Source organism: Thunnus albacares, chromosome 2, assembly GCF_914725855.1.
Source record: "Thunnus albacares chromosome 2, fThuAlb1.1, whole genome shotgun sequence".
Classification (NCBI taxonomy): Eukaryota; Metazoa; Chordata; class Actinopteri; order Scombriformes; family Scombridae; genus Thunnus; species Thunnus albacares.
Genome location: NC_058107.1, coordinates 6311492 through 6383580, shown reverse-complemented (window position 1 = coordinate 6383580; position 72089 = coordinate 6311492). Strand labels below are relative to the sequence as shown.

Sequence of the window (72089 nt, the reverse complement as noted above, 5' to 3'; positions counted from 1 at the left end):
GGGAGAGAGAGAGAATGGGAGGGGGGGGATGGGTAAAGTAAACATCTACTGCCTGTGACAGAGGGTGGAGCAAACTCCATTTCCAAGGATGCTTTGCGATTTTCACACCTCAGCAGGGAGCAGTCCACATTGGTCCCTCATTGGCGGAGACGCTCCTGTACAGCGGAGCGTCTCGAGGACACAGCCATGACATCACCACCCCTTTATAGGCGAGCACGCCCAAACTACACGTCTTTCCCATGTCACTGAGCTAGGGGTAACTCCTGTTCCCCTGTGAGTTAGCTTAACTACCCCACGAACATGTTTTCCCCTCATCGAAGACTCCCCTCGTCGGACGAGACGAGACTTTGCCCGTGTTCACCCGAACACATTCCTGGATCCGAGAGAGACCGCTGCTGCAACCAGCGTCCTCAAATTCCCCCGAGAAAGAAGAAATGAAGTTACTTCGGGATAACGTGGACCGGCTCTGCCCTGCGCGTCTTCGCCGAGTTGTCTCTGCTGTTCTCTCCGCCATTCCACTCAGAGCCAGCTGCCGTGTTTTCGCCGACGTGCGAGAACGGCACTGTCTGCCTCCGAGCCAAGAACAAAGATGGACATTAAGACGGACTACACACACAACCTGCGCACTTTCTGAAGCGACCAAGTAAGAGGCATAAGTCTGGGCATAGGCAGTGTTAGTTGTGTGTTCTTTTCAACATCAGTTGCTGTTGTTTAGCATTTAGCCTTTTTAGCTTTATTGCTATTGTTCTTGTTGTGTGAGTTGACGGACCGCCGAGTCCATTTTTCTCTGCTTTACTCTGAGGAGTATTTTAAGTTTGCTTCCTGTTAGTTGTGTTCACCGCGCTAGACTATTTTGTGTTTTTCCCGGTCGGGACACCTGCTACTTTTGTGCCACCGTGAGTGAGAAAGTAAATTGATTTGTCGATCAGAAACCAGACAACGTGCGTTACAGACTGCCGTCCGTACGTGCGCTCTCTGTGGAAAAAGAGCCGCTTCTCTCCCTCTCACGATCGCTTTCCCTCCTTCCTCTCTTGCTACTAACACACACACACACACACACACACACACATACATACATACACATACATACATACACGCATTCCCCTGCAAGTGTCCAACTCTGTGCAAAGCTGTTTGTGTTTTGTTTGGTAGAATTAGATTTTAGAATAGCTGTTTATTGAATGAAGTATTTGTTAACTTTGTTAATTTTGCTAAGTTTAATAAACAATGTTATATCTTTAAAGAGAAGTTCTTTTGTCATTATTGTGTGTAACATATTGTGAGAAGTGGCTGATTGAAGGAGTCAGAGCTCGAATTCAACCCTTCTTTGTTCACCCTTGAATGTTGATATCTCGCAGATATTAACATTCTAGGTGAACTCCCATTTATGAGATTACCTTGTTCGGTTATTGGTCCTGGTTTCCGGGTGGTGCTCCGTGCTTGTTAGTTCATATTAATAATTCTGTTAATTGTTATAGTTAATTATTATTGATAATTGATAATTATAGCAAATAATTAATTGTGTTCTTCGCAGATCCTACAGTTGCTACCTGAATTATTGATTAAGGTTAACAATATTTTGATTTCATAATTCATAATTGTCTGTGAACAGAGGGGTGGGCTCACAGAGAGACACTGATTAGTATTGTGTGTCAAAAGACTCTCACACTAATCATCTCCAAACGTTTTCTTGGTTCCCACAAGCTCAACTGACTGCGCCGCGGCCCGACGTGCGCAAGGGCGCGAAGGCCCGTCCAACGCTGCTTGCAGCTTTAATTATTATTATTCTTTCTTTCTTGTTACGCCACTTTAACTCTAAATTTGACCCCCTAAACATGCTCAAAAACTCACCAAATTTGGCACGCACATCAGGAATGGTGAAAAATTTGATAAAATGTAAAAATTAAACCCCAAAGTGCCAAAATGTGCTCTCTAGCGCCACCTATGTATCTAAAACGGCTGCCACGGCCCGTAGGAATGTCGTAGAGAGATCGAACCAAAACCCAATTATTCGTCTCATCAAGACCTACAAATCATACGCTGACACCCCTGACCTAAATCCAACAGGAAATCTGCAATGTCCATTTCAAAGTATGATGTCTTGCCAATTTTGGACCTTGAATAAACGCTATCTCCTCCTAGGGCGTTAATGGTATCAGCTTCAAACTTGAACACATGACTTATCACACTGTGTTGAGCAAAAGTTATTAAAAACTTTGTAATAACTCGAACGGTTTAGATTTAGTAAGCCCTGAAAGTTGGAGTGCGACATTACACCTTACAATGTAAACCAATGGGGAGGCAAATTCTGGGCATGGCCTTTGTGCCAAACTGGGGCATCTGGCGTCTAAACTATAAGTCCCACCACTTTCAAACCTGTATCAATGGATTCGCGACGAAAATTCCTACAAAAAAATGATATTTTTATGTAGGATTTGGCCAAAGTTATGGGATTTATGAGCATATTTCACAAGTAGAGTACACTAAAATCTTCTCTGCAGCTGTGAGGGAGAGAGAGAGAATGGGAGGGGGGGGATGGGTAAAGTAAACATCTACTGCCTGTGACAGAAGCCCTTGGACTGCAGCAGTGACAGCAGTGTTCAATCCTTACTTTTTTTCAAGGAGTACATGTGCTCCTAAATGACAGAAATTAGGAGCATACATATAACTTTAGGAGCACACTGAAAAATGTTCAAGTAAGAGTTTCTTAAAGAAAACAATTCATTACATACATATTTACAATTTATCACATACATATTTAAACTGTGTGTGTGTGTGTGTGTGTGTGTATGTAATTCACAATTTGCTGTTTTTAGGGGTGCTTGATTATGGCAAAAATTATAATCACAATCATTTTTGTTCAATATTGAGATCATGATTATTTAACATGATTACTTTTTGACTGTCATCTTCTCCAATTGCTGTTGTTCATACATGCACATACTTTTTCTAACTTGGCTGAGGAGACTATTACATATGTAATCATATATTGTAGTAATGATTAAGAAAAACTATAGCCTATATGAGGGAAAAACTCAGGAAGGCTGGAGTTCCGGAGCTCCGTATTAAAACTGTAACAGTTTCTTAAAGAAAACAATTCATTATAACATTTACAATTGATCACATACATATTTAAACTGTGTGTGTGTGTGTGTGTGTGTGTAAATCACAATTTGCTGTTTTTAGGGGTGCTTGATTATGGCAAAAATTATAATCACGATCATTTTTGTTCAATATTGAGATCATGATTATTTAACATGATTACTTTTTGACTGTCATCTTCTCCAATTGCTGTTGTTCATACATGCACATATTTTTTCTAACTTGGCTGAAGGGACTATTACACATGTGATCATATATTGTACTAATGATCAAGAAAGACTATAGCTGATATGAGGGAAAAACTCAGGAAGAGGGTGGCAGTAATGCACCTAATATGCTGGTTGCCAACTGTGTTATAAACCGAAAAGTGGAGGGTAAAATATTTTTCCTCACAGAGTGGTACATCCTGTCAGCCGAGGGATTTCCTATCTGTGCAGCTGAACACGGTAGTTCTCTACGGACTGTTTTACCGTGATGCTCACGGTGTTTTTTCCGCAGGTTTCACTTCACTCAGCTGGCCGACAGACCCGCTGATTCTCTCCGCTTTAACCTAAAGAACAAATCGGGACTCGGTGCTCCATTTGGATCTAAACAGAGAGCCAGGGTTAGCTGAGAGGCTAGCAGAGGCTAACTGGTTGTGCTTCTTTCGGTCATGCTGCAGTTAACGCTCCGCTGCTGCCTGTTTGCTGCCTGTTAGTTGTGTTCACCACGCTTGACTATTTTGTGTTTGTCCCGCTCGGGACTACTGTGTTTGTGCTGCCGTGAGTGAGAAAGTAAACTGATTTGTCGATCTTAAACCAGACATGTGTTACAGACTGCCGTTCATACGTGCGCTCTCTGTGGAAAAAGAACCGCTTCTCTCTCTCTCACGATCGCTTTCCCTCCTCCCTCTCTTGTGACTAACACCATACTCACGTGCGCACACATACACGCACCGACATCGTTTTGCACATCTGATGGTCAGATAACGTCGGACAAAAGTGTCCAACCTGCAAGTGTCCAACCCTGTGCAAAGCTGTTTGTGTTTTGTTTGGCAGAATTAGATTTTAGAATAACTAGGCCTATTTATTGAATGAAGCATTTGTTAACTTTGTTAATTTTGCTAAGTTTAATAAACACTGTTATATCTTTAAAGAGAAGTTCTTTAGTCATTATTGTGTGTAACATATTGTGAAAAGTGGCTGATTGAAGGAGTCAGAGCTCGAATTCAACCCTTCTTTGTTCACCCTTGAATGTTGATATCTCGCAGATATTAGCATTCTAGGTGAAATCCCATTTATGAGATTACCTTGTTTGGTTATTGGTCCTGGTTTCCGGGTGGTGCTCCGTGCTTGTTAGTTCATACTAATAATTCTGTTAATTGTTATAGTTAATTATTATTGATAATTGATAATTATAGCAAATAATTAATTGTGTTCTTCGCAGATCCTACAGTTGGTACCTGAATTATTGATTAAGGTTAACAATATTTTGATTTCATAATTCATAATTGTCTGTGAACAGAGGGGTGGGCTCACAGAGAGACACTGGTTAGTATTGTGTGTCAAAAGACTCTCACACTAATCATCTCCAAACGTTTTCTTGGTTCCCACAAGCTCAACTGACTGCGCCGCGGCCCGACGTGCGCAAGGGCGCGAAGGCCCGTCCAACGCTGCTTGCAGCTTTAATTATTATTAGGGCCCGAGCGCTGACCAGCGCGAAGCCCTCTTGTTTCCAAAGGAATTATTATTATTATTATTATTATTATTATTATTATTATTCTTATTATTATTATTATTATTGCGACTCTTTGACCTCAAATAACTTCTACAAACGTGTACCAAAACTCACCGAAATTGGCGTGCGCGTCAGTTCTGGTGAAAATCGCAGATTTTATGCGTCTCGCAAAAAATGTGGGGAAAAATGGCTCAACAGCGCCACCTAGAAAATTAAGAAAAGCGAGCCCCACGATACAGATGGTCGTAGAACAATGAAATTTGGTGTGCTTATATATCATGACCAGATGCACCAAAAACTCTCTTGGAGCCATACCCTAAATCCAACAGGAAGTCGGCCATTTTGGTTCAAAGTTGCCATTTTCAGGCCAATTTTGCCGTTTTTAGCCCGCGTACTTTAACGAACTCCTCCTAGGGATTTGACCTGAGCAACTTGAAATTCGGTCAGTATCATCTACAGACCTGGGAGATGAAAAGTTATCAAAACGGTGAGTTTTCGACATTGTTGAGGGGGTGTGGTCGGGCGGCGAATTTCGATCCTTCGCCGTGAAAATTCAAACAGCCATAACTCCGGCATGCACGATCCTAAGAGACCCAAACCTTTTGTGCTTGGAAAGAGTCCCGTCCTGAACACATCCATGTGTCAATATTGGATGTAAGTCATAGCGCCACCTACTGGCAACAGGAAGTTACATGTTTTACACTTTGACGCTCTGTGGGTGGCACGGTGATGGGATCCACCTCAAATTTACTCAGAATAGCCTAAAGACCTTGGAGATGGTATATTATGAAGTTGGTGACTTTTCGTGGAAAGGTGTTGCCATGACGACGCGGCGAATTTCGATGTCTCGCCATGAAATTTCAAAGCCTTATAACTTGACTCCACATGGTCTGATCTTTTCCAAATTTCATATGCTTGTTAAGAGTCCCGGTCTGAACACATTGTCAGGCCCATATTTAGTGAGAGTCATAGCGCCACCTACTGGCAACAGGAAGTATCATGCGTCGTTCTTTGTTGTATTACTCCTAGGAAATTTGGCCGATGCATCTGAAATTGACTCAGCTAAGATGTAAGACCTTGGTGATGCTACATTGGGTAGGTCGTGACCCATGACCAAACGCCGTTGCCATGGCGACACATCCTTCGCCATGAAATACGATGCTGTATTTTAGGGATAAGGGATGGGTCTACAGTCACGAAACTTGGCACACATGTCTGGAGCGACACCAGCTAAAATCCTGGATAGGTCATTTGCATAGACGTGACAATATGGCTCAACAGCGCCCCCTTGAAAATTTCAAAATTGTAGCCCCGCCTTCCAGATGAACCTAGGAAAATGAAATTCGGGAGGCTAATGTATCATGTGAAGACGCACAAAAAAGCCTCTTGGAGCCATATCGTAAGTCCTACAGGAAGTCGGCCATCTTGATAAAAGTGGTCATTTTCGCGTTTTTTTGACCATTTGGCATACCTTGTATTTTAACGAACTCCTCCTACAGAATTCATGGTAACGACTTCAAAATCAGTGTGTGTCATCTACACTAGTGTGTGATCAAAAGTTATCAAAACATTTACTTAGCATTGAAGTGTGTGGCCGTGGCGTGGCGTTGAGTTTTGATGTTTCGCCATGACAGGCGAAATTGCTATAAGTTTAGTGTAAATGCTGGAGTCTACACCAAACTTTACATGTTTGATAAGACTCCCAGCCTGAACACGTCTAAATAGCAATATTCAGTCAGTGATGAAAACTGGCTCCATAGCGCCCCCTACCACATTTCAATGCAGCAGCCCCTGCAGCAGGCAGAGTAGGTGATTGAGGATGTGACGTTAATTTCCCCTTGCACTGTCTGAAAACAGCTCAGGGGTCCGTTTCACAAAGCAGGTTCAACAAACTCTGAGTCTAATCCTGAACTCTGAGTTGATCTACTCTGAGATAGAAAACTCTGAGTTTCCGGTTCCAGAACAGCTGATTTGAGTCAGTTTAATCAACTCGGAGTAGTTTCACCTGGAGTTAAGCGCGTGCACCACAACTATAAAAAGCCAGCATCAATGGAGCCCCGATTCAACGAGTCGCCATGGCAACGGGGAAGAGGATGGCTGCGTTTTTCGCCTCCCTAGAACTAGACATCTTAATTCGCTCATACGACGAGTTTGAGCATGTTTTCAGAAAGAAGTGCAACACCGCTGCAGCTGCAAAAGAGAGGGAGACGGCTGCTGCTCGGTCATTGCGTAAGTTTAAATGTAGTCCTTTGTAATCACAATAATATTACAGAGGAAAACTGCTTGAATGGTGGCCTATTAATTTATTTCATTTAGGTCCAAGCGCACTTGGCAGCAGTTTAGGATGAAATTTAAAAACATTGTTCAAACAGGTGAGACCTCGGCATAATCTCATGGGGGTACCTCATATTGATCATGTTTTACATTGTAAAGTAAATATTAAGTGGCTGTTTGACTGTGCAGTTGTTTTATCCCCAACATAATGCTGGTTTCACACACATAAATGTCTTCTCATCTACATCATGTTCTGTTAAATAATTAATCCTATTTAAACTAACACAGACTTCTACTCAGCCAACAGAAAGAAGGCAGATGCCCGTAAAACGGGTGGTGGTCCAGCACCGCCACCTCTAACGGAGGCAGAGGAGCTGGCCCTAAGCCAGAATTTAGGAAGGCCAGTGGCTGGCTCCGACATTGTACAAAAAACTTTTGCAAACCATTTGCAAAGAAACGCAGCGCAACACACAATATCTGCTGGGATGTGAGAGCATGACTACGATTGGTAATGTTGCAAATGTAAAGACGGCTTAGGTTGTGTATGTAGATGATGGACTGTGACGTGAAATGGTACCGCTCAAAAAGATAATGGCTGGAAATGCTAGAACATCTATGCGTGGTCTGATAACCATCTCTCGACGAATATTTAATTCTCTGCGCAGTAATGCTGCACCTTCATCCACGGGATCGTTATCAAAAGGACATGCCATGTTAGTGAAAAAAAGTCGCCACTTACTGTGCCTAATGGACTTCTAATATACTGACTCTGATTTTTTTTTTAATTTATTTATTTTTTTTAATGATTTCTTTAAATGACTGACGGCAGAACTAGGCTACGCCAAAACTCGCCTGCTGCCTGAATGAATGAGGAAATCAAATGGAGTGTGTGGCTCTGAAAGAGGGCGGAGACTGAGAGAAAGTCGAGGTTCATTGAGAAAAACCTGGTCCCGACCAGGTTAGATTCATAGAGTCTGTTGCTACGGTAACTGACCGAGAGCTTAAGTTACCCCTCTCTGTGAAACAGGCTAGAGTTATCCCTCTTTCTCTGGTTTGAGTTACCTCCCTTTTTGAAACGGAAAACTCAGAGTTTCCCTCATTTCAGGGTTAACAGACTCTGAGTTTTCACTAAACCTGCTTTGTAAAACGGACCCCAGGTCTGGGGACATCTATATGCCCGTGACAGAAGCCCTTCACCAGCGCCGAGCCCCGACATACGCAAGGACGCGAGGGCCCGATCATCGCTGCTTGCAGCTTTAATTATTATTATTATTATTATTATTGCGACTCTTTGACCTCAAATAACTTCTACAAACGTGTACCAAAACTCACCGAAATTGGCTTGCGCGTCAGTTCTGGTGAAAATTGCAGATTTTATGCGTCTAGCAAAAAATGCGGGGAAAAATGGCTCGACAGCGCCACCTAGAAAATTAAGAAAAGCGAGCCCCACGATACAGATGGTCGTAGAACAATGAAATTTGGTGTGCTTATATATCATGACCAGACGCACCAAAAACTCTCTTGGAGCCATACCCTAAATCCAACAGGAAGTCGGCCATTTTGGTTCAAAGTTGCGATTTTCAGGCCAATTTTGCCGTTTTTAGCCCGCGTACTTTAACGAACTCCTCCTAGGGATTTGACCTGAGCAACTTGAAATTCGGTCAGTATCATCTACAGACCTGGGAGATGAAAAGTTATCAAAACGGTGAGTTTTCGACATTGTTGAGGGGGTGTGGTCGGGCAGCGAATTTCGATCCTTCGCCGTGAAAATTCAAACAGCCATAACTCCGGCATGCAGGATCCTAAGAGACCCAAACCTTTTGTGCTTGGAAAGAGTCCTGTCCTGAACACATCCATGTGTCAATATTGGATGTAAGTCATAGCGCCACCTACTGGCAACAGGAAGTTACATGTTTTACACTTTGACGCTCTGTGGGTGGCACGGTGATGGGATCCACCTCAAATTTACTCAGAATAGCCTTAAGACCTTGGAGATGGTATATTATGAAGTTGGTGACTTTTCGTGGAAAGGTGTTGCCATGACGACGCGGCGAATTTCGATGTCTCGCCATGAAATTTCAAAGCTTTATAACTTGACTCCACATGGTCTGATCTTTTCCAAATTTCATATGCTTGTTAAGAGTCACGGTCTGAACACATTTTCAGGCCCATATTTAGTGAGAGTCATACCGCCACCTACTGGCAACAGGAAGTATCATGCGTCGTTCTTTGTTGTATTACTCCTAGGAAATTTGGCCGATGCATCTGAAATTGACTCAGCTAAGATGTAAGACCTTGGTGATGCTACATTGGGTAGGTCATGACCCATGACCAAACGCCGTTGCCATGGCGACACATCCTTCGCCATGAAATACGATGGTGTATTTTAGGGATAAGGGATGGGTCTACAGTCACGAAACTTGGCACACATGTCTGGAGCGACACCAGCTAAAATCCTGGATAGGTCATTTGCATAGACGTGACAATATGGCTCAACAGCGCCCCCTTGAAAATTTCAAAATTGTAGCCCCGCCTTCCAGATGAACCTAGGAAAATGAAATTCGGGAGGCTAATGTATCATGTGAAGACGCACAAAAAAGCCTCTTGGAGCCATATCGTAAGTCCTACAGGAAGTCGGCCATCTTGATAAAAGTGGTCATTTTTCGCGTTTTTTTGACCATTTGGCATACCTTGTATTTTAACGAACTCCTCCTACAGAATTCATGGTAACGACTTCAAAATCAGTGTGTGTCATCTACACTAGTGTGTGATCAAAAGTTATCAAAACATTTACTTAGCATTGAAGCGTGTGGCCGTGGCGTGGCGTTGAGTTTTGATGTTTCGCCATGACAGGCGAAATTGCTATAAGTTTAGTGTAAATGCTGGAGTCTACACCAAACTTTACATGTTTGATAAGACTCCCAGCCTGAACACGTCTAAATAGCAATATTCAGTCAGTGATGAAAACTGGCTCCATAGCGCCCCCTACCACATTTCAATGCAGCAGCCCCTGCAGCAGGCAGAGTAGGTGATTGAGGATGTGACGTTAATTTCCCCTTGCACTGTCTGAAAACAGCTCAGGGGTCCGTTTCACAAAGCAGGTTCAACAAACTCTGAGTCTAATCCTGAACTCTGAGTTGATCTACTCTGAGATAGAAAACTCTGAGTTTCCGGTTCCAGAACAGCTGATTTGAGTCAGTTTAATCAACTCGGAGTAGTTTCACCTGGAGTTAAGCGCGTGCACCACAACTATAAAAAGCCAGCATCAATGGAGCCCCGATTCAACGAGTCACCATGGCAACGGGGAAGAGGATGGCTGCGTTTTTCGCCTCCCTAGAACTAGACATCTTAATTCGCTCATACGACGAGTTTGAGCATGTTTTCAGAAAGAAGTGCAACACCGCTGCAGCTGCAAAAGAGAGGGAGACGGCTGCTGCTCGGTCATTGCGTAAGTTTAAATGTAGTCCTTTGTAATCACAATAATATTACAGAGGAAAACTGCTTGAATGGTGGCCTATTAATTTATTTCATTTAGGTCCAAGCGCACTTGGCAGCAGTTTAGGATGAAATTTAAAAACATTGTTCAAACAGGTGAGACCTCGGCATAATCTCATGGGGGTACCTCATATTGATCATGTTTTACATTGTAAAGTAAATATTAAGTGGCTGTTTGACTGTGCAGTTGTTTTATCCCCAACATAATGCTGGTTTCACACACATAAATGTCTTCTCATCTACATCATGTTCTGTTAAATAATTAATCCTATTTAAACTAACACAGACTTCTACTCAGCCAACAGAAAGAAGGCAGATGCCCGTAAAACGGGTGGTGGTCCAGCACCGCCACCTCTAACGGAGGCAGAGGAGCTGGCCCTAAGCCAGAATTTAGGAAGGCCAGTGGCTGGCTCCGACATTGTACAAAAAACTTTTGCAAACCATTTGCAAAGAAACGCAGCGCAACACACAATATCTGCTGGGATGTGAGAGCATGACTACGATTGGTAATGTTGCAAATGTAAAGACGGCTTAGGTTGTGTATGTAGATGATGGACTGTGACGTGAAATGGTACCGCTCAAAAAGATAATGGCTGGAAATGCTAGAACATCTATGCGTGGTCTGATAACCATCTCTCGACGAATATTTAATTCTCTGCGCAGTAATGCTGCACCTTCATCCACGGGATCGTTATCAAAAGGACATGCCATGTTAGTGAAAAAAAGTCGCCACTTACTGTGCCTAATGGACTTCTAATATACTGACTCTGATTTTTTTTTTAATTAATTTATTTTTTTTAATGATTTCTTTAAATGACAGACGGCAGAACTAGGCTACGCCAAAACTCGCCTGCTGCCTGAATGAATGAGGAAATCAAATGGAGTGTGTGGCTCTGAAAGAGGGCGGAGACTGAGAGAAAGTCGAGGTTCATTGAGAAAAACCTGGTCCCAACCAGGTTAGATTCATAGAGTCTGTTGCTACGGTAACTGACCGAGAGCTTAAGTTACCCCTCTCTGTGAAACAGGCTAGAGTTATCCCTCTTTCTCTGGTTTGAGTTACCTCCCTTTTTGAAACGGAAAACTCAGAGTTTCCCTCATTTCAGGGTTAACAGACTCTGAGTTTTCACTAAACCTGCTTTGTAAAACGGACCCCAGGTCTGGGGACATCTATATGCCCGTGACAGAAGCCCTTCACCAGCGCCGAGCCCCGACATACGCAAGGACGCGAGGGCCCGATCATCGCTGCTTGCAGCTTTAATTATTATTAGGGCCCGAGCGCTGACCAGCGCGAAGCCCTCTTGTTTCCAAAGGAATTATTATTATTATTATTATTATTCTTATTATTATTATTATTATTGCGACTCTTTGACCTCAAATAACTTCTACAAACGTGTACCAAAACTCACCGAAATTGGCGTGCGCGTCAGTTCTGGTGAAAATCGCAGATTTTATGCGTCTCGCAAAAAATGCGGGGAAAAATGGCTCAACAGCGCCACCTAGAAAATTAAGAAAAGCGAGCCCCACGATACAGATGGTCGTAGAACAATGAAATTTGGTGTGCTTATATATCATGACCAGACGCACCAAAAACTCTCTTGGAGCCATACCCTAAATCCAACAGGAAGTCGGCCATTTTGGTTCAAAGTCGCGATTTTCAGGCCAATTTCGCCGTTTTTAGCCCGCGTACTTTAACGAACTCCTCCTAGGGATTTGACCTGAGCAACTTGAAATTCGGTCAGTATCATCTACAGACCTGGGAGATGAAAAGTTATCAAAACGGTGAGTTTTCGACATTGTTTAGGGGGTGTGGTCGGGCGGCGAATTTCGATCCTTCGCCGTGAAAATTCAAACAGCCATAACTCCGGCATACATGATCCTAAGAGACCCAAACCTTTTGTGCTTGGAAAGAGTCCCGTCCTGAACACATCCATGTGTCAATATTGGATGTAAGTCATAGTGCCACCTACTGGCAACAGGAAGTTACATGTTTTACACTTTGACGCTCTGTGGGTGGCACGGTGATGGGATCCACCTCAAATTTACTCAGAATAGCCTTAAGACCTTGGAGATGGTACATTATGAAGTTGGTGACTTTTCGTGGAAAGGTGTTGCCATGACGACGCGGCGAATTTCGATGTCTCGCCATGAAATTTCAAAGCCTTATAACTTGACTCCACATGGTCTGATCTTTTCCAAATTTCATATTCTTGTTAAGAGTCCCGGTCTGAACACATTTTCAGGCCCATATTTAGTGAGAGTCATAGCGCCACCTACTGGCAACAGGAAGTATCATGCGTCGTTCTTTGTTGTATTACTCCTAGGAAATTTGGCCGATGCATCTGAAATTGACTCAGCTAAGATGTAAGACCTTGGTGATGCTACATTGGGCAGGTCATGACCCATGACCAAACGCCGTTGCCATGGCGACACATCCTTCGCCATGAAATACGATGCTGTATTTTAGGGATAAAGGATGGGTCTACAGTCACGAAACTTGGCACACATGTCTGGAGCGACACCAGCTAAAATCCTGGATAGGTCATTTGCATAGACATGACAATATGGCTCAACAGCGCCCCCTTGAAAATTTCAAAATTGTAGCCCCGCCTTTCAGATTAACGTACAAAACTGAAATTCGGGAGGTATATGTATCATGTCAAGATGCACAAAAAAGCCTCTTGGAGCCATATTGTAAGTCCTACAGGAAGTCGGCCATCTTGATAAAAGTGGTCATTTTTCGCGTTTTTTTGGCCATTTCGCATACCTTGTATTTTAACGAACTCCTCCTACAGAATTCATCGTAACGACTTCAAAATCAGTGTGTGTCATCTGCACTAGTGTGCGATCAAAAGTTATCAAAAGATTTAGTTATCATTGAAGCGTGTGGCCGTGGCGTGGCGTTGAGTTTTGATGTTTCGCCATGACAGGCGAAATTGCTATAAGTTTAGTGTAAATGCTGGAGTCTACACCAAACTTTACATGTTTGATAAGACTCCCAGCCTGAACACATCTAAATAGCAATATTCAGCCAGTGATGAAAACTGGCTCCATAGCGCCCCCTACCACATTTCAATGCAGCAGCCCCTGCAGCAGGCAGAGTAGGTGATTGAGGATGTGACGTTAATCTCCCCTTGCACTGTCTGAAAACAGCCCAGGTCTGGGGACATCTATATGCCCCTGACAGAAGCTCTTCACCAGCGCCGAGCCCCGACATACGCAAGGACGCGAGGGCCCGATCATCGCTGCTTGCAGCTTTAATTATTATTATTATTATTAGGGCCCGAGCGCTGACCAGCGCGAAGCCCTCTTGTTTCCAAAGGAATTATTATTATTATTATTATTATTAGGGCCCGAGCGCTGACCAGCGCGAAGCCCTCTTGTTTCCAAAGGAATTATTATTATTATTATTATTATTATTATTATTATTCTTATTATTATTATTATTGCGACTCTTTGACCTCAAATAACTTCTACAAACGTGTACCAAAACTCACCGAAATTGGCGTGCGCGTCAGTTCTGGTGAAAATCGCAGATTTTATGCGTCTCGCAAAAAATGCGGGGAAAAATGGCTCGACAGCGCCACCTAGAAAATTAAGAAAAGCGAGCCCCACGATACAGATGGTCGTAGAACAATGAAATTTGGTGTGCTTATATATCATGACCAGACGCACCAAAAAGTCTCTTGGAGCCATACCCTAAATCCAACAGGAAGTCGGCCATTTTGGTTCAAAGTTGCGATTTTCAGGCCAATTTTGCCGTTTTTAGCCCGCGTACTTTAACAAACTCCTCCTAGGGATTTGACCTGAGCAACTTGAAATTCGGTCAGTATCATCTACAGACCTGGGAGATGAAAAGTTATCAAAACGGTGAGTTTTCGACATTGTTGAGGGGGTGTGGTCGGGCGGCGAATTTCGATCCTTCGCCGTGAAAATTCAAACAGCCATAACTCCGGCATGCACGATCCTAAGAGACCCAAACCTTTTGTGCTTGGAAAGAGTCCCGTCCTGAACACATCCATGTGTCAATATTGGATGTAAGTCATAGCGCCACCTACTGGCAACAGGAAGTTACATGTTTTACACTTTGACGCTCTGTGGGTGGCACGGTGATGGGATCCACCTCAAATTTACTCAGAATAGCCTAAAGACCTTGGAGATGGTACATTATGAAGTTGGTGACTTTTCGTGGAAAGGTGTTGCCATGACGACGCGGCGAATTTCGATGTCTCGCCATGAAATTTCAAAGCCTTATAACTTGACTCCACATGGTCTGATCTTTTCCAAATTTCATATTCTTGTTAAGAGTCCCGGTCTGAACACATTGTCAGGCCCATATTTAGTGAGAGTCATAGCGCCACCTACTGGCAACAGGAAGTATCATGCGTCGTTCTTTGTTGTATTACTCCTAGGAAATTTGGCCGATGCATCTGAAATTGACTCAGCTAAGATGTAAGACCTTGGTGATGCTACATTGGGCAGGTCATGACCCATGACCAAACGCCGTTGCCATGGCGACACATCCTTCGCCATGAAATACGATGCTGTATTTTAGGGATAAAGGATGGGTCTACAGTCACGAAACTTGGCACACATGTCTGGAGCGACACCAGCTAAAATCCTGGATAGGTCATTTGCATAGACATGACAAAATGGCTCAACAGCGCCCCCTTGAAAATTTCAAAATTGCAGCCCCGCCTTCCAGATTAACGTAGAAAGATGAAATTCACAGGGCACATGTATAATGTCAACACGCACAAAAAAGCCTCTTGAAGCCTTATTGTAAGTGGAACAGGAAGTCGGCCATCTTGAAAAAAATGGTACATTTTCGCCTTTTCTTGGCCATTTCGCATACCTTGTATTTTAAAGAACTCCTCCTACAGAATCCATGGTAAGGACTTCAAAATCAGTGTGTGTCATCTAGACTAGTGTATGATCATGATGGTTTGGCCGTGGCGTGGCGTTGACATTTGCTGTTTCGCCATGACAGAGGAAATTGATATAACTTGAGTGTACACGGTTGGATCTGCCTCAAACTTTACACAACAAGTCACTGACAAAAGCCCTTCGACTGAGCGTCACTTCGACATGCGCTGGGGTGCGAGGGCCCGATCATCGCTGCTTGCAGCTTTAATTATTATTATTATTATTATTATTATTATTATTGCGACTCTTTGACCTCAAATAACTTCTACAAACGTGTACCAAAACTCACCGAAATTGGCGTGCGCGTCAGTTCTGGTGAAAATCGCAGATTTTATGCGTCTCGCAAAAAATGCGGGGAAAAATGGCTCGACAGCGCCACCTAGAAAATTAAGAAAAGCGAGCCCCACGATACAGATGGTCGTAGAACAATGAAATTTGGTGTGCTTATATATCATGACCAGACGCACCAAAAAGTCTCTTGGAGCCATACCCTAAATCCAACAGGAAGTCAGCCATTTTGGTTCAAAGTTGCCATTTTCAGGCCAATTTTGCCGTTTTTAGCCCGCGTACTTTAACGAACTCCTCCTAGGGATTTGACCTGAGCAACTTGAAATTCGGTCAGTATCATCTACAGAGCTGGGAGATGAAAAGTTATCAAAACGGTGAGTTTTCGACATTGTTGAGGGGGTGTGGTCGGGCGGCGAATTTCGATCCTTCGCCGTGAAAATTCAAACAGCCATAACTCCGGCATGCACGATCCTAAGAGACCCAAACCTTTTGTGCTTGGAAAGAGTCCCGTCCTGAACACATCCATGTGTCAATATTGGATGTAAGTCATAGCGCCACCTACTGGCAACAGGAAGTTACATGTTTTACACTTTGACGCTCTGTGGGTGGCACGGTGATGGGATCCACCTCAAATTTACTCAGAATAGCCTAAAGACCTTGGAGACGGTATATTATGAAGTTGGTGACTTTTCGTGGAAAGGTGTTGCCATGACGACGCGGCGAATTTCGATGTCTCGCCATGAAATTTCAAAGCCTTATAACTTGACTCCACATGGTCTGATCTTTTCCAAATTTCATATGCTTGTTAAGAGTCCCAGTCTGAACACATTTTCAGGCCCATATTTAGTGAGAGTCATAGCGCCACCTACTGGCAACAGGAAGTATCATGCGTCGTTCTTTGTTGTATTACTCCTAGGAAATTTGGCCGATGCATCTGAAATTGACTCAGCTAAGATGTAAGACCTTGGTGATGCTACATTGGGTAGGTCATGACCCATGACCAAACGCCGTTGCCATGGCGACACATCCTTCGCCATGAAATATGATACTGTTTTTCAGGGAGAAGGGATTGCTCTACAGTCATGAAACTTGACACACATGTCTAGAGTGATGTCAGCTAAAATCCTATGTGGTCGCTTTGAATGGGCGTGGCAAAATGGCTCAACAGCGCCTCCTTTAAAATTTCAAAATTGCAGCCCCGCCTTCCAGATTAACGTAGAAAGATGAAATTCACAGGGCACATGTATAATGTCAACACGCACAAAAAAGCCTCTTGAAGCCTTATTGTAAGTCGAACAGGAAGTCGGCCATCTTGAAAAAAATGGTACATTTTCGCCTTTTCTTGGCCATTTCGCATACCTTGTATTTTAAAGAACTCCTACAGAATCCATGGTAAGGACTTAAAAATCAGTGTGTGTCATCTAGTGTATGATCATGATGGTTTGGCCGTGGCGTGGCGTTGAGTTTTGATGTTTCGCCATGACAGAGGAAATTGATATAACTTGAGTGTACACGGTTGGATCTGCCTCAAACTTTACACAACAAGTCACTGACAAAAGCCCTTCGACTGAGCGTCACTTCGACATGCGCTGGGGTGCGAGGGCCCGATCATCGCTGCTTGCAGCTTTAATTATTATTATTATTATTATTATTATTATTATTGCGACTCTTTGACCTCAAATAACTTCTACAAACGTGTACCAAAACTAACCGAAATTGGCGTGCGCGTCAGTTCTGGTGAAAATTGCAGATTTTATGCGTCTAGCAAAAAATGCGGGGAAAAATGGCTCGACAGCGCCACCTAGAAAATTAAGAAAAGCGAGCCCCACGATACAGATGGTCGTAGAACAATGAAATTTGGTGTGCTTATATATCATGACCAGACGCACCAAAAACTCTCCTGGAGCCATACCCTAAATCCAACAGGAAGTCGGCCATTTTGGTTCAAAGTTGCCATTTTCAGGCCAATTTTGCCGTTTTTAGCCCGCGTACTTTAACGAACTCCTCTTAGGGATTTGACCTCAGCAACTTGAAATTCGGTCAGTATCATCTACAGACCTGGGAGATGAAAAGTTATCAAAACGGTGAGTTTTCGACATTGTTGAGGGGGTGTGGTCGGGCGGCGAATTTCGATCCTTCGCCGTGAAAATTCAAACAGCCATAACTCCGGCATGCAGGATCCTAAGAGACCCAAACCTTTTGTGCTTGGAAAGAGTCCTGTCCTGAACACATCCATGTGTCAATATTGGATGTAAGTCATAGCGCCACCTACTGGCAACAGGAAGTTACATGTTTTACACTTTGACGCTCTGTGGGTGGCACGGTGATGGGATCCACCTCAAATTTACTCAGAATAGCCTAAAGACCTTGGAGATGGTATATTATGAAGTTGGTGACTTTTCGTGGAAAGGTATTGCCATGACGACGCGGCGAATTTCGATGTCTCGCCATGAAATTTCAAAGCTTTATAACTTGACTCCACATGGTCTGATCTTTTCCAAATTTCATATTCTTGTTAAGAGTCCCGGTCTGAACACATTTTCAGGCCCATATTTAGTGAGAGTCATAGCGCCACCTACTGGCAACAGGAAGTATCATGCGTCGTTCTTTGTTGTATTACTCCTAGGAAATTTGGCCGATGCATCTGAAATTGACTCAGCTAAGATGTAAGACCTTGGTGATGCTACATTGGGTAGGTCATGACCCATGACCAAACGCCGTTGCCATGGCGACACATCCTTCGCCATGAAATACGATGGTGTATTTTAGGGATAAGGGATGGGTCTACAGTCACGAAACTTGGCACACATGTCTGGAGCGACACCAGCTAAAATCCTGGATAGGTCATTTGCATAGACGTGACAATATGGCTCAACAGCGCCCCCTTGAAAATTTCAAAATTGTAGCCCCGCCTTCCAGATGAACCTAGGAAAATGAAATTCGGGAGGTTAATGTATCATGTCAAGACGCACAAAAAAGCCTCTTGGAGCCATATCGTAAGTCCTACAGGAAGTCGGCCATCTTGATAAAAGTGGTCATTTTTCGCGTTTTTTTGACCATTTGGCATACCTTGTATTTTAACGAACTCCTCCTACAGAATTCATGGTAACCACTTCAAAATCAGTGTGTGTCATCTACACTAGTGTGTGATCAAAAGTTATCAAAACATTTACTTAGCATTGAAGCGTGTGGCCGTGGCGTGGCGTTGAGTTTTGATGTTTCGCCATGACAGGCGAAATTGCTATAAGTTTAGTGTAAATGCTGGAGTCTACACCAAACTTTACATGTTTGATAAGACTCCCAGCCTGAACACGTCTAAATAGCAATATTCAGTCAGTGATGAAAACTGGCTCCATAGCGCCCCCTACCACATTTCAATGCAGCAGCCCCTGCAGCAGGCAGAGTAGGTGATTGAGGATGTGACGTTAATTTCCCCTTGCACTGTCTGAAAACAGCTCAGGGGTCCGTTTCACAAAGCAGGTTCAACAAACTCTGAGTCTAATCCTGAACTCTGAGTTGATCTACTCTGAGATAGAAAACTCTGAGTTTCCGGTTCCAGAACAGCTGATTTGAGTCAGTTTAATCAACTCGGAGTAGTTTCACCTGGAGTTAAGCGCGTGCACCACAACTATAAAAAGCCAGCATCAATGGAGCCCCGATTCAACGAGTCACCATGGCAACGGGGAAGAGGATGGCTGCGTTTTTCGCCCCCCTAGAACTAGACATCTTAATTCGCTCATACGACGAGTTTGAGCATGTTTTCAGAAAGAAGTGCAACACCGCTGCAGCTGCAAAAGAGAGGGAGACGGCTGCTGCTCGGTCATTGCGTAAGTTTAAATGTAGTCCTTTGTAATCACAATAATATTACAGAGGAAAACTGCTTGAATGGTGGCCTATTAATTTATTTCATTTAGGTCCAAGCGCACTTGGCAGCAGTTTAGGATGAAATTTAAAAACATTGTTCAAACAGGTGAGACCTCGGCATAATCTCATGGGGGTACCTCATATTGATCATGTTTTACATTGTAAAGTAAATATTAAGTGGCTGTTTGACTGTGCAGTTGTTTTATCCCCAACATAATGCTGGTTTCACACACATAAATGTCTTCTCATCTACATCATGTTCTGTTAAATAATTAATCCTATTTAAACTAACACAGACTTCTACTCAGCCAACAGAAAGAAGGCAGATGCCCGTAAAACGGGTGGTGGTCCAGCACCGCCACCTCTAACGGAGGCAGAGGAGCTGGCCCTAAGCCAGAATTTAGGAAGGCCAGTGGCTGGCTCCGACATTGTACAAAAAACTTTTGCAAACCATTTGCAAAGAAACGCAGCGCAACACACAATATCTGCTGGGATGTGAGAGCATGACTACGATTGGTAATGTTGCAAATGTAAAGACGGCTTAGGTTGTGTATGTAGATGATGGACTGTGACGTGAAATGGTACCGCTCAAAAAGATAATGGCTGGAAATGCTAGAACATCTATGCGTGGTCTGATAACCATCTCTCGACGAATATTTAATTCTCTGCGCAGTAATGCTGCACCTTCATCCACGGGATCGTTATCAAAAGGACATGCCATGTTAGTGAAAAAAAGTCGCCACTTACTGTGCCTAATGGACTTCTAATATACTGACTCTGATTTTTTTTTTAATTAATTTATTTTTTTTAATGATTTCTTTAAATGACAGACGGCAGAACTAGGCTACGCCAAAACTCGCCTGCTGCCTGAATGAATGAGGAAATCAAATGGAGTGTGTGGCTCTGAAAGAGGGCGGAGACTGAGAGAAAGTCGAGGTTCATTGAGAAAAACCTGGTCCCGACCAGGTTAGATTCATAGAGTCTGTTGCTACGGTAACTGACCGAGAGCTTAAGTTACCCCTCTCTGTGAAACAGGCTAGAGTTATCCCTCTTTCTCTGGTTTGAGTTACCTCCCTTTTTGAAACGGAAAACTCAGAGTTTCCCTCATTTCAGGGTTAACAGACTCTGAGTTTTCACTAAACCTGCTTTGTAAAACGGACCCCAGGTCTGGGGACATCTATATGCCCGTGACAGAAGCCCTTCACCAGCGCCGAGCCCCGACATACGCAAGGACGCGAGGGCCCGATCATCGCTGCTTGCAGCTTTAATTATTATTATTATTATTATTATTAGGGCCCGAGCGCTGACCAGCGCGAAGCCCTCTTGTTTCCAAAGGAATTATTATTATTATTATTATTATTATTATTATTATTATTATTGCGACTCTTTGACCTCAAATAACTTCTACAAACGTGTACCAAAACTCACCGAAATTGGCGTGCGCGTCAGTTCTGGTGAAAATCGCAGATTTTATGCGTCTCGCAAAAAATGCGGGGAAAAATGGCTCGACAGCGCCACCTAGAAAATTAAGAAAAGCGAGCCCCACGATACAGATGGTCGTAGAACAATGAAATTTGGTGTGCTTATATATCATGACCAGACGCACCAAAAAGTCTCTTGGAGCCATACCCTAAATCCAACAGGAAGTCAGCCATTTTGGTTCAAAGTTGCCATTTTCAGGCCAATTTTGCCGTTTTTAGCCCGCGTACTTTAACGAACTCCTCCTAGGGATTTGACCTGAGCAACTTGAAATTCGGTCAGTATCATCTACAGAGCTGGGAGATGAAAAGTTATCAAAACGGTGAGTTTTCGACATTGTTGAGGGGGTGTGGTCGGGCGGCGAATTTCGATCCTTCGCCGTGAAAATTCAAACAGCCATAACTCCGGCATGCAGGATCCTAAGAGACCCAAACCTTTTGTGCTTGGAAAGAGTCCCGTCCTGAACACATCCATGTGTCAATATTGGATGTAAGTCATAGCGCCACCTACTGGCAACAGGAAGTTACATGTTTTACACTTTGACGCTCTGTGGGTGGCACGGTGATGGGATCCACCTCAAATTTACTCAGAATAGCCTAAAGACCTTGGAGACGGTATATTATGAAGTTGGTGACTTTTCGTGGAAAGGTGTTGCCATGACGACGCGGCGAATTTCGATGTCTCGCCATGAAATTTCAAAGCCTTATAACTTGACTCCACATGGTCTGATCTTTTCCAAATTTCATATGCTTGTTAAGAGTCCCAGTCTGAACACATTTTCAGGCCCATATTTAGTGAGAGTCATAGCGCCACCTACTGGCAACAGGAAGTATCATGCGTCGTTCTTTGTTGTATTACTCCTAGGAAATTTGGCCGATGCATCTGAAATTGACTCAGCTAAGATGTAAGACCTTGGTGATGCTACATTGGGTAGGTCATGACCCATGACCAAACGCCGTTGCCATGGCGACACATCCTTCGCCATGAAATATGATACTGTTTTTCAGGGAGAAGGGATTGCTCTACAGTCATGAAACTTGACACACATGTCTAGAGTGATGTCAGCTAAAATCCTATGTGGTCGCTTTGAATGGGCGTGGCAAAATGGCTCAACAGCGCCTCCTTTAAAATTTCAAAATTGCAGCCCCGCCTTCCAGATTAACGTAGAAAGATGAAATTCACAGGGCACATGTATAATGTCAACACGCACAAAAAAGCCTCTTGAAGCCTTATTGTAAGTCGAACAGGAAGTCGGCCATCTTGAAAAAAATGGTACATTTTCGCCTTTTCTTGGCCATTTCGCATACCTTGTATTTTAAAGAACTCCTACAGAATCCATGGTAAGGACTTAAAAATCAGTGTGTGTCATCTAGTGTATGATCATGATGGTTTGGCCGTGGCGTGGCGTTGAGTTTTGATGTTTCGCCATGACAGAGGAAATTGATATAACTTGAGTGTACACGGTTGGATCTGCCTCAAACTTTACACAACAAGTCACTGACAAAAGCCCTTCGACTGAGCGTCACTTCGACATGCGCTGGGGTGCGAGGGCCCGATCATCGCTGCTTGCAGCTTTAATTATTATTATTATTATTATTATTATTATTATTGCGACTCTTTGACCTCAAATAACTTCTACAAACGTGTACCAAAACTAACCGAAATTGGCGTGCGCGTCAGTTCTGGTGAAAATTGCAGATTTTATGCGTCTAGCAAAAAATGCGGGGAAAAATGGCTCGACAGCGCCACCTAGAAAATTAAGAAAAGCGAGCCCCACGATACAGATGGTCGTAGAACAATGAAATTTGGTGTGCTTATATATCATGACCAGACGCACCAAAAACTCTCCTGGAGCCATACCCTAAATCCAACAGGAAGTCGGCCATTTTGGTTCAAAGTTGCCATTTTCAGGCCAATTTTGCCGTTTTTAGCCCGCGTACTTTAACGAACTCCTCTTAGGGATTTGACCTCAGCAACTTGAAATTCGGTCAGTATCATCTACAGACCTGGGAGATGAAAAGTTATCAAAACGGTGAGTTTTCGACATTGTTGAGGGGGTGTGGTCGGGCGGCGAATTTCGATCCTTCGCCGTGAAAATTCAAACAGCCATAACTCCGGCATGCAGGATCCTAAGAGACCCAAACCTTTTGTGCTTGGAAAGAGTCCTGTCCTGAACACATCCATGTGTCAATATTGGATGTAAGTCATAGCGCCACCTACTGGCAACAGGAAGTTACATGTTTTACACTTTGACGCTCTGTGGGTGGCACGGTGATGGGATCCACCTCAAATTTACTCAGAATAGCCTAAAGACCTTGGAGATGGTATATTATGAAGTTGGTGACTTTTCGTGGAAAGGTATTGCCATGACGACGCGGCGAATTTCGATGTCTCGCCATGAAATTTCAAAGCTTTATAACTTGACTCCACATGGTCTGATCTTTTCCAAATTTCATATTCTTGTTAAGAGTCCCGGTCTGAACACATTTTCAGGCCCATATTTAGTGAGAGTCATAGCGCCACCTACTGGCAACAGGAAGTATCATGCGTCGTTCTTTGTTGTATTACTCCTAGGAAATTTGGCCGATGCATCTGAAATTGACTCAGCTAAGATGTAAGACCTTGGTGATGCTACATTGGGTAGGTCATGACCCATGACCAAACGCCGTTGCCATGGCGACACATCCTTCGCCATGAAATACGATGGTGTATTTTAGGGATAAGGGATGGGTCTACAGTCACGAAACTTGGCACACATGTCTGGAGCGACACCAGCTAAAATCCTGGATAGGTCATTTGCATAGACGTGACAATATGGCTCAACAGCGCCCCCTTGAAAATTTCAAAATTGTAGCCCCGCCTTCCAGATGAACCTAGGAAAATGAAATTCGGGAGGCTAATGTATCATGTCAAGACGCACAAAAAAGCCTCTTGGAGCCATATCGTAAGTCCTACAGGAAGTCGGCCATCTTGATAAAAGTGGTCATTTTTCGCGTTTTTTTGACCATTTGGCATACCTTGTATTTTAATGAACTCCTCCTACAGAATTCATGGTAACCACTTCAAAATCAGTGTGTGTCATCTACACTAGTGTGTGATCAAAAGTTATCAAAACATTTACTTAGCATTGAAGCGTGTGGCCGTGGCGTGGCGTTGAGTTTTGATGTTTCGCCATGACAGGCGAAATTGCTATAAGTTTAGTGTAAATGCTGGAGTCTACACCAAACTTTACATGTTTGATAAGACTCCCAGCCTGAACACGTCTAAATAGCAATATTCAGTCAGTGATGAAAACTGGCTCCATAGCGCCCCCTACCACATTTCAATGCAGCAGCCCCTGCAGCAGGCAGAGTAGGTGATTGAGGATGTGACGTTAATTTCCCCTTGCACTGTCTGAAAACAGCTCAGGGGTCCGTTTCACAAAGCAGGTTCAACAAACTCTGAGTCTAATCCTGAACTCTGAGTTGATCTACTCTGAGATAGAAAACTCTGAGTTTCCGGTTCCAGAACAGCTGATTTGAGTCAGTTTAATCAACTCGGAGTAGTTTCACCTGGAGTTAAGCGCGTGCACCACAACTATAAAAAGCCAGCATCAATGGAGCCCCGATTCAACGAGTCACCATGGCAACGGGGAAGAGGATGGCTGCGTTTTTCGCCCCCCTAGAACTAGACATCTTAATTCGCTCATACGACGAGTTTGAGCATGTTTTCAGAAAGAAGTGCAACACCGCTGCAGCTGCAAAAGAGAGGGAGACGGCTGCTGCTCGGTCATTGCGTAAGTTTAAATGTAGTCCTTTGTAATCACAATAATATTACAGAGGAAAACTGCTTGAATGGTGGCCTATTAATTTATTTCATTTAGGTCCAAGCGCACTTGGCAGCAGTTTAGGATGAAATTTAAAAACATTGTTCAAACAGGTGAGACCTCGGCATAATCTCATGGGGGTACCTCATATTGATCATGTTTTACATTGTAAAGTAAATATTAAGTGGCTGTTTGACTGTGCAGTTGTTTTATCCCCAACATAATGCTGGTTTCACACACATAAATGTCTTCTCATCTACATCATGTTCTGTTAAATAATTAATCCTATTTAAACTAACACAGACTTCTACTCAGCCAACAGAAAGAAGGCAGATGCCCGTAAAACGGGTGGTGGTCCAGCACCGCCACCTCTAACGGAGGCAGAGGAGCTGGCCCTAAGCCAGAATTTAGGAAGGCCAGTGGCTGGCTCCGACATTGTACAAAAAACTTTTGCAAACCATTTGCAAAGAAACGCAGCGCAACACACAATATCTGCTGGGATGTGAGAGCATGACTACGATTGGTAATGTTGCAAATGTAAAGACGGCTTAGGTTGTGTATGTAGATGATGGACTGTGACGTGAAATGGTACCGCTCAAAAAGATAATGGCTGGAAATGCTAGAACATCTATGCGTGGTCTGATAACCATCTCTCGACGAATATTTAATTCTCTGCGCAGTAATGCTGCACCTTCATCCACGGGATCGTTATCAAAAGGACATGCCATGTTAGTGAAAAAAAGTCGCCACTTACTGTGCCTAATGGACTTCTAATATACTGACTCTGATTTTTTTTTTAATTTATTTATTTTTTTAAATGATTTCTTTAAATGACAGACGGCAGAACTAGGCTACGCCAAAACTCGCCTGCTGCCTGAATGAATGAGGAAATCAAATGGAGTGTGTGGCTCTGAAAGAGGGCGGAGACTGAGAGAAAGTCGAGGTTCATTGAGAAAAACCTGGTCCCGACCAGGTTAGATTCATAGAGTCTGTTGCTACGGTAACTGACCAAGAGCTTAAGTTACCCCTCTCTCTGAAACAGGCTAGAGTTATCCCTCTTTCTCTGGTTTGAGTTACCTCCCTTTTTGAAACGGAAAACTCAGAGTTTCCCTCATTTCAGGGTTAACAGACTCTGAGTTTTCACTAAACCTGCTTTGTAAAACGGACCCCAGGTCTGGGGACATCTATATGCCCGTGACAGAAGCCCTTCACCAGCGCCGAGCCCCGACATACGCAAGGACGCGAGGGCCCGATCATCGCTGCTTGCAGCTTTAATTATTAGGGCCTGAGCCCAAAGGGCGAAGACCCTATTGTTTTTCGTACGTTTGTTTCTTTCTTATTATTAGGGCCTGAGCCCAAAGGGCGAAGACCCTATTGTTTTTCGTGCGTTTGTTTCTTTATTAGGGCCTGAGCCCAAAGGGCGAAGACCCTATTGTTTTTCGTGTGTTTGTTTCTTTATTATTCTTTCTTGTTACGCCACTTTAACTCTAAATTTGACCCCCTAAACATGCTCAAAAACTCACCAAATTTGGCACGCACATCAGGAATGGTGAAAAATTTGATAAAATGTAAAAATTAAACCCCAAAGTGCCAAAATGTGCTCTCTAGCGCCACCTATGTATCTAAAACGGCCGCCACGGCCCGTAGGAATGTCGTAGAGAGATCGAACCAAAACCCAATTATTCGTCTCATCAAGACCTACAAATCATACGCTGACACCCCTGACCTAAATCCAACAGGAAATCCGCAATGTCCATTTCAAAGTACGATTTTTTGCCAATTTTGGACCTTGAATAAACGCTATCTCCTCCTAGGGCGTTAATGGTATCGGCTTCAAACTTGAATACATGACTTATCACACTGTGTTGAGCAAAAGTTATTAAAAACTTTGTAATAACTCGAACGGTTTAGATTTAGTAAGCCCTGAAATTTGGAGTGCGACATTACACCTTACAATGCAAATCAATGGGGAGGCAAATTCTGGGCATGGACTTTGTGCCAAACTGGGGCATCTGGCGTCTAAACTATAAGTCCCACCACTTTCAAACCTGTATCAATGGATTCGCGACGAAAATTCCTACAAAAAAATGATATTTTTATGTAGGATTTGGCCAAAGTTATGGGATGTATGAGGATTTTTCACAAGAAGATCACTTTAAAATCTTTCCTTCCAACTGTGAGGGAGAGAGAGAGAATGGGAGGGGGGGGATGGGTAAAGTAAACATCTACTGCCTGTGACAGAAGCCCTTGGACTGCACTACACTCCACTTACTTAATGCTTCTACATATCTGACAGCAGTGTTCAATCCTTACTTTTTTTCAAGGAGTACATGTGCTCCTAAACAACAGAAATTAGGAGCATACATATAACTTTAGGAGCACACTGAAAAATGTTCAAGTAAGAGTTTCTTAAAGAAAACAATTCATTACATACATATTTACAATTTATCACATACATATTTAAACTCTGTGTGTGTGTACGTGTGTGTGTATGTAAATCACAATTTGCTGTTTTTAGGGGTGCTTGATTATGGCAAAAAATATAATCACGATCATTTTTTTTCAATATTGAGATCATGATTATTTAACATGATTACTTTTTGACTGTCATCTTCTCCAATTGCTGTTGTTCATACATGCACATATTTTTTCTGACTTGGCTGAGGGGACTATTACATATGTGATCATATATTGTACTAATGATCAAGAAAGACTATAGCTGATATGAGGGAAAAACTCACGAAGAGGGTGGCAGTAATGCACCCAATATGCTGGTTGCCAACCGTTGTTGCCAACCAAAAAGGCGAGGGTAAAATATTTTTCCTCACTGAGTGGTACATCCTGTCAGCCGAGGGATTTCCTATCTGTGCAGCTGAACACGGTAGTTCTCTACGGACTGTTTAACCGTGATGGTCACGGTGTTTTTTCCGCAGGTTTCACTTCACTCAGCTGGCCGACAGACCCGCTGATTCTGTCCGCTTTAACCTAAATAACAAATCGGGACTCAGTGCTCCGTTTGGATCTAAACAGAGAGCCAGGGTTAGCTGAGAGGCTAGCAGAGGCGAACTGGTTGTGCTTCTTTCGGTCATGCTGCAATTAACGCTCCGCTGCTGCCTGTTCTCCGCTTTAACCTAAATAACAAATCGGGACTCAGTGCTCCGTTTGGATCTAAACAGAGAGCCAGGGTTAGCTGAGAGGCTAGCAGAGGCGAACTGGTTGTGCGTCTTTCGGTCATGCTGCAGTTAACGCTCCGCTGCTGCCTGTTTGCTGCCTGTTAGTTGTGTTCACCACGCTAGACTATTTTGTGTTTGTCCCGCTCGGGACTACTGTGTTTGTGCTGCCGTGAGTGAAAAAGTAAACTGATTTGTCGATCTTAAACCAGACAACGTGCGTTACAGACTGCCGTCCGTACGTGCACTCTCTGTGGAAAAAGAACCGCTTCTCTCTCTCTCTCTCACGATCGCTTTCCCTCCTCCGTCTCTTGTGACTAACACCACACTCACGCGCGCACAGATACACGCACCGACATCGTTTTGCACATCTGATGGTCAGATAACGTCGGACAAAAGTGTCCAACCTGCAGGTGTCCAACCCCGTGCAAAGCTGTTTGTGTTTTGTTTGGTAGAATTAGATTTTAGAATAGCTATTTATTGAGTGAAGCATTTGTTAACTTTGTTAATTTTGCTAAGTTTAATAAACACTGTTATATCTTTAAAGAGAAGTTCTTTAGTCATTATTGGTAACATATTGTGAAAAGTGGCTGATTGAAGGAGTCAGAGCTCGAATTCAACCCTTCTTTGTTCACCCTTGAATGATTATCTCTCAGATATTAACATTCTAGGTGAACTCCCATTTATGAGACTACCTTGCTCGGTTATTGGTCCCGGTTTCGGGGTGGTGCTTCGTATCTGTTAGTTCATATTAATAATTCTGTTAATTGTTATAGTTAATTATTATTGATAATTGATAATTATAGCAAATAATTAACTGTGTTCTTCGCAGATCCTACAGTTGGTACCTGAATGATTGATTAAGGTTAACAATATTTTGATTTCATAATTCATAATTGTCTGTGAACCGAGGGGTGGGCTCACAAAGAGACACTGGTTAGTATTGTGTGTCAAAAGACTCTCACACTAATCATCTCCAAACGTTTTCTTGGTTCCCACAAGCTCAACTGACTGCGCCGCGGCCCGACGTGCGCAAGGGCGCGAAGGCCCGTCCAACGCTGCTTGCAGCTTTAATTAGGGCCCGAGCACCGACCGGTGCGAAGCCCTATTGAAACTGAAGGAATTATTATTATTAGGGCCCGAGCACCGACCGGTGCGAAGCCCTATTGAAACTGAAGGAGTTATTATTATTATTATTATTATTATTATTATTCCTCCGAAACAAACGCATTTTTGAGGGCCTAAACATGCACGAAAACTCATGAAAATTTGCACAGATGTCAGGACTGGCGAAAATTGCGATATTTTATGGGTCTCGAAATAAAGCGGGACAAAATGGCTCGACAGCGCCACCTAGAATTGACCCCCTCGATACAGATTGTCGTAGGAGAACGAAATTCGGTATGCATATGTATCATGACCAGACGCACCAAAAAGTCCCAAGGACACATAGCCTAACTCCAACAGGAAGTCGGCCATTTTGTATCAAAGTTGAAATTTTGTCATTTCCAGCCCGCATACTTTAACGAACTCCTCCTAGAGATTTGACCCCAGGACTTTCAAATTCGGTCCGTATCATCTACAGGCATAGGAGACTAAAAGTTATTAAAACAATTCTCATTAGTCTTTCCTAGGGGGCGTGGCTGGGCGGCGAATTTCGATCCTTCGCCATGAAAAATGAAACGGCTATAACTCCGGCATACATGATCCTAAGAGAGCCAAACCTTTTGTGCTTCATAAGAGTCCCGCCCTGAACGGGTCCATGTGACAATACAGGATATGAGTCATAGCGCCACCTCCTGGCAACAGGAAGTTACATGTTTTACGCTCTGACGCCCTGTGGGCAGCACGGTGATGGAATCCAGCTGAAATTTACAGAGAATAGCCTCAAGACCTTGGAGATCTTATATTATGAAGTTGGTGACCCTTCGTCGAAAGGTGTTGCCATGGCGACGCGGCGAATTTCGATGTGACGCCATGAAATTTCAATGCCTTATAACTTGACTCCACGTGGTCTGATCTTTTCCAAATTTCATATGCTTGTTAAGAGTCCCGATCTGAACACATGTTCAGTCTCATATTTAGCCAAAGTCATAGCGCCACCTACTGGCAACAGGAAGTATCATGCGTCGTACTTTGTCTAATTACTCCTAGGAAATTTGGCTGATGCACCTGAAATTAAGTCAGCTAATAAACGAGACCTTGGTGATGCTACATTTGGCAGCTCATGACCCAAAACTGAATGCTGTTATCATGGCGACACATCCTTCGCCATGAAATACGATACTGTTTTTCAGGGAGAAGGGATTGCTCTACAGTCATGAAACTTGACACACATGTCTAGAGTGATGTCAGCTAAAATCCTGTGAGGTCGCTTTGAATGGGCGTGGCAAAATGGCTCAACAGCGCCCCCTTTAAAAAATGAAACGGCTATAACTCCGGCATACATGATCCTAAGAGAGCCAAACCTTTTGTGCTTCATAAGAGTCCCGCCCTGAACGGGTCCATGTGACAATACAGGACATGAGTCATAGCGCCACCTCCTGGCAACAGGAAGTTACATGTTTTACGCTCTGACGCCCTGTGGGCAGCACGGTGATGGAATCCAGCTGAAATTTACTGAGAATAGCCTCAAGACCTTGGAGATCTTATATTATGAAGTTGGTGACCCTTCGTTGAAAGGTGTTGCCATGGCGACGCGGCGAATTTCGATGTGACGCCATGAAATTTCAATGCCTTATAACTTGACTCCACGTGGTCTGATCTTTTCCAAATTTCATATGCTTGTTAAGAGTCCCGATCTGAACACATGTTCAGTCTCATATTTAGCGAAAGTCATAGCGCCACCTACTGGCAACAGGAAGTATCATGCGTCGTACTTTGTCTAATTACTCCTAGGAAATTTGGCTGATGCACCTGAAATTAAGTCAGCTAATAAACAAGACCTTGGTGATGCTACATTTGGCAGCTCATGACCCAAAACTGAATGCTGTTACCATGGCGACACATCCTTCGCCATGAAATATGATACTGTTTTTCAGGGAGAAGGGATTGCTCTACAGTCATGAAACTTGACACACATGTCTAGAGTGATGTCAGCTAAAATCCTATGTGGTCACTTTGAATGGGCGTGGCAAAATGGCTCAACAGCGCCCCCTTTAAAAAATGAAACGGCTATAACTCCGGCATACATGATCCTAAGAGAGCCAAACCTTTTGTGCTTCATAAGAGTCCCGCCCTGAACGGGTCCATGTGACAATACAGGATATGAGTCATAGCGCCACCTCCTGGCAACAGGAAGTTACATGTTTTACGCTCTGACGCCCTGTGGGCAGCACGGTGATGGAATCCAGCTGAAATTTACTGAGAATAGCCTCAAGACCTTGGAGATCTTATATTATGAAGTTGGTGACCCTTCGTTGAAAGGTGTTGCCATGGCGACGCGGCCAATTTCGATGTGACGCCATGAAATTTCAATGCCTTATAACTTGACTCCACGTGGTCTGATCTTTTCCAAATTTCATATGCTTGTTAAGAGTCCCGATCTGAACACATGTTCAGTCTCATATTTAGCGAAAGTCATAGCGCCACCTACTGGCAACAGGAAGTATCATGCGTCGTACTTTGTCTAATTACTCCTAGGAAATTTGGCTGATGCACCTGAAATTAAGTCAGCTAATAAACAAGACCTTGGTGATGCTACATTTGGCAGCTCATGACCCAAAACTGAATGCTGTTACCATGGCGACACATCCTTTGCCATGAAATACGATACTGTTTTTCAGGGAGAAGGGATTGCTCTACAGTCATGAAACTTGACACACATGTCTAGAGTGATGTCAGCTAAAATCCTATGTGGTCACTTTGAATGGGCGTGGCAAAATGGCTCAACAGCGCCCCCTTTAAAAAATGAAACGGCTATAACTCCGGCATACATGATCCTAAGAGAGCCAAACCTTTTGTGCTTCATAAGAGTCCCGCCCTGAACGGGTCCATGTGACAATACAGGATATGAGTCATAGCGCCACCTCCTGGCAACAGGAAGTTACATGTTTTACGCTCTGACGCCCTGTGGGCAGCACGGTGATGGAATCCAGCTGAAATTTACAGAGAATAGCCTCAAGACCTTGGAGATCTTATATTATGAAGTTGGTGACCCTTCGTCGAAAGGTGTTGCCATGGCGACGCGGCGAATTTCGATGTGACGCCATGAAATTTCAATGCCTTATAACTTGACTCCACGTGGTCTGATCTTTTCCAAATTTCATATGCTTGTTAAGAGTCCCGATCTGAACACATGTTCAGTCTCATATTTAGCGAAAGTCATAGCGCCACCTACTGGCAACAGGAAGTATCATGCGTCGTACTTTGTCTAATTACTCCTAGGAAATTTGGCTGATGCACCTGAAATTAAGTCAGCTAATAAACGAGACCTTGGTGATGCTACATTTGGCAGCTCATGACCCAAAACTGAATGCTGTTATCATGGCGACACATCCTTCGCCATGAAATACGATACTGTTTTTCAGGGAGAAGGGATTGCTCTACAGTCATGAAACTTGACACACATGTCTAGAGTGATGTCAGCTAAAATCCTGTGTGGTCGCTTTGAATGGGCGTGGCAAAATGGCTCAACAGCGCCCCCTTTAAAAAATGAAACGGCTATAACTCCGGCATACATGATCCTAAGAGAGCCAAACCTTTTGTGCTTCATAAGAGTCCCGCCCTGAACGGGTCCATGTGACAATACAGGATATGAGTCATAGCGCCACCTCCTGGCAACAGGAAGTTACATGTTTTACGCTCTGACGCCCTGTGGGCAGCACGGTGATGGAATCCAGCTGAAATTTACAGAGAATAGCCTCAAGACCTTGGAGATCTTATATTATGAAGTTGGTGACCCTTCGTCGAAAGGTGTTGCCATGGCGACGCGGCGAATTTCGATGTGACGCCATGAAATTTCAATGCCTTATAACTTGACTCCACGTGGTCTGATCTTTTCCAAATTTCATATGCTTGTTAAGAGTCCCGATCTGAACACATGTTCAGTCTCATATTTAGCGAAAGTCATAGCGCCACCTACTGGCAACAGGAAGTATCATGCGTCGTACTTTGTCTAATTACTCCTAGGAAATTTGGCTGATGCACCTGAAATTAAGTCAGCTAATAAACGAGACCTTGGTGATGCTACATTTGGCAGCTCATGACCCAAAACTGAATGCTGTTACCATGGCGACACATCCTTCGCCATGAAATACGATACTGTTTTTCAGGGAGAAGGGATTGCTCTACAGTCATGAAACTTGACACACATGTCTAGAGTGATGTCAGCTAAAATCCTATGTGGTCGCTTTGAATGGGCGTGGCAAAATGGCTCAACAGCGCCCCCTTTAAAATTTCAAAATTGCAGCCCCGCCTTCCAGATTAACGTAGAAAGATGAAATTCACAGGGCACATGTATAATGTCAACACGCACAAAAAAGCCTCTTGAAGCCTTATTGTAAGTCGAACAGGAAGTCGGCCATCTTGAAAAAAATGGTACATTTTCGCCTTTTCTTGGCCATTTCGCATACCTTGTATTTTAAAGAACTCCTCCTACAGAATCCATCGTAAGGACTTCAAAATCAGTGTGTGTCATCTAGACTAGTGTATGATCAACGCCGTGGCGTGGCGTTGACTTTTGATGTTTCGCCATGACAGAGGAAATTGATATAACTTGAGTGTACACGGTTGGATCTACCTCAAACTTCACAGGTTTGATATCAATCCAGGCCTGAGCATGTCTACTTTAAAATATTCATTCAGTGATGCAAACTGGCTCGATAGCGCCCCCTACAGCATTTCAATGCAGCAGTCCCAGCTGAAGGCAAAATAGTGCACAAAGGAAGTGATGTTTCTCTCCTTGATTTGTCTGAAAACAGCCTGAGTCCGGAAACATCTACAAGTCACTGACAAAAGACCTTCGACTGGGCAACACTTCGACATGCACTGGAGGACATGTTTTTATGTAAATGTCAAATTGATCAGCAGGGCACCGCAGGGAATCGAACCCCATCCCAGTATAAACCAGGAGTAGCCATTACCGGTGCCTTTTGCTTTTTGACACTACATAGAAGGAAAAGCAAAACCTGCATTACCCACAGCATATGGCAGCATTTCATATGATGTCAAAATGACAATTATATTGTAGTTGTTCACCAAATGTCATTTGTGCATTATCAAATATTATCAATACATGTTAGACTTATAAATGCTGTTGTAATGCAGGAAAAAGAAACCCTTGTCATTTATTTTTACAACACCTAATACACAAAATGGTTAAAAATACCAGTTTCATTTCATATTTCATGATTGGCCATAAATAAGCTTAAATAACATACAACTCATAAAGTTAAAAATCACCAAATAATGCTCACTAAAAACATACATCTACAACAGTTGTAAAGTATTACTGTCCTATGTCAGAAGATATACATTTAAAAGAACAAACAACCGCCTCATGATCACTAAAATATGTTGGCAACACTACTGATTCAATTTCATAATGTGATGTTTTCACATACACATGGTCAATTAATGTGCCCTTCTCTGTTGTGGGCTGTGTAACATATTGAATGTACCCTTTGTCTGTTAGAAATTTGCAGATTGTTGATGATTTCAAGATGTCCTCATTAAAATCTCCCATGATTGCAATTGTGTTACTTTTTGGATCTAGCCAATCAACTAATTTGCCTAGATGTTCTTTAAATAAAGACATGGGATAAGATGGTGGTCGATAAATGACAGCTATTAATATGTTACATGTAACATAGTTATAAATAAAACATTCCAAATTCACATTTGTTGCTTTGATAATATTATATTCCAAATTGTCTGCACTATAAAAGCCGACTCCACCATGCTGTTGTCCTTGAAGTTCAATCAGTGCTGGATTGTTGCTATTGTAAGATAAACTTCGTGGACAACCATGAAAAGTAAAACCATCAATCTTTACAGCTTCAAATGAGGAAGCAGCAGGTAGCCATGTTTCTGTAACAGCAATACAGTTAAGCTGCAATTGCTGTGTACATAATGCCAAATCAGATACATGGTGTGTCAAATTTTGCACATTCATCAAAAATACAGTAAAACTACTTGTACTAAATTTGTGTCTAGTTATATTTTGGTTCAAGAATTGAGGCATACTCTGAATTGTATCCTGAATACCATCCTTACAATATATGGCTTTATCTTCAAAATCTTGAATCACCAAACCTGACAAACTTCTAACACGACTTAGGGCTACATATGCCTGGCCTGCAGAAAATACTTTCTTAAGAGAAACAACAGCACTATCTACAGTAATACCTTGTACTTTATGTACCGTACAAGCCCAAGCAAGTTTCAGCGGAAACTGTCGTCGCATACCACCTTTGTTAGTAACTTTTTCTTCCTCTGGTTCAATACCGGTGGAACCAAAGAAAACTAAGCTACTCGTCGATTGTTTCCTCCTCTGCGCGCCAACATGCTCATCATCAAACTTAACATACACTTTGAGAGGAAACGTACCCTTATCTGCACCAACTATATGAGTTACAGTACCGCAAACCCCATTAACAAGACCATCTGTAACATCCACGTTTTTACACAGCATTACACGCGCATTTTCACCCAACAACAGCTGTTCAGTCAAACATGTGTTATATGTTTTCGCATGATGTCCATTTTTCAATTCTAGTTTGCCTGTTTTCTTATTATTCACAAAATCCTGAGCATCTATCTCGACATATTCAGGACAAATGTTAAGCAGCTGTGCCAAATTATGCTCATTTACTTGTTTATTTGTAGGAAATATGTGTAAAGCTGAGCTGACTTCACCAGTTTCACAATGTTTCAATATTTGTATGTCACTGCTTAACATTGGGGTTCCTTTTGATCGAGTTCTCACCCTGTTCAATAGCTCTGCGAACACGTTATCTTTTTGCCTAACGATTTGTTTTAATTCAACAACCTTAAACAGATTAGACCACAAGCTGACACCTACATCATCTACATATAGGGGTTTCCCTTTTACTGGAGGCAACTGGAAAAAATCTCCAACAGCAACTACACTCACATTTCCAAATGGTGAGAAATCACCGGTTTGCTTAATCTGTCTTAACCTACCGTGAATGTATGACAACAACCTATGATCAACCATTGATATTTCGTCGACTATCAAAATCTGAAGATCACTATATTTAGCGCGCAAAGAATTAACTTTTTCCTCACCCAAAGGTGTGTAGGGTAAACCAACATTTTTTCCGATACTAAACGTGTGGTGAATAGTAGATGCATGCAAATTATATGCAGCAATCCCTGTAGGAGCCGTTAATAACACACTAATATTGTCTGGATGACGACACACCGTTGACAATAGCCTCATTGCCTCATATTGAATCGCTTTTATTAAATGACTTTTTCCTGTCCCTGCACCACCTGTGATGAATACATGGAAGGGATCTGGATTTTTCCCTAATACTTTCTCTAAACACCATTGTCGAATTTGATAAAAAACAGCAAGCTGTGTCTCATTCAAAGATCTAATTAAAGCCAAACCTTCACTTCTACACATGATGTTTTTTCTTTTTTCCAAATGTGCAACATGTTGACTAGTTACTGCTAAATCTGGAATATTTTCCTCATATTCTTCCACTATCTGTTGTTTGTCTTTTCGTTCTTGGTCACACTGTAAACGCTCCAACTCTTGCTCTGGGCACAACTCACACCACGCATCCTCTAATACACCATCTCTATCAATTGTATTCTGGATTTCATCCAATTCATCTGCTTTAATTTCAAAATGACTTCTATTCAAATCAACAACTGACTTAACAGGATGTCTTGACCCATCACTAAACCTCACATGACCATTTTCGTAAAACTGCGCAAATGTCTCACAGTTTGGAGGTTTTAGCTGCACATCTGCACGATACGGCAAGAACAACTGCATTATACTTTGGTAAAACAATTCTGGATTTTTTGTCTCAGAAAAGCGCGCGTAACGAACAACTGCAGGATCTGTTCGTGTTCTTCTCGTGATAAAACCACAATCATTCTTTAATTTAATGCTGCCCTGAGATTTTTCATTTTTACTCAAAACACGATATTCAGATGCAAATGTTGCCATACACATGTCATTGAATACACTATCATTTGGCCTATTTTTATAACGGTCAACAAAACTAGTCATCCAAACATCTTCTGAGGTACAAGCGCGCGATCTTGCCTTTTGTTTCAACACACTCAAAGGCAAACTCATTCTAACTATATTGTCCCCTGTCGGTACAAATACAACTTTCCTTGAACATTCCTTTAAATGCATATTTGTCAATCTGTATACAGCTTCTTGAGCACACACATCTCTGTTATGCAAATACACACTGCCTAGATTTTTCAATGCCTCCTTTGCACTAACATTTCCCTCCTTAGATGCTTCTCTCTGTGCATTCCCTAACAACAATCCCATCTCTCTTTCTGCCTTAGACATATAAGAGATAATATAAACAACGCACGCATACGCATCAACAACAAATTGCAAGTCTAAATTTGCCTGCCAACATTTTAATAGTGGTTTGCTATACTGATTTATCCAGACTTCATTAACTTGCCTCTTTAACACAATATGTGTATTTCTAGCTAAACACGTATATGCAGCCTCAAAAGTGACCTGATCAATCCCTACACTTTGGAATAAATGTACCACACTATCAAAACTATTCTTCTCATTGGAAAGAGCATTCTTGATTTTTGTCATTATCTCTGCTGCATGTTTTTTCTTCATGTCATTTGAAGTTTTCTGACTATGATTAACACACGTTGAAGATTTATCTGTCTCACAACTGCATGCTTTTTTGCACTCTTCATCATCTTTACGGCGACATATAAACGTTCGAGCGGATGCTGGCCTCGGAAAATTGAAACGACAAACCGTGTTTTTCTTTTTACAAGTTTTTGAATGTCGTTTTGAATGCTGCTGCACAGAAGTGACAGTTTCCAATAAAGTCTCATCTTGGGATGGCAACTCACATGTTATATATTTATCAATAAATTCAACTACTTCTTCATCTGTGTTTTTATCAATCAATGGAGCATTCTCTATCCAAAACAAACAATGCACATGGGGTGAACCGCGCTGCTGAAATTCCACTCGATAAAAGTAATCCTTAATTTTACCAATCGGATGTGATGGCGACATAAGTACCTCTCTCAAAAAAACATGCCAGCGGAAATCAAACATCCTGGCTGCAGTGACAGGATTGCAGCGTAAAAGATCACACCTGTCTGCCCACTCTAAACCTGCAGCAGTCTGTGCTCTACCTTCCTGCTTCAAAATACTATCCAGAAGATTTGTCCAGCGCATATCAGCAGAAGAAAAGGAACAAAACCAGGTAGGAACACCGAGCTGACGAACACAAGCAAGCAAATCACGCTGTGCTCCTTGCCAAAAAGCTGGGGTACCTCGAATCGGTTTAAGGAAACGATACCCATCATCAAACTCCAACAACTTTTTCAAAGATTCATCATTTTTTAACATATCGTTTACCTTATTATCAGGTACGTTTTGAGACATACAGCCTTTCCCTTTTCGTAATGCTATGGATACATTAGAAACAACCTGCTCAATCTCAGACATGTACTGCGCAAAAAAGATATATTCCACATTGTGTGCAAACCTACCATCCGCATGTAGAATCCTGTTATTAAAATATCGCGACAACGTCAAACGATTTGCTCTACTTTCATGATAAGTATTAAGTCCCTGCGGAAACAACACCGGAAAGCATTTGGCTTCGTTTGCATGATCCGAAAGCAATTTTACAGGACTATTTCCTTCTGCTGGAGCAAGGTTCAATATATCATCAAAATATTGATCCAGCATTTCCTGACCAATATCCACAGGCATGAGACACGTATCCTGAAACATACAATGTTGTTGTCTATCGTGCAAAAGCTCATCTTCACAATCAACTTTACCACTTTCAACATCACCATCAGTGTCTTTCCCTAAATCACCCTCTTCCCTACAAAACTCATTTAACCAAGCTTCATTAAACTCTACATCTTTATAATGCACATTTGTCCTTTTTAAATATTGCAATGCCTGCCTTACATGCATAGTATCAACAAACTGATACTCATAATGCCCTTTATACGTTAACTTGCGTTTCAATTTTACACGCAACAAAGATCCTTCCATATTACAACGAGGCAGAACATTACTAGTCTGCACAATATTTGCTGGAACACATGTTACTGGTCCATGTACACCATTCTGTCCTCCCTTAGGTAACGCTAACATTTTCATAAATGGTATATTTAAAGAAATCAAATGCTGCTCTAAACTATTCAAACATGCCAACTCTGGTGGAATGGGATCAACTTTCAAACTGTTTATTGCACATTCAGGTGGCATTATACCTTTATTAATCTTACCATGACAATTGTAACAAATCCACAGACAACCTCTAGCTGTATCCAACAACTGACATGGCTTTTCACAGTCCTTATTACATTTGTGTAAATACACTTCAGTGATACATTTATCTGCAAATGATGCTACTGCTTCATTCTTGTTATAAAAATCCCTCTTACAATTCAAAACCTGATGTCTAAACAACAATCTATGACAGACGCAACACACAAACTCTGGCCCATCCTTTACTTTAGCCAAAAACTGCTCCATAACAAAATCAAACTGCTCCGCCTTTTCTTTCAATTGTTGCCTCTTCACTTTGTTGGCTGCTAAAACACGCTTCTTATGGTCAGCATTTCCATAATATCGCGCTTTAGTCATGGCTTTTACACTTTGTCTATGCAACATATCTCTCCTATATTTGCTTACACTCATTTCCTTAACTTTCTCCCTATGCAACATATCTCTCCTATATTTGCTTACACTCATTTCCTTAACTTTCTCCCTATGCAACAAATTTTTCTGATATTTCCTGATACTCATTATCTTAACTTTCTCCCTATGCAACAAATTTTTCTGATATTTCTTGATACTCATTATCTTAACTTTCTCCCTATGCAACAAATTTTTCTGATATTTCCCGATACTCATTTCCTTAACTTTCTCCCTATGCAACAAATTTTTCTGATATTTCCCGATACTCATTTCCTTAACTTTCTCCCTATGCAACAAATTTTTCTGATATTTCCCGATACTCATTTCCTTAACTTTCTCCCTATGCAACACATTTTTCTGATATTTCCCGATACTCATTATCTTAACTTTCTCCCTATGCAACACATTTTTCTGATATTTCACTTTAATCTTTTCCTTACGTTTCTCCCTATGCTGCACAATTTCCTGATATTTCTTTTTCATTTGTAGATACTTTTTCTTTATAAAATACTTAGAAATAGCATTATTTGTTGCTGTACTCTGTTCCTGGACTTTCTGATCGCTCTTACTTGTGTTCTCTGTCACAGCGCTAACCCATGAACATTCCTCTGCACTCTGCCATCTCAAATTGTACACTTTGGACTCAGACCTGTTCAACTTGCAGCTACCATAACAACTATGGAGTTCAGGCTGATGAACACAAACAACACTTTCATAATGGTTACCATTACAATTTTCTAAGTAGATCCCCTGTTTTGAAAAACACCTATATTTGCAACTATATTCTAGCCATCGATCATCATGATAAGTAAAGATATTAACTCCTAAACAATCTGCTGCTGCCTGTATTTCAACCTCAGTTGCCCAACTGCCAACATATCGCATTTTTGAACTTTTAATGTATTCTACCACTGAAGAATATTCACTTCTCAAGATACTTTTATAGTCCGCAGCATTACTCTCTAATTGTTTCACAACAGCAAGTCTAATTTTCCTATGGTTCTTTTGTGTTCCACTAACAGCTTGGGAAATCGCTCTAAAGAAACAGTTACCGTCAGCCACTATTTTCTCATTCTTACACGGCGTTCCCAACAGACCAACTTCTGTAGGCATTGGTGCATCATATTTCTCAAACTCTACATTAAACTGTGTACATAAAGCCTGCGCAACATCTTTACAAATGGGATCAAACCACAGCTTTTTCGAAGTTACATCACTGACAAACACAACATCTGAATTCACTACAGCCACATTATTCCTTTTCATTTTCTTAGCAGCACAAGTTTGCCCTGTAATCTTACGCTTTGTACCTCGGTCAACTTTACTTCCTGAAGGAATACCACATACCAGCGATGAACCGAAAGCCATGGATGCAGTTTCACAAGTCGTGACAGTGTCAGTACACTTTGTTGTTCTCAACTCAGACTTACTGCCCCCGCAAATGACACGAACACCAGCAATCTCATATGGTCTGTCATTTTGAGTGAGAGATGTAGACAAATTGCATATGAAACTGTACACCTCTTTAAGACAACTAAAATATACAACAACACTATTACCGTTAGGATCTGGCATTCCAGCAGCACTGCGCGCATGGGAATCAACAACCGCATAGCGTCCGTTTTGACGAATGACTGCACACGTGGTACCACACAATGTTAGCAAACATGTATCATATTTCTCAAACATGTTTTTCAAGCCATTTTGTAGAGACATGAATATGCCAGCCTGAATAAACTCTCCATCAACCACACTGACATCACCCGAAACATAGTCACCATAACGAAACTCAAAGTTATGTCCATCTATAACCGAGTGCTTTGGCAAATCAGGAACACACAAGAATTTAGATGATCCACTAATCTTCTTGTTGTCTCTCAAAGACGTGTACAACTGATCACCTAAAACTACGACCCTGTCTAGATCTTTTACCTGCCATGCAAAAACACTGTCAACCGCATGTTTTGCCAGACTTACCAAACCAACAGCCATACATTGGAATCCCCCATATTTAAAGCGATTACTACCCTGATGATACGAACCTGTTACACTATGTTGAACATGGCTAGAAGTACCAGCTACTACAGAAGACCATAATACGCTGGAACCACGGCTAGCCTTGCTCTTCACCTTACCAGATCCTGATGAGTGCTGATGATGAAGACTCTCCTTGTCCGGCATCTGTAATAAAGATAAATGGAGATTTTGATCAGTGCGCTCCCATCATCATCCTCATCAGAAATAGACAAAACAAAACACTCTCGATCACAGACTGTATTACACCTTTAGTTAGTCTTCATCTAGTTAGGTGTATTTATTGAGTTCAACAAAAAAGGCTGGTTACTATTTCCATGTTTACACTTGATTTCATCTAGACTATATTACGTTTCCAAAGTGCAACTACTACTACTACAAATAATAACAAAACTGTTTTCAATCATGCATATACTACACTAACAATAGCATAGCTGATGACTAGATTCAAAAACATTCAGACTAAGAGCACAAACCTCCTCTGTTCCAACCAATTGAATGGGACTGGTAGGTGCATCATGGGAAAACACCTCCACAACACAAGGGGTTCCCTCCTCCTATAAAAACAAAATACCACATGAAAAAACACAATGTATAAACTGCATAGACATGGGGCTTTAATGCTACAAAAAATATCAATTTGTAATTATCATTTGTACTACATGAACAGTGACAATAAAGTAGCTTCACTAACTCCATTACAAGAAAACAGAACGAAACAGAAAATTTTCATTCAGAGCACCTACCTCCTCGCCTGCAGCCACTGTCTTGACACTGGTAGGTGAATCCTGGGAAAACACCTCCACAACACAAGGGGTTGCCTCCTCCTACAACACAAAAAACAAAATACCCCATGAAAAAACACAATATATAAACTGCATAGACATGGGGCTTTAATGCTACAAAAAATATCAATTTGTAATTATCATTTATACTACATGAACAGTGACAATAAAGTAGCTTCACTAACTCCATTGCAAGAAACCAGAACGAAACAGAAAATTTTTAGTGAGAGCACCTACCTCCTCGCCTGCAACCACTGTCTTGACAATGGTAGGTGAATCCTGGGAAAACACCTCCACAAAACAGGGGGTTGCCTCCTCCTACAACACAAAAAGCAAAAACAAAATAAAATTAAACAAAATGAATAAACCACATTACTAAAATACTTCCTTGCAAGTCTGCTGTGACACAAAATATCTTCTGGCTTCTAGTGCAAGAACAAAACATCCTTTATAAACATTAGGTCTGTATTATACAATTTGCTTCGACTTTACAGATATACAATGTGTATAACTAATCCATGTTTTTTATATGCAACCTTATAGGCTACCAATTTAAACTAGACTTGCATGATTGTAAATAATGCTGAAGTGTAAAATACATTCACACAAACCTCCACCGGCAGAACGTCTTTCACAGGACAGCCAGGTGAGGCCTCACAAGACACGAGCTGGGTGCCAGGTTTAGCCACAACCTAGGAAGGAAACACAATTGAAAGAACTATATAAATGTACTTTATCATTGTTTCACAATTACTCCCTGAATATTACAAACAGGTAAATATGTCATTACTATCTTCTCAAACTATACAAAAGAAAAATGTAAATATAACATTTAAAAAAAGAAAAGTTACCAACCTGCTGCTGTCCACGTTTCCTTTTTGAGGCAACAGCTTTCTGCCGGCGGACCACATTTGGCTTCTAATGTAAGACAAAAACATTTTAAATACAAATACAAATTACAAAACAGTCCCATTCTGTGTCAAGACAAAACACTTATAAAAAGGCCTCACAAATACAATTTGAATGCAAATTACCAGTTTGCCTTGTGGAACAGCCGTGCACACAGGGCTAGGGAGATGCGATGGGACAGCTTTGTCCATCGCATCCAACACGGCACTGCTGAAACGGACGGGATTCAGCGGGATGAAACACTTGACTGATGTTTCATCTGCCTGTGGAAAACAAAAGAACAAGACCATTGTTGCAAATGTATCTTGAAAATAAGCCAAAACATGCACACAGGTACAGCAACAAATGGATATCACTTTGTCCGCACAGTGTTACACTAGTCAGGAAAAATCTTCCACTCCAAAAACTAAAACACACATACAATATGCAATGTCTCACCTTCCTGCCCTTGCTGACAACTGTCCAGTCAAAAGGGTTTGACGGACGCGGCACAGGTGCTTCTCCCTTCACCACCACCTTTGGTACAAAGGTTCTCCCAGGGGGTGAAGTCCTTAGAGGAACCTGGGGCGTAGGTGGTGGTGTCTCCAATAGCTGATAAGCAGACATCCAGATCAGCTGAGAGAGGATCGCCATACCGCCAGCATCACTCAGGTGGACCTGCAAAATATAAGTAATAAATAACATTTTACAAAACAGAAGTTTTCATGTCTGTATGAATCTACAATGAATTGCACTTTAAAAATCAACTAAACTTGAGTATAGTAAGTTTTTCATTGGCAATCTTATCAGATATTGTTCTACTTACACCATCTCTGCTCCACAAGTCCAGGCGATCCAAGGGGAAGTGCTCAGCGGTGGGAAAGTATCTGATACCTAAAAAAAAACAAAAAAACAACAACACTGAAACAAAAAACTCACACACACACACACACACACACACACGTCATGAAACAGTGAAATATCTACATATATTAATTTGTCACTTTATATCATATTAACTGAATGAATTCTTTGATTCCTATAATCAGATAGGCCAAAAAGAAATCATCTGTTATACATATCAAAACTAACACTAAAACTTTCTTTTCAACTTACCCATGCTGGCTGCCACACGATGGAACTCTTGCCGCATGAGTTCCTGAATACCCAGGTCTGCATTCAGGCGAGGTGTGAAATCCTGGACAAAGACCTATACAAAACAAAAGTATTTCCATAATGATGAAAATTATTGTATACAAATTTCACCAGGTAACCCAATCAAATAATGCGTAGTACCAAAGACTATTTACTACTATAAAGCATACCGTTGTCCAAAGACTGCGCGCGCTGCGCAGGAACTGTCGAAAGTCAGCTCCCGCCTCATCAACCGTCCTGCTGGCGGTCAGGTTGTTGCTGGGGGCCATCACACAGACTGCGTCGGGTGTCCGAGGTACAGCAGCATGCAACATCTCGGTCCTCAACTCAGACGCACAGGCCCCCGGGGTCGACATGAAGCCAAAGGAGAGGCGTCCCTCTGGCATCTTCACAAATCCATCTACCATGGCCCGTAGATGGGAGGCTCCAATGACAAGAACGAACTGGAACAACAAACAATTTAATCAATTACAATCAATAACAACTCTTTACATCAAAGGTTTTTTATTAAACTCTGAACCAATAATACCTTCTTGTCAGGATCCTCAGGTGGAATGACCAATTTGTGACTGCGCCCAGTCAAAGCAGAAATTGGCCACTTCTTCACCTTATGACGAAAACCTGTGCCCTCACCTGTTTATAAAAACACAACAACCCCACAAAAAGTTCAATTAAAAATTTGGAACAAACAAATGCATGGACACATACGTTACAATTATACTACAACTATGTAATGCATATACATATAAGGAAAAGTTGCACTGAAAAAACAGTTGAATACATACGGGCACAGGTGCCAGTGGAAGGCCGCTGAGGTCCGAAAACCACAAGACGGCGCTCCGCCATTCTCCGCCTAGCTGCCTGAGAACGGCGAAAGGACTTGTCGCGAGGCATCTGAAAATATGCAGACACAATTGATTCAATACGACATTACAAAAACACTTATAACACACAATAAATATACAATTACATTTTTCATACATCTTTACATTTATGTACAGTAGTGCGAAAATTATACAAATTCTTGTCCGTGTATCACACACACACACAATAATTAAAACAACTTCGGCCACAAGAGATATATTTTTGCTGATAAAATAAAATGGTTAATGTTGCTAGTATTAGGGACTCCGACCATGTGTATAAGTTTACAGACCATAGGCTGTAAGAAAGAGTGGCTATATTTGGTTGACAGGATGGCGTTAACCATAACGCTAGCTGCTACCTTGTTTAACAAGGTGCATTTACAATGTATATTTCACAATGAAAGTAATATTGCTAATTCAAATTTTGGATAGCTCGAAAACAGCTACAGCCGTTAAAACAACATGTAAGTTACTCACAGGATAAACGTTTCCAATAGCTATACTCAAAGCATAAAAAACACTGTTCCTAAATCTATATTTGACTTCATGTTAGAAAATATCACCACAAATATGAGAATGCCGCCAACTACAGCCGCCACTTTCACACGACACCATTTAAACAGTTTAGCTGCAACAGTTTAAGGAGCTAATGATACGTATGACGGTAAAAGGATAACGAGCCAAAACTACCTTTACATTTTGTCGCTTATAATAAAACATTAAATACACTCACAGTGCGTTCACCAAAAGTCCACCGAAGATCCCAAGAATGCAATGCAAAGCTGTTGAAATCGCTGCTGAAATCGCTGAAATGCTCACAAGCTAGCTTGTTCGCTCTTTCGCTCTCTCACCAGTTGTCACAATGTCCGAAAACAAAGCAACAGGCGGCAAACGTATTCTGACCTGTATTTATACCTTCACCTGCGCGTTTTTCAAAATTCAAATGAACCAATCAGGAGTGCCGACAGGTCTGTGCAAAGCAGCTGGAAGAAAAACATACCGGTTACAATTGCGGAAGTTGTCAAAATAAAAGTATTTGTGTTTCAGTGCACAATGTCATTAAAAAGAATTGTAATGAGCTCCTACATTTAATCAGTACTTCACAAATAAACTGAGTGTTAATGATTCAAGACGTAATATGTTGAGACCTTCATGACCTTGTTATATAAAAAAATATATTAACAATAACATAACTTTTTACAGAGGAATCTATATTATGAAAATAATCATAAAGCTATAAAGAAAACTGAATAAAATGTTGTATTTTCGAACAGAGGAGTGACTGTGTACCAATAAAACCCAAATATAGAGCAGGTACATAGTAGAAATCTATGAAACTAAACTTATTAATAATAGTTGGGGAAGGGGGCTCCTCTGAATAAAGACGAGAATAACACAGACTTCAACAGAGGTGGCTGTTACATAATATTTTGAATAATACACCTGATAACAGTCAATCAACAACCAAAAAAAGACTTAGAAACATTTTTATTAAAACAACACACACAATGAACAATGAACAATGAACACACACAAAAAAGTCAAGGGGTGGAGGGAAGGGTTGATGGGTCACTGGTGGGGCTTGGAGGTGAGGCAGCACAGGTTTCTTCTGCAGACATGGTAGACAAACATACAAAAACAGTAAATGTGACAACCCTATTTTTATGACGTCAATTCTTTGATAATGCATTCAACAACAAAAATATATATATACATACATACGACAGTCATAACATGGACAATAGCCAAACCACAACTGAACAAACAATTACCATCTTTAATAAAACTGGCAGAGGCTCGCTCCACCTCCAGCTGCTCTTTCACTGCAGCCAGTTGTTGCTGCGCATGGTGCAGCTCCGTCTGCACCATGCGCAGCTTTTGTTCTGCCGCTCGACGGAGGCGGACCTGCCTCACTAATGCACTCAAAGTGCGACCATGGACCCCCACAGCCTGCTGGTAAAGCTGGTCCCTTGGGACAGCTCCATCGTTGCAGGCATACTGTCAACAGATCATAACATGCTGATTTGATATTTTGTGATCACATTCCAATAGTACAAATCTAAACACATTTTAATGCTAACATTCAAGTTTACTTCTGAACAGAGGTGTCAAGTAATAAAGTACAAATACTTCATTACCTTACTTAAGTAAAAATTTTGGTTAACTATACTTTACTGGACTAATTATTTTTCAGACAGCTTTCTACTTCTATTCCTTACATTTTCAGGCAATTATCTGTACTTTCTACTCCTTACATTTTAAAAATAGCCTCGTTACTCCTATTTCATTTCAGCTTATTTTCATTCCCGGCTTATCATTGTTTAAAAAAGCACAAAAAAACCTATGCATATAAATCGCGCCATCCAAATAGAGTGAATTTGATTGTGGTTGGATGAGAAAAATAAACATGTACTATTCCAACACTCTATTGGTTTGTACGCAATCAATTGCACCTGCACATTTATAAAGTATGCCACACCCCAGCAGGACACATAGCAGACCTAGTGTGAAGATGTCAGTTACTGAAGAGAATGTCTATACTAAAATGCATTCATTTTCAATGGGCATATATGCGGTCAAAATCAGTAGCCTAGTGCATCCAAATGTTGACATTACATTTTACATTAACATTTTAATATAACATTATAGTCATTATGGCCTTTTCAAAATGTTTTTTTGAGGGAAGCATGGTAGTGCACTATAGGCCCATGTGGCATGGCCTAAGCTTTTGTCCTTACTGGCATTTTTTTCACCTTACATTACTTTTACTTTTATACTTCAAGTAGTTTAGAAAGCAGTAATTTAATATTTTTACTTGAGTAAAAAGCTTGAGGTGATACTTCAACTTCTACAGAAGTATTTTAAAACCCTAGTATCTATACTTCTACTTAAGTAATGAATGTGTATACTTTGACATCTCTGCTTTTGAATGACCAATTACTTGTAAATATTAACAAAAAATAAATCATAGCAAGGTAAAAATCACACTTTGATGAAAAAAAAATAGGATTGACAGGTTATATAAAGTTTTACGTACATGGAATTTGATTTGTATGAGCATCACATTTTATTTTTCCATATTTTCATATACATATTATTTTCCAAATTCCATATTTATTTTTCCAAGGTGTTTTGTCCAACTCATAAGGAATCCCATAAATACTAACAACACAAAAACCACCACATTTATCACTTACTGAAAGAAGCTGGCACTCTTGCCGCAGCCTCTCCACCTCCGGATCATCAATTTTTATAAATTTGCTTGGAGATGCTTCAGCCATCTGCGCAACATCATAAAACAAGACACAATAAATAAACTACAAACAACATAGATAAATACTTAATTAATAACCACATACTATGGAAAGACAACAAAACAAAAATATCACATCATATCATATCACATTATTAATTCAAAGAAAAAGTAGTTGGTGTGCGACTACAAAAGCCTGCTGATGCTTTAACACTTAAATTACACGGGTGTCGTAATTTGATAAATAGCACAAACAATTACAATCTCTGCTGAATTTTGCTATCATTTCAAGTCGCCTTCTCGCTACTTCGCTACTCTTCTCTACTTTCTCAGCGCGGGAGAGGCTGCCCATCCCCCACCATTTGTGCAGAGCTGCAGAGCAGCAACACACAGCAATGAGAAGTTGAGAATTGACTATGACCAAAGCTTTGTGAATAAAAATCCAAGAAGAGTACTTTACTACTAAGTAACCGAAAAATGACGAACAGACTCAAAACCGATAAAAATATTGTCATAAAAGGTTTGATTTACGTATTACGAAATAAAAAATATAGCATAATATGTGTAATAGTACACGTTTTCTATTGTCACACGACCTATTTCGTCATATCGCATATCGCGAACTCATATATTTCCTATTACAAACAACAAGTGAAAACACTTTTAAAAAGATGCTTACCTTCTCCTTGCTTAATTGGATCTGGTTGACCGCCTATTTTTTTCACATACACTCCACATAAACCCGCCCCTACTATGCCTCTGATAGACTGACGTTAAATCGAAACTTAACATGTCCACCTATCCTATTCCTTTTAAAAAAGCATCAACAATACATAAAAATAACCCATGATCAAAAGCCGTTGCCATGACAGCACATCCTTCGCCATGACATACTACGCTGTTTTTCAGGGACAAGGAATGGGCTAAAGACACGAAACTTGACACATGTCCGGAGAGACACCATTTAAAATCTTGTATGGGTCATTGACATGTTGTGACAAAATAACTCAACAGCGCCCCCCTGACAATTTCAAAATTGAAACCCTGCCTTACATATTAACATAGAAAATGAAATTCACAGGGCATATGTATTATATCCAGACGCACAAAAAGCTTCTTGGAGCCATACTGTAAGTCCAACAGGAAGTCCACCATTTTGGAAAAACTTATTCTCTGCCTTTTGTCATGCCTTGTATTTTAAAAAACTCCTCCTACAGAACGCATTGTAAGGACTTCAAAATCAGTGTGTGTCATCTACACTAGTGTACAATCAAAAGTTAGTAAAAGATTTAGTTTACATTGAAGCATTTGGCCGTGGCGTGGCATTGACTTTTGATGTTTCGCCATGACAGGTGAAAGTCCTATAAGTTTAGTGTAAATGCTCGAGTCTACACCAAACTTTACATGTTTGATAAGACTCCCAGCCTGAACACGTCTAAATATCAATATTCAGTCCGTGATGAAAACTGACTCCATAGCGCCCCCTACAACATTTCAATGCAGCAGCCCCTGCAGCAGGAAGAGTAGGTGATTGAGGATGTGACGTTAATCTCCCCTTGCACTGTCTGAAAACAGCCCAGGTCTGGGGACATCTATATGCCTCTGACAGAAGCTCTTCACCAGCGCCGAGCCCCGACATACGCAAGGACGCGAGGGCCCGATCATCGCTGCTTGCAGCTTTAATTATTATTAGGGCCCGAGCACCGACCGGTGCGAAGCCCTATTGAAACTGAAGGAGTTATTATTATTATTATTAGGGCCCGAGCACCGACCGGTGCGAAGCCCTATTGAAACTGAAGGAGTTATTATTATTATTATTATTATTATTAGGGCCCGAGCACCGACCGGTGCGAAGCCCTATTGAAACTGAAGGAGTTATTATTATTATTATTATTATTATTATTATTCCTCCGAAACAAACGCATTTTTGAGGGCCTAAACATGCACGAAAACTCATGAAAATTTGCACAGATGTCAGGACTGGCGAAAATTGCGATATTTTATGGGTCTCGAAATAAAGCGGGACAAAATGGCTCGACAGCGCCACCTAGAATTGACCCCCTCGATACAGATTGTCGTAGGAGAACGAAATTCGGTATGCATATGTATCATGACCAGACGCACCAAAAAGTCCCAAGGACACATAGCCTAACTCCAACAGGAAGTCGGCCATTTTGTATCAAAGTTGAAATTTTGTCATTTCCAGCCCGCATACTTTAACGAACTCCTCCTAGAGATTTGACCCCAGGACTTTCAAATTCGGTCCGTATCATCTACAGGCATAGGAGACTAAAAGTTATTAAAACAATTCTCATTAGTCTTTCCTAGGGGGCGTGGCTGGGCGGCGAATTTCGATCCTTCGCCATGAAAAATGAAACGGCTATAACTCCGGCATACATGATCCTAAGAGAGCCAAACCTTTTGTGCTTCATAAGAGTCCCGCCCTGAACGGGTCCATGTGACAATACAGGATATGAGTCATAGCGCCACCTCCTGGCAACAGGAAGTTACATGTTTTACGCTCTGACGCCCTGTGGGCAGCACGGTGATGGAATCCAGCTGAAATTTACAGAGAATAGCCTCAAGACCTTGGAGATCTTATATTATGAAGTTGGTGACCCTTCGTCGAAAGGTGTTGCCATGGCGACGCGGCGAATTTCGATGTGACGCCATGAAATTTCAATGCCTTATAACTTGACTCCACGTGGTCTGATCTTTTCCAAATTTCATATGCTTGTTAAGAGTCCCGATCTGAACACATGTTCAGTCTCATATTTAGCGAAAGTCATAGCGCCACCTACTGGCAACAGGAAGTATCATGCGTCGTACTTTGTCTAATTACTCCTAGGAAATTTGGCTGATGCACCTGAAATTAAGTCAGCTAATAAACGAGACCTTGGTGATGCTACATTTGGCAGCTCATGACCCAAAACTGAATGCTGTTATCATGGCGACACATCCTTCGCCATGAAATACGATACTGTTTTTCAGGGAGAAGGGATTGCTCTACAGTCATGAAACTTGACACACATGTCTAGAGTGATGTCAGCTAAAATCCTGTGTGGTCGCTTTGAATGGGCGTGGCAAAATGGCTCAACAGCGCCCCCTTTAAAAAATGAAACGGCTATAACTCCGGCATACATGATCCTAAGAGAGCCAAACCTTTTGTGCTTCATAAGAGTCCCGCCCTGAACGGGTCCATGTGACAATACAGGATATGAGTCATAGCGCCACCTCCTGGCAACAGGAAGTTACATGTTTTACGCTCTGACGCCCTGTGGGCAGCACGGTGATGGAATCCAGCTGAAATTTACTGAGAATAGCCTCAAGACCTTGGAGATCTTATATTATGAAGTTGGTGACCCTTCGTTGAAAGGTGTTGCCATGGCGACGCAGCGAATTTCGATGTGACGCCATGAAATTTCAATGCCTTATAACTTGACTCCACGTGGTCTGATCTTTTCCAAATTTCATATGCTTGTTAAGAGTCCCGATCTGAACACATGTTCAGTCTCATATTTAGCGAAAGTCATAGCGCCACCTACTGGCAACAGGAAGTATCATGCGTCGTACTTTGTCTAATTACTCCTAGGAAATTTGGCTGATGCACCTGAAATTAAGTCAGCTAATAAACAAGACCTTGGTGATGCTACATTTGGCAGCTCATGACCCAAAACTGAATGCTGTTACCATGGCGACACATCCTTCGCCATGAAATATGATACTGTTTTTCAGGGAGAAGGGATTGCTCTACAGTCATGAAACTTGACACACATGTCTAGAGTGATGTCAGCTAAAATCCTATGTGGTCACTTTGAATGGGCGTGGCAAAATGGCTCAACAGCGCCCCCTTTAAAAAATGAAACGGCTATAACTCCGGCATACATGATCCTAAGAGAGCCAAACCTTTTGTGCTTCATAAGAGTCCCGCCCTGAACGGGTCCATGTGACAATACAGGATATGAGTCATAGCGCCACCTCCTGGCAACAGGAAGTTACATGTTTTACGCTCTGACGCCCTGTGGGCAGCACGGTGATGGAATCCAGCTGAAATTTACTGAGAATAGCCTCAAGACCTTGGAGATCTTATATTATGAAGTTGGTGACCCTTCGTTGAAAGGTTTTGCCATGGCGACGCGGCGAATTTCGATGTGACGCCATGAAATTTCAATGCCTTATAACTTGACTCCACGTGGTCTGATCTTTTCCAAATTTCATATGCTTGTTAAGAGTCCCGATCTGAACACATGTTCAGTCTCATATTTAGCGAAAGTCATAGCGCCACCTACTGGCAACAGGAAGTATCATGCGTCGTACTTTGTCTAATTACTCCTAGGAAATTTGGCTGATGCACCTGAAATTAAGTCAGCTAATAAACAAGACCTTGGTGATGCTACATTTGGCAGCTCATGACCCAAAACTGAATGCTGTTACCATGGCGACACATCCTTTGCCATGAAATACGATACTGTTTTTCAGGGAGAAGGGATTTCTCTACAGTCATGAAACTTGACACACATGTCTAGAGTGATGTCAGCTAAAATCCTATGTGGTCACTTTGAATGGGCGTGGCAAAATGGCTCAACAGCGCCCCCTTTAAAAAATGAAACGGCTATAACTCCGGCATACATGATCCTAAGAGAGCCAAACCTTTTGTGCTTCATAAGAGTCCCGCCCTGAACGGGTCCATGTGACAATACAGGATATGACTCATAGCGCCACCTCCTGGCAACAGGAAGTTACATGTTTTACGCTCTGACGCCCTGTGGGCAGCACGGTGATGGAATCCAGCTGAAATTTACTGAGAATAGCCTCAAGACCTTGGAGATCTTATATTATGAAGTTGGTGACCCTTCGTTGAAAGGTGTTGCCATGGCGACGCGGCGAATTTCGATGTGACGCCATGAAATTTCAATGCCTTATAACTTGACTCCACGTGGTCTGATCTTTTCCAAATTTCATATGCTTGTTAAGAGTCCTGATCTGAACACATGTTTAGTCTCATATTTAGCGAAAGTCATAGCGCCACCTACTGGCAACAGGAAGTATCATGCGTAGTACTTTGTCTAATTACTCCTAGGAAATTTGGCTGATGCACCTGAAATTAAGTCAGCTAATAAACAAGACCTTGGTGATGCTACATTTGGCAGCTCATGACCCAAAACTGAATGCTGTTACCATGGCGACACATCCTTCGCCATGAAATATCATACTGTTTTTCAGGGAGAAGGGATTGCTCTACAGTCATGAAACTTGACACACATGTCTAGAGTGATGTCAGCTCAAATCCTATGTGGTCGCTTTGAATGGGCGTGGCAAAATGGCTCAACAGCGCCCCCTTTAAACTTTCAAAATTGCAGCCCCGCCTTCCAGATTAACGTAGAAAGATGAAATTCACAGGGCACATGTATAATGTCAACACGCACAAAAAAGCCTCTTGAAGCCTTATTGTAAGTCGAACAGGAAGTCGGCCATCTTGAAAAACTGGTCAATTTTCGCCTTTTCTTGGCCATTTCGCATACCTTGTATTTTAAAGAACTCCTCCTACAGAATTCATCGTAAGGACTTCAAAATCAGTGTGTGTCATCTAGACTAGTGTATGATCATGATGGTTTGGCCGTGGCGTGGCATTGACTTTTGATGTTTCGCCATGACAGAGGAAATTGATATAACTTGAGTGTACACGGTTGGATCTGCCTCAAACTTTACACAACAAGTCACTGACAAAAGCCCTTCAACTGAGCGTCACTTCGACATGCGCTGGGGTGCGAGGGCCCGATCATCGCTGCTTGCAGCTTTAATTATTATTATTATTATTATTCCTCCGAAACAAACGCATTTTTGAGGGCCTAAACATGCACGAAAACTCATGAAAATTTGCACAGATGTCAAGACTGGCGAAAATTGCGATATTTTATGGGTCTCGAAATAAAGCGGGACAAAATGGCTCGACAGCGCCACCTAGAAAGTCAAGAAAATTGAGCCCCTCGATACAGATTGTCGTAGGAGAACGAAATTCGGTATGCATATGTATCATGACCAGACGCACCAAAAAGTCTCAAGGACACATAGCCTAACTCCAACAGGAAGTCGGCCATTTTGTATCAAAGTTGAAATTTTGCACCGATTTTGTCATTTCCAGCCCGCATACTTTAACGAACTCCTCCTAGAGATTTGACCCCAGGACTTTCAAATTCGGTCCGTATCATCTACAGGCATAGGAGATTAAAAGTTATTAAAACAATTCTCATTAGTCTTTCCTAGGGGGCGTGGCTGGGCGGCGAATTTCGATCCTTCGCCATGAAAAATGAAACGGCTATAACTCCGGCATACATGATCCTAAGAGAGCCAAACCTTTTGTGCTTCATAAGAGTCCCGCCCTGAACGGGTCCATGTGACAATACAGGATATGAGTCATAGCGCCACCTCCTGGCAACAGGAAGTTACATGTTTTACGCTCTGACGCCCTGTGGGCAGCACGGTGATGGAATCCAGCTGAAATTTACTGAGAATAGCCTCAAGACCTTGGAGATCTTATATTATGAAGTTGGTGACCCTTCGTTGAAAGGTGTTGCCATGGCGACGCGGCCAATTTCGATGTGACGCCATGAAATTTCAATGCCTTATAACTTGACTCCACGTGGTCTGATCTTTTCCAAATTTCATATGCTTGTTAAGAGTCCCGATCTGAACACATGTTCAGTCTCATATTTAGCGAAAGTCATAGCGCCACCTACTGGCAACAGGAAGTATCATGCGTCGTACTTTGTCTAATTACTCCTAGGAAATTTGGCTGATGCACCTGAAATTAAGTCAGCTAATAAACAAGACCTTGGTGATGCTACATTTGGCAGCTCATGACCCAAAACTGAATGCTGTTACCATGGCGACACATCCTTCGCCATGAAATATCATACTGTTTTTCAGGGAGAAGGGATTGCTCTACAGTCATGAAACTTGACACACATGTCTAGAGTGATGTCAGCTAAAATCCTATGTGGTCACTTTGAATGGGCGTGGCAAAATGGCTCAACAGCGCCCCCTTTAAAAAATGAAACGGCTATAACTCCGGCATACATGATCCTAAGAGAGCCAAACCTTTTGTGCTTCATAAGAGTCCCGCCCTGAACGGGTCCATGTGACAATACAGGATATGAGTCATAGCGCCACCTCCTGGCAACAGGAAGTTACATGTTTTACGCTCTGACGCCCTGTGGGCAGCACGGTGATGGAATCCAGCTGAAATTTACTGAGAATAGCCTCAAGACCTTGGAGATCTTATATTATGAAGTTGGTGACCCTTCGTTGAAAGGTGTTGCCATGGCGACGCGGCCAATTTCGATGTGACGCCATGAAATTTCAATGCCTTATAACTTGACTCCACGTGGTCTGATCTTTTCCAAATTTCATATGCTTGTTAAGAGTCCCGATCTGAACACATGTTCAGTCTCATATTTAGCGAAAGTCATAGCGCCACCTACTGGCAACAGGAAGTATCATGCGTCGTACTTTGTCTAATTACTCCTAGGAAATTTGGCTGATGCACCTGAAATTAAGTCAGCTAATAAACAAGACCTTGGTGATGCTACATTTGGCAGCTCATGACCCAAAACTGAATGCTGTTACCATGGCGACACATCCTTCGCCATGAAATATGATACTGTTTTTCAGGGAGAAGGGATTGCTCTACAGTCATGAAACTTGACACACATGTCTAGAGTGATGTCAGCTAAAATCCTATGTGGTCACTTTGAATGGGCGTGGCAAAATGGCTCAACAGCGCCCCCTTTAAAAAATGAAACGGCTATAACTCCGGCATACATGATCCTAAGAGAGCCAAACCTTTTGTGCTTCATAAGAGTCCCGCCCTGAACGGGTCCATGTGACAATACAGGATATGAGTCATAGCGCCACCTCCTGGCAACAGGAAGTTACATGTTTTACGCTCTGACGCCCTGTGGGCAGCACGGTGATGGAATCCAGCTGAAATTTACTGAGAATAGCCTCAAGACCTTGGAGATCTTATATTATGAAGTTGGTGACCCTTCGTTGAAAGGTGTTGCCATGGCGACGCGGCCAATTTCGATGTGACGCCATGAAATTTCAATGCCTTATAACTTGACTCCACGTGGTCTGATCTTTTCCAAATTTCATATGCTTGTTAAGAGTCCCGATCTGAACACATGTTCAGTCTCATATTTAGCGAAAGTCATAGCGCCACCTACTGGCAACAGGAAGTATCATGCGTCGTACTTTGTCTAATTACTCCTAGGAAATTTGGCTGATGCACCTGAAATTAAGTCAGCTAATAAACAAGACCTTGGTGATGCTACATTTGGCAGCTCATGACCCAAAACTGAATGCTGTTACCATGGCGACACATCCTTTGCCATGAAATACGATACTGTTTTTCAGGGAGAAGGGATTGCTCTACAGTCATGAAACTTGACACACATGTCTAGAGTGATGTCAGCTAAAATCCTATGTGGTCACTTTGAATGGGCGTGGCAAAATGGCTCAACAGCGCCCCCTTTAAAATTTCAAAATTGCAGCCCCGCCTTCCAGATTAACGTAGAAAGATGAAATTCACAGGGCACATGTATAATGTCAACACGCACAAAAAAGCCTCTTGAAGCCTTATTGTAAGTCGAACAGGAAGTCGGCCATCTTGAAAAACTGGTCAATTTTCGCCTTTTCTTGGCCATTTCGCATACCTTGTATTTTAAAGAACTCCTCCTACAGAATTCATCGTAAGGACTTAAAAATCAGTGTGTGTCATCTAGACTAGTGTATGATCATGATGGTTTGGCCGTGGCGTGGCGTTGAGTTTTGATGTTTCGCCATGACAGAGGAAATTGATATAACTTGAGTGTACACGGTTGGATCTGCCTCAAACTTTACACAACAAGTCACTGACAAAAGCCCTTCGACTGAGCGTCACTTCGACATGCGCTGGGGTGCGAGGGCCCGATCATCGCTGCTTGCAGCTTTAATTATTATTATTATTATTATTATTATTATTATTCCTCCGAAACAAACGCATTTTTGAGGGCCTAAACATGCACGAAAACTCATGAAAATTTGCACAGATGTCAGGACTGGCGAAAATTGCGATATTTTATGGGTCTCGAAATAAAGCGGGACAAAATGGCTCGACAGCGCCACCTAGAATTGACCCCCTCGATACAGATTGGCGTAGGAGAACGAAATTCGGTATGCATATGTATCATGACCAGACGCACCAAAAAGTCCCAAGGACACATAGCCTAACTCCAACAGGAAGTCGGCCATTTTGTATCAAAGTTGAAATTTTGTCATTTCCAGCCCGCATACTTTAACGAACTCCTCCTAGAGATTTGACCCCAGGACTTTCAAATTCGGTCCGTATCATCTACAGGCATAGGAGATTAAAAGTTATTAAAACAATTCTCATTAGTCTTTCCTAGGGGGCGTGGCTGGGCGGCGAATTTCGATCCTTCGCCATGAAAAATGAAACGGCTATAACTCCGGCATACATGATCCTAAGAGAGCCAAACCTTTTGTGCTTCATAAGAGTCCTGCCCTGAACGGGTCCATGTGACAATACAGGATATGAGTCATAGCGCCACCTCCTGGCAACAGGAAGTTACATGTTTTACGCTCTGACGCCCTGTGGGCAGCACGGTGATGGAATCCAGCTGAAATTTACAGAGAATAGCCTCAAGACCTTGGAGATCTTATATTATGAAGTTGGTGACCCTTCGTTGAAAGGTGTTGCCATGGCGACGCGGCGAATTTCGATGTGACGCCATGAAATTTCAATGCCTTATAACTTGACTCCACGTGGTCTGATCTTTTCCAAATTTCATATGCTTGTTAAGAGTCCCGATCTGAACACATGTTCAGTCTCATATTTAGCGAAAGTCATAGCGCCACCTACTGGCAACAGGAAGTATCATGCGTCGTACTTTGTCTAATTACTCCTAGGAAATTTGGCTGATGCACCTGAAATTAAGTCAGCTAATAAACAAGACCTTGGTGATGCTACATTTGGCAGCTCATGACCCAAAACGGAATGCTGTTACCATGGCGACACATCCTTCGCCATGAAATATGATACTGTTTTTCAGGGAGAAGGGATTGCTCTACAGTCATGAAACTTGACACACATGTCTAGAGTGATGTCAGCTCAAATCCTATGTGGTCGCTTTGAATGGGCGTGGCAAAATGGCTCAACAGCGCCCCCTTTAAAATTTCAAAATTGCAGCCCCGCCTTCCAGATTAACGTAGAAAGATGAAATTCACAGGGCACATGTATAATGTCAACACGCACAAAAAAGCCTCTTGAAGCCTTATTGTAAGTGGAACAGGAAGTCGGCCATCTTGAAAAAAATGGTACATTTTCGCCTTTTCTTGGCCATTTCGCATACCTTGTATTTTAAAGAACTTCTACAGAATCCATCGTAAGGACTTCAAAATCAGTGTGTGTCATCTAGACTAGTGTATGATCATGATGGTTTGGCCGTGGCGTGGCGTTGAGTTTTGATGTTTCGCCATGACAGAGGAAATTGATATAACTTGAGTGTACACGGTTGGATCTGCCTCAAACTTTACACAACAAGTCACTGACAAAAGCCCTTCGACTGAGCGTCACTTGGACATGCGCTGGGGTGCGAGGGCCCGATCATCGCTGCTTGCAGCTTTAATTAGGGCCCGAGCGCTGACCAGCGCGAAGCCCTCTTGTTTCCAAAGGAATTATTATTATTATTATTATTATTATTATTATTATTATTATTAGGGCCCGAGCGCTGACCAGCGCGAAGCCCTCTTGTTTCCAAAGGAATTATTATTATTATTATTATTATTATTATTATTATTATTATTATTATTATTATTCTTATTATTATTATTATTATTGCGACTCTTTGACCTCAAATAACTTCTACAAACGTGTACCAAAACTCACCGAAATTGGCGTGCGCGTCAGTTCTGGTGAAAATCGCAGATTTTATGCGTCTCGCAAAAAATGCGGGGAAAAATGGCTCGACAGCGCCACCTAGAAAATTAAGAAAAGCGAGCCCCACGATACAGATGGTCGTAGAACAATGAAATTTGGTGTGCTTATATATCATGACGAGACGCACCAAAAAGTCTCTTAGAGCCATACCCTAAATCCAACAGGAAGTCGGCCATTTTGGTTCAAAGTTGCGATTTTCAGGCCAATTTTGCCGTTTTTAGCTCGCGTACTTTAACGAACTCCTCCTAGGGATTTGACCTGAGCAACTTGAAATTCGGTCAGTATCATCTACAGACCTGGGAGATGAAAAGTTATCAAAACGGTGAGTTTTCGACATTGTTGAGGGGGTGTGGTCGGGCGGCGAATTTCGATCCTTCGCCGTGAAAATTCAAACAGCCATAACTCCGGCATGCACGATCCTAAGAGACCCAAACCTTTTGTGCTTGGAAAGAGTCCCGTCCTGAACACATCCATGTGTCAATATTGGATGTAAGTCATAGCGCCACCTACTGGCAACAGGAAGTTACATGTTTTACACTTTGACGCTCTGTGGGTGGCACGGTGATGGGATCCACCTCAAATTTACTCAGAATAGCCTAAAGACCTTGGAGATGGTATATTATGAAGTTGGTGACTTTTCGTGGAAAGGTGTTGCCATGACGACGCGGCGAATTTTGATGTCTCGCCATGAAATTTCAAAGCCTTATAACTTGACTCCACATGGTCTGATCTTTTCCAAATTTCATATGCTTGTTAAGAGTCCCGGTCTGAACACATTGTCAGGCCCATATTTAGTGAGAGTCATAGCGCCACCTACTGGCAACAGGAAGTATCATGCGTCGTTCCCCGTTGTATTACTCCTAGGAAATTTGGCCGATGCATCTGAAATTGACTCAGCTAAGATGTAAGACCTTGGTGATGCTACATTGGGTAGGTCGTGACCCATGACCAAACGCCGTTGCCATGGCGACACATCCTTCGCCATGAAATACGATGGTGTATTTTAGGGATAAGGGATGGGTCTACAGTCACGAAACTTGGCACACATGTCTGGAGCGACACCAGCTAAAATCCTGGATAGGTCATTTGCATAGACGTGACAATATGGCTCAACAGCGCCCCCTTGAAAATTTCAAAATTGTAGCCCCGCCTTCCAGATGAACCTAGGAAAATGAAATTCGGGAGGCTAATGTATCATGTCAAGACGCACAAAAAAGCCTCTTGGAGCCATATCGTAAGTCCTACAGGAAGTCGGCCATCTTGATAAAAGTGGTCATTTTTCGCGTTTTTTTGACCATTTGGCATACCTTGTATTTTAACGAACTCCTCCTACAGAATTCATGGTAACGACTTCAAAATCAGTGTGTGTCATCTACACTAGTGTGTGATCAAAAGTTATCAAAACATTTACTTAGCATTGAAGCGTGTGGCCGTGGCGTGGCGTTGAGTTTTGATGTTTCGCCATGACAGGCGAAATTGCTATAAGTTTAGTGTAAATGCTGGAGTCTACACCAAACTTTACATGTTTGATAAGACTCCCAGCCTGAACACGTCTAAATAGCAATATTCAGTCAGTGATGAAAACTGGCTCCATAGCGCCCCCTACCACATTTCAATGCAGCAGCCCCTGCAGCAGGCAGAGTAGGTGATTGAGGATGTGACGTTAATCTCCCCTTGCACTGTCTGAAAACAGCCCAGGTCTGGGGACATTTATATGCCCCTGACAGAAGCTCTTCACCAGCGCCGAGCCCCGACATACGCAAGGACGCGAGGGCCCGATCATCGCTGCTTGCAGCTTTAATTATTCTTATTATTATTATTATTATTGCGACTCTTTGACCTCAAATAACTTCTACAAACGTGTACCAAAACTCACCGAAATTGGCGTGCGCGTCAGTTCTGGTGAAAATCGCAGATTTTATGCGTCTCGCAAAAAATGCGGGGAAAAATGGCTCGACAGCGCCACCTAGAAAATTAAGAAAAGCGAGCCCCACGATACAGATGGTCGTAGAACAATGAAATTTGGTGTGCTTATATATCATGACCAGACGCACCAAAAAGTCTCTTGGAGCCATACCCTAAATCCAACAGGAAGTCAGCCATTTTGGTTCAAAGTTGCGATTTTCAGGCCAATTTTGCCGTTTTTAGCTCGCGTACTTTAACGAACTCCTCCTAGGGATTTGACCTGAGCAACTTGAAATTCGGTCAGTATCATCTACAGACCTGGGAGATGAAAAGTTATCAAAACGGTGAGTTTTCGACATTGTTGAGGGGGTGTGGTCGGGCGGCGAATTTCGATCCTTCGCCGTGAAAATTCAAACAGCCATAACTCCGGCATGCACGATCCTAAGAGACCCAAACCTTTTGTGCTTGGAAAGAGTCCCGTCCTGAACACATCCATGTGTCAATATTGGATGTAAGTCATAGCGCCACCTACTGGCAACAGGAAGTTACATGTTTTACACTTTGACGCTCTGTGGGTGGCACGGTGATGGGATCCACCTCAAATTTACTCAGAATAGCCTAAAGACCTTGGAGATGGTATATTATGAAGTTGGTGACTTTTCGTGGAAAGGTGTTGCCATGACGACGCGGCGAATTTCGATGTCTCGCCATGAAATTTCAAAGCCTTATAACTTGACTCCACATGGTCTGATCTTTTCCAAATTTCATATGCTTGTTAAGAGTCCCGGTCTGAACACATTGTCAGGCCCATATTTAGTGAGAGTCATACCGCCACCTACTGGCAACAGGAAGTATCATGCGTCGTTCTTTGTTGTATTACTCCTAGGAAATTTGGCCGATGCATCTGAAATTGACTCAGCTAAGATGTAAGACCTTGGTGATGCTACCTTTGGTAGGTCGTGACCCATGACCAAACGCCGTTGCCATGGCGACACATCCTTCGCCATGAAATACGATGGTGTATTTTAGGGATAAGGGATGGGTCTACAGTCACGAAACTTGGCACACATGTCTGGAGCGACACCAGCTAAAATCCTGGATAGGTCATTTGCATAGACGTGACAATATGGCTCAACAGCGCCCCCTTGAAAATTTCAAAATTGTAGCCCCGCCTTCCAGATGAACCTAGGAAAATGAAATTCGGGAGGCTAATGTATCATGTCAAGACGCACAAAAAAGCCTCTTGGAGCCATATCGTAAGTCCTACAGGAAGTCGGCCATCTTGATAAAAGTGGTCATTTTTCGCGTTTTTTTGACCATTTGGCATACCTTGTATTTTAACGAACTCCTCCTACAGAATTCATGGTAACGACTTCAAAATCAGTGTGTGTCATCTACACTAGTGTGTGATCAAAAGTTATCAAAACATTTACTTAGCATTGAAGCGTGTGGCCGTGGCGTGGCGTTGAGTTTTGATGTTTCGCCATGACAGGCGAAATTGCTATAAGTTTAGTGTAAATGCTGGAGTCTACACCAAACTTTACATGTTTGATAAGACTCCCAGCCTGAACACGTCTAACTAGCAATATTCAGTCAGTGATGAAAACTGGCTCCATAGCGCCCCCTACCACATTTCAATGCAGCAGCCCCTGCAGCAGGCAGAGTAGGTGATTGAGGATGTGACGTTAATTTCCCCTTGCACTGTCTGAAAACAGCTCAGGGGTCCGTTTCACAAAGCAGGTTCAACAAACTCTGAGTCTAATCCTGAACTCTGAGTTGATCTACTCTGAGATAGAAAACTCTGAGTTTCCGGTTCCAGAACAGCTGATTTGAGTCAGTTTAATCAACTCGGAGTAGTTTCACCTGGAGTTAAGCGCGTGCACCACAACTATAAAAAGCCAGCATCAATGGAGCCCCGATTCAACCAGTCACCATGGCAACGGGGAAGAGGATGGCTGCGTTTTTCGCCCCCCTAGAACTAGACATCTTAATTCGCTCATACGACGAGTTTGAGCATGTTTTCAGAAAGAAGTGCAACACCGCTGCAGCTGCAAAAGAGAGGGAGACGGCTGCTGCTCGGTCATTGCGTAAGTTTAAATGTAGTCCTTTGCAATCACAATAATATTACAGAGGAAAACTGCTTGAATGGTGGCCTATTAATTTATTTCATTTAGGTCCAAGCGCACTTGGCAGCAGTTTAGGATGAAATTTAAAAACATTGTTCAAACAGGTGAGACCTCGGCATAATCTCATGGGGGAACCTCATTTTGATCATGTTTTACATTGTAAAGTAAATATTAAGTGGCTGTTTGACTGTGCAGTTGTTTTATCCCCAACATAATGCTGGTTTCACACACATAAATGTCTTCTCATCTACATCATGTTCTGTTAAATAATTAATCCTATTTAAACTAACACAGACTTCTACTCAGCCAACAGAAAGAAGGCAGATGTCCGTAAAACGGGTGGTGGTCCAGCACCGCCACCTCTAACGGAGGCAGAGGAGCTGGCCCTAAGCCAGAACATAGGAAGGCCAGTGGCTGGCCCCGACACTGTACAAAAAAACTTCCGTTTGCAAAGAAACGCAGCGCAACACACAATATCTGCTGGGATGTGAGAGCATGATTACGATTGGTAATGTTGCAAATGTAAAGACGGCTTAGGTTGTGTATGTAGATGATGGACTGTGACGTGAAATGGTACCGCTCAAAAAGATAATGGCTGGAAATGCTAGAACATCTATGCGTGGTCTGATAACCATCTCTCGACGAATATTTAATTCTCTGCGCAGTAATGCTGCACCTTCATCCACGGGATCGTTATCAAAAGGACATGCCATGTTAGTGAAAAAAAGTCGCCACTTACTGTGCCTAATGGACTTCTAATATACTGACTCTGATTTTTTTTTTAATTTATTTATTTTTTTTAATGATTTCTTTAAATGACAGACGGCAGAACTAGGCTACGCCAAAACTCGCCTGCTGCCTGAATGAATGAGGAAATCAAATGGAGTGTGTGGCTCTGAAAGAGGGCGGAGACTGAGAGAAAGTCGAGGTTCATTGAGAAAAACCTGGTCCCGACCAGGTTAGATTCATAGAGTCTGTTGCTACGGTAACTGACCGAGAGCTTAAGTTACCCCTCTCTGTGAAACAGGCTAGAGTTATCCCTCTTTCTCTGGTTTGAGTTACCTCCCTTTTTGAAACGGAAAACTCAGAGTTTCCCTCATTTCAGGGTTAACAAACTCTGAGTTTTCACTAAACCTGCTTTGTAAAACGGACCCCAGGTCTGGGGACATCTATATGCCCGTGACAGAAGCCCTTCACCAGTGCCGAGCCCCGACATACGCAAGGACGCGAGGGCCCGATCATCGCTGCTTGCAGCTTTAATTATTATTATTATTATTCCTCCGAAACAAACGCATTTTTGAGGGCCTAAACATGCACGAAAACTCATGAAAATTTGCACAGATGTCAGGACTAGCGAAAATTGCGATATTTTATGGGTCTCGAAATAAAGCGGGACAAAATGGCTCGACAGCGCCACCTAGAATTGACCCCCTCGATACAGATTGTCGTAGGAGAACGAAATTCGGTATGCATATGTATCATGACCAGACGCACCAAAAAGTCTCAAGGACACATAGCCTAACTCCAACAGGAAGTCGGCCATTTTGTATCAAAGTTGAAATTTTGTCATTTCCAGCCCGCATACTTTAACGAACTCCTCCTAGAGATTTGACCCCAGGACTTTCAAATTCGGTCCGTATCATCTACAGGCATAGGAGACTAAAAGTTATTAAAACAATTCTCATTAGTCTTTCCTAGGGGGCGTGGCTGGGCGGCGAATTTCGATCCTTCGCCATGAAAAATGAAACGGCTATAACTCCGGCATACATGATCCTAAGAGAGCCAAACCTTTTGTGCTTCATAAGAGTCCCGCCCTGAACGGGTCCATGTGACAATACAGGATATGAGTCATAGCGCCACCTCCTGGCAACAGGAAGTTACATGTTTTACGCTCTGACGCCCTGTGGGCAGCACGGTGATGGAATCCAGCTGAAATTTACAGAGAATAGCCTCAAGACCTTGGAGATCTTATATTATGAAGTTGGTGACCCTTCGTCGAAAGGTGTTGCCATGGCGACGCGGCGAATTTCGATGTGACGCCATGAAATTTCAATGCCTTATAACTTGACTCCACGTGGTCTGATCTTTTCCAAATTTCATATGCTTGTTAAGAGTCCCGATCTGAACACATGTTCAGTCTCATATTTAGCCAAAGTCATAGCGCCACCTACTGGCAACAGGAAGTATCATGCGTCGTACTTTGTCTAATTACTCCTAGGAAATTTGGCTGATGCACCTGAAATTAAGTCAGCTAATAAACGAGACCTTGGTGATGCTACATTTGGCAGCTCATGACCCAAAACGGAATGCTGTTACCATGGCGACACATCCTTCGCCATGAAATACGATACTGTTTTTCAGGGAGAAGGGATTGCTCTACAGTCATGAAACTTGACACACATGTCTAGAGTGATGTCAGCTAAAATCCTGTGTGGTCGCTTTGAATGGGCGTGGCAAAATGGCTCAACAGCGCCCCCTTTATAAAATGAAACGGCTATAACTCCGGCATACATGATCCTAAGAGAGCCAAACCTTTTGTGCTTCATAAGAGTCCCGCCCTGAACGGGTCCATGTGACAATACAGGATATGAGTCATAGCGCCACCTCCTGGCAACAGGAAGTTACATGTTTTACGCTCTGACGCCCTGTGGGCAGCACGGTGATGGAATCCAGCTGAAATTTACAGAGAATAGCCTCAAGACCTTGGAGATCTTATATTATGAAGTTGGTGACCCTTCGTCGAAAGGTGTTGCCATGGCGACGCGGCGAATTTCGATGTGACGCCATGAAATTTCAATGCCTTATAACTTGACTCCACGTGGTCTGATCTTTTCCAAATTTCATATGCTTGTTAAGAGTCCCGATCTGAACACATGTTCAGTCTCATATTTAGCGAAAGTCATAGCGCCACCTACTGGCAACAGGAAGTATCATGCGTCGTACTTTGTCTAATTACTCCTAGGAAATTTGGCTGATGCACCTGAAATTAAGTCAGCTAATAAACGAGACCTTGGTGATGCTACATTTGGCAGCTCATGACCCAAAACGGAATGCTGTTACCATGGCGACACATCCTTCGCCATGAAATACGATACTGTTTTTCAGGGAGAAGGGATTGCTCTACAGTCATGAAACTTGACACACATGTCTAGAGTGATGTCAGCTAAAATCCTGTGTGGTCGCTTTGAATGGACGTGGCAAAATGGCTCAACAGCGCCCCCTTTAAAAAATGAAACGGCTATAACTCCGGCATACATGATCCTAAGAGAGCCAAACCTTTTGTGCTTCATAAGAGTCCCGCCCTGAACGGGTCCATGTGACAATACAGGATATGAGTCATAGCGCCACCTCCTGGCAACAGGAAGTTACATGTTTTACGCTCTGACGCCCTGTGGGCAGCACGGTGATGGAATCCAGCTGAAATTTACAGAGAATAGCCTCAAGACCTTGGAGATCTTATATTATGAAGTTGGTGACCCTTCGTCGAAAGGTGTTGCCATGGCGACGCGGCGAATTTCGATGTGACGCCATGAAATTTCAATGCCTTATAACTTGACTCCACGTGGTCTGATCTTTTCCAAATTTCATATGCTTGTTAAGAGTCCCGATCTGAACACATGTTCAGTCTCATATTTAGCGAAAGTCATAGCGCCACCTACTGGCAACAGGAAGTATCATGCGTCGTACTTTGTCTAATTACTCCTAGGAAATTTGGCTGATGCACCTGAAATTAAGTCAGCTAATAAACAAGACCTTGGTGATGCTACATTTGGCAGCTCATGACCCAAAACGGAATGCTGTTACCATGGCGACACATCCTTCGCCATGAAATACGATACTGTTTTTCAGGGAGAAGGGATTGCTCTACAGTCATGAAACTTGACACACATGTCTAGAGTGATGTCAGCTAAAATCCTGTGTGGTCGCTTTGAATGGGCGTGGCAAAATGGCTCAACAGCGCCCCCTTTAAAAAATGAAACGGCTATAACTCCGGCATACATGATCCTAAGAGAGCCAAACCTTTTGTGCTTCATAAGAGTCCCGCCCTGAACGGGTCCATGTGACAATACAGGATATGAGTCATAGCGCCACCTCCTGGCAACAGGAAGTTACATGTTTTACGCTCTGACGCCCTGTGGGCAGCACGGTGATGGAATCCAGCTGAAATTTACAGAGAATAGCCTCAAGACCTTGGAGATCTTATATTATGAAGTTGGTGACCCTTCGTCGAAAGGTGTTGCCATGGCGACGCGGCGAATTTCGATGTGACGCCATGAAATTTCAATGCCTTATAACTTGACTCCACGTGGTCTGATCTTTTCCAAATTTCATATGCTTGTAAAGAGTCCCGATCTGAACACATGTTCAGTCTCATATTTAGCCAAAGTCATAGCGCCACCTACTGGCAACAGGAAGTATCATGCGTCGTACTTTGTCTAATTACTCCTAGGAAATTTGGCTGATGCACCTGAAATTAAGTCAGCTAATAAACGAGACCTTGGTGATGCTAAATTTGGCAGCTCATGACCCAAAACGGAATGCTGTTACCATGGCGACACATCCTTCGCCATGAAATACGATACTGTTTTTCAGGGAGAAGGGATTGCTCTACAGTCATGAAACTTGACACACATGTCTAGAGTGATGTCAGCTAAAATCCTATGTGGTCACTTTGAATGGGCGTGGCAAAATGGCTCAACAGCGCCCCCTTTAAAATTTCAAAATTGCAGCCCCGCCTTCCAGATTAACGTAGAAAGATGAAATTCACAGGGCACATGTATAATGTCAACACGCACAAAAAAACCTCTTGAAGCCTTATTGTAAGTGGAACAGGAAGTCGGCCATCTTGAAAAAAATGGTACATTTTCGCCTTTTCTTGGCCATTTCGCATACCTTGTATTTTAAAGAACTCCTCCTACAGAATCCATGGTAAGGACTTAAAAATCAGTGTGTGTCATCTAGACTAGTGTATGATCATGATGGTTTGGCCGTGGCGTGGCATTGAGTTTTGATGTTTCGCCATGACAGAGGAAATTGATATAACTTGAGTGTACACGGTTGGATCTGCCTCAAACTTTACACAAGTCACTGACAAAAGCCCTTCGACTGAGCGTCACTTCGACATGCGCTGGGGTGCGAGGGCCCGATCATCGCTGCTTGCAGCTTTAATTAGGGCCTGAGCCCAAAGGGCGAAGACCCTATTGTTTTTCGTGCGTTTGTTTCTTTATTATTATTATTCTTTCTTTCTTGTTACGCGACTTTAACTCTAAATTTGACCCCCTAAACATGCTCAAAAACTCACCAAATTAGGCACGCACATCAGGAATGGTGAAAAATTTGATAAAATGTAAAAATTAAACCCCAAAGTGCCAAAATGTGATCTCTAGCGCCACCTATGTATCTAAAACGGCCGCCACGGCCCGTAGGAATGTCGTAGAGAGATCGAACCAAAACCCAATTATTCGTCTCATCAAGACCTACAAATCATACGCTGACACCCCTGACCTAAATCCAACAGGAAATCTGCAATGTGCATTTCAAAGTATGATTTTTTGCCAATTTTGGACCTTGAATAAACGCTATCTCCTCCTAGGGCGTTAACGGTATCGGCTTCAAACTTTAATACATGACTTATCACACTGTGTTGAGCAAAAGTTATTAAAAACTTTGTAATAACTCGAACGGTTTAGATTTAGTAAGCCCTGAAAGTTGGAGTGCGACATTACACCTTACAATGTAAACCAATGGGGAGGCAAATTCTGGGCATGGACTTTGTGCCAAACTGGGGCATCTGGCGTCTAAACTATAAGTCCCACCACTTTCAAACCTGTATCAATGGATTCGCAACAAAAATTCCTACAAAAAAATGATATTTTTATGTAGGATTTGGCCAAAGTTATGGGATTTATGAGCATATTTCACAAGTAGAGTACACTAAAATCTTCTCTGCAGCTGTGAGGGAGAGAGAGAGAATGGGAGGGGGGGGATGGGTAAAGTAAACATCTACTGCCTGTGACAGAAGCCCTTGGACTGCAGCAGTGACAGCAGTGTTCAATCCTTACTTCTTTTCAAGGAGTACATGTGCTCCTAAATGACAGAAATTAGGAACATACATATAACTTTAGGAGCACACTGAAAAATGTTCAAGTAAGAGTTTCTTAAATAAAACAATTCATTACATACATATTTACAATTGATCACATACATATTTAAACTGTGTGTGTGTGTGTGTGTGTGTGTATGTGTATGTAAATCACAATTTGCTGTTTTTAGGGGTGCTTGATTATGGCAAAAATTATAATCACAATCATTTTTGTTCAATATTGAGATCATGATTATTTAACATGATTACTTTTTGACTGTCATCTTCTCCAATTGCTGTTGTTCATACATGCACATACTTTTTCTAACTTGGCTGAGGAGACTATTACATATGTAATCATATATTGTAGTAATGATTAAGAAAAACTATAGCCTATATGAGGGAAAAACTCAGGAAGGCTGGAGTTCCGGAGCTCCGTATTAAAACTGTAATGGACCTGCCATGAGGGTGGAGCAAACTCCATTTCCAAGGATGCTTTGCGATTTTCACACCTCAGCAGGGAGCAGTCAACATCGGTCCCTCATTGGCGGAGACGCTCCTGCACAGCGGAGCGTCCTGAGGACGCAGCCATGACATCACCACCCCTTTATAAGCGAGCACGCCCAAACTACACGTCTTTCCCATGTCACTGAGCTAGGGGTAACTCCTGTTCCCCTGTGAGTTAGCTTGACTACCCCACGAACATGTTTTCCCCTCATCGAAGACTCCCCTCGTCGGACGAGACGAGACTTTGCCCGTGTTCACCCGAACACATTCCTGGACCCGAGAGAGACCGCTGCTGCAACCAGCGTCCTCAAATTCCCCCGAGAAAGAGGAAATGAAGTTACTTCGGGATAACGTGGACCGGCTCTGCCCTGCGCGTCTTCGCCGAGTTGTCTCTGCTGTTCTCTCCGCCATTCCACTCAGAGCCAGCTGCCGTGTTTTCGACGACGTGCGAGAACGGCACCGTCTGCCTCCGAGCCAAGAACAAAGATGGACATTAAGACGGACTACACACACACACAACCTGCGCACTTTCTGAAGCGACCAAGTAAGAGGCATAACTCTGGGCATAGGCAGTGTTAGTTGTGTGTTCTTTTCAGCATCAGTTGCTGTTGTTTAGCATTTAGCCTTTTTAGCTTTATTGCTGTTGTTCTTGTTGTGTGAGTTGACGGACCGCCGAGTCCATTTTTCTCTGCTTTACTCTGAGGAGTATTTTAAGTTTGCTGCCTGTTAGTTGTGTTCACCACGCTAGACTATTTTGTGTTTTTCCCGGTCGGGACAACTGCTACTTTTGTGCCACCGTGAGATCAGAAACCAGACAACGTACGTTACAGACTGCCGTCCGTACGTGCGCTCTCTGTGGTCAAAAGAGCCGCTTCTCTCCCTCTCACGATCGCTTTCCCTCCTTCCTCTCTTGCTACTAACACACACACACACACACACACACACACACACACACACACACACGCATTCCCCTGCAAGTGTCCAACTCTGTGCAAAGCTGTTTGTGTTTTGTTTGGTAGAATTAGATTTTAGAATAGCTGTTTATTGAATGAAGTATTTGTTAACTTTGTTAATTTTGCTAAGTTTAATAAACAATGTTATATCTTTAAAGAGAAGTGCTTTTGTCATTATTGTGTGTAACATATTGTGAGAAGTGGCTGATTAAAGGAGTCAGAGCTTGAATTCAACCCTTCTTTGTTCACCCTTGAATGTTGATATCTCGCAGATATTAACATTCTAGGTGAACTCCCATTTATGAGATTACCTTGTTCGGTTATTGGTCCTGGTTTCCGGGTGGTGCTTCGTATCTGTTAGTTCATATTAATAATTCTATTAGTTATTATAATTAGTTAATTATCTTAGATAATTGATAATTATGGCAAATAATCAACTGTGTTCCTCACAGATCCGACAGTGGGTGCCTGAATTATTGATTAAGGTTAACAATATTTTGATTTCATAATTCATAATTGTCTGTGATAAACAGAGGGGTGGGCTCACAGAGAGA

At 42.4% G+C, this 72089-nt stretch overlaps 3 protein-coding genes across 4 annotated transcripts; all 3 read right to left on the bottom strand.

Moving 5' to 3' along the window:
• Positions 1 to 34273: 34273 nt before the first annotated feature.
• LOC122990562 lies at positions 34274 to 42667 on the bottom strand. 2 transcript variants are annotated; one of them, XM_044363935.1, is made up of 2 exons: positions 42496 to 42667; positions 34274 to 42166 (listed from the first exon to the last, which is right to left on the bottom strand). In XM_044363935.1, the coding sequence occupies exon 2, from the start codon at positions 42164 to 42166 to the stop codon at positions 34565 to 34567; it is 7602 nt and encodes a 2533-aa protein (XP_044219870.1). In that variant the 5' UTR covers positions 42496 to 42667; the 3' UTR covers positions 34274 to 34564. The 2 variants fall into 2 exon arrangements, with proteins under 2 accessions (XP_044219870.1, XP_044219879.1); XM_044363944.1 differs by lacking the exon at positions 42496 to 42667 and having other exon boundaries at positions 34274 to 35802; positions 35834 to 35917.
• Positions 42173 to 44945, bottom strand: LOC122990570. Its single transcript, XM_044363955.1, has 7 exons — positions 44809 to 44945; positions 43839 to 44586; positions 43660 to 43722; positions 43416 to 43496; positions 43042 to 43122; positions 42766 to 42846; positions 42173 to 42576 (listed from the first exon to the last, which is right to left on the bottom strand). Exons 2-7 carry the CDS (start codon positions 44001 to 44003, stop codon positions 42439 to 42441), a joined length of 609 nt encoding a protein of 202 aa, XP_044219890.1. The 5' UTR covers positions 44004 to 44586; positions 44809 to 44945; the 3' UTR covers positions 42173 to 42438.
• LOC122969686 lies at positions 44180 to 45867 on the bottom strand. The gene is made up of 7 exons (XM_044335607.1): positions 45633 to 45867; positions 45377 to 45480; positions 45018 to 45290; positions 44809 to 44902; positions 44519 to 44586; positions 44349 to 44370; positions 44180 to 44304 (listed from the first exon to the last, which is right to left on the bottom strand). The coding sequence occupies exons 1-7, from the start codon at positions 45739 to 45741 to the stop codon at positions 44180 to 44182; spliced, it is 795 nt and encodes a 264-aa protein (XP_044191542.1). The 5' UTR covers positions 45742 to 45867.
• Positions 45868 to 72089: the final 26222 nt, after the last annotated feature.

Coding starts and splice junctions, on each gene's coding strand:
- LOC122969686 (XM_044335607.1), bottom strand. CDS start 45,741: ATGCCTCGCGACAAGTCCTTTCGCCGTTCTCAGGCAGCTAGGCGGAGA. Junction 45,481..45,632: donor TTCCACTGGCACCTGTGCCC/GTATGTATTCAA, acceptor TTTTATAAACAG/GTGAGGGCACAGGTTTTCGT. Junction 45,291..45,376: donor CTGAGGATCCTGACAAGAAG/GTATTATTGGTT, acceptor TTGTTGTTCCAG/TTCGTTCTTGTCATTGGAGC.
- LOC122990562 (XM_044363935.1), bottom strand. CDS start 42,166: ATGCCGGACAAGGAGAGTCTTCATCATCAGCACTCATCAGGATCTGGT.
- LOC122990570 (XM_044363955.1), bottom strand. CDS start 44,003: ATGGTCTTGTTCTTTTGTTTTCCACAGGCAGATGAAACATCAGTCAAG. Junction 43,497..43,659: donor GGAAACGTGGACAGCAGCAG/GTTGGTAACTTT, acceptor TTTCCTTCCTAG/GTTGTGGCTAAACCTGGCAC. Junction 42,577..42,765: donor CAGTGGCTGCAGGCGAGGAG/GTAGGTGCTCTG, acceptor TTGTTTTTATAG/GAGGAGGGAACCCCTTGTGT.